This window comes from Juglans regia, chromosome 2 (genome assembly GCF_001411555.2).
Source record: "Juglans regia cultivar Chandler chromosome 2, Walnut 2.0, whole genome shotgun sequence".
Lineage (NCBI taxonomy): Eukaryota > Viridiplantae > Streptophyta > Magnoliopsida > Fagales > Juglandaceae > Juglans > Juglans regia.
The window spans coordinates 10141563-10213651 of NC_049902.1; the positions used below are offsets into that span (position 1 = coordinate 10141563).

General features: G+C 35.4%; 3 protein-coding genes, 1 non-coding gene and 1 pseudogene across 4 annotated transcripts in view; 2 read left to right on the forward strand and 3 right to left on the reverse strand.

Moving 5' to 3' along the window:
- Positions 1–6262: 6262 nt before the first annotated feature.
- Positions 6263–10859, forward strand: LOC109001063 (LEAF RUST 10 DISEASE-RESISTANCE LOCUS RECEPTOR-LIKE PROTEIN KINASE-like 2.8). The gene is made up of 6 exons (XM_035687295.1): positions 6263–7099; positions 7257–7289; positions 7705–7743; positions 8336–8401; positions 8920–8961; positions 9614–10859. The coding sequence occupies exons 1-6, from the start codon at positions 6277–6279 to the stop codon at positions 10552–10554; spliced, it is 1944 nt and encodes a 647-aa protein (XP_035543188.1). The 5' UTR covers positions 6263–6276; the 3' UTR covers positions 10555–10859.
- Positions 10860–36029: 25170 nt separating this feature from the next.
- On the reverse strand, positions 36030–38151 carry LOC118347654 (annotated as a pseudogene).
- A 17968-nt stretch (positions 38152–56119) lies between these two features.
- On the forward strand, positions 56120–56203 carry LOC118347849. The gene has a single exon (XR_004800993.1). It is a non-coding gene; the product is annotated as a small nucleolar RNA snoR116 (small nucleolar RNA).
- Positions 56204–58081: 1878 nt separating this feature from the next.
- On the reverse strand, positions 58082–58798 carry LOC118347655 (uncharacterized mitochondrial protein AtMg00810-like). Its single transcript, XM_035687666.1, has one exon. The coding sequence runs from the start codon at positions 58796–58798 to the stop codon at positions 58082–58084; it is 717 nt and encodes a 238-aa protein (XP_035543559.1).
- An 11828-nt stretch (positions 58799–70626) lies between these two features.
- LOC109001062 (rust resistance kinase Lr10-like) overlaps positions 70627–72089 on the reverse strand; it is a 3523-nt gene continuing 2060 nt past the window's right edge. The window contains exon 3 of the mRNA XM_018978177.2: positions 70627–71996. Within this exon, the coding sequence (XP_018833722.1) occupies positions 70885–71996 (1112 nt within the window). The 3' untranslated portion in view covers positions 70627–70884. The remainder of the gene's footprint in view (positions 71997–72089) is intronic.

Sequence of the window (72089 nt, forward strand, 5' to 3'; positions counted from 1 at the left end):
TCCTCTGGTTAATAAGATTTCTTCAGTTCTGTGGACTTAGAAAATTTGCCGAATCACGTATATTATGCGTCGTGTGCTTGATTGTGATTGCTTTTACTTTATTTGTCATCATTGGTGTGTGTGTTTTGCACAATATTTTACAACAATCTCATCTAATCTCATTTCATCATTATAACTTTTTTAAATTTTCATATAAAAATATAATAAACAATTCAATGTTTTCAAATTTTAAAATAAAATAAGAGTAAAAAATTATATTTAATAATATTTTATTCAACTTTCAAAAAAATATCTCTTCTCATCTGAATTGTGTATCCAACCTACCCTAATTTGATTAAACTTTTAACACTCAGGAGGATCATAATAGGTTTTGCCTTGCACAACCCAGTGACTATCTATTTCAATTTAAGTTTGAATTACTTTCATCATCTTCCTGTTAATCCATCATTCTCCATTCATCCATCGTGAGCCATACAATCCGCACCATGGTGTTTAATAGTCGATCATTGTGAAAATCATAAACAAAAATAAGGAATACGAGATTGCCATTTCTGATCCTCTCTGATCAGTAATGTATATTATATAAAATAAAAATAAATAAATAAAAGGGCCGACTCGAAGTCTAGTCAATAATTCGTTGTAAAAGACCGAAGTTGATAATAATATTTTGTCTTCTTTTTTTTTTCTTTTGAAATTTTTTTAAACCACAGTACATGCCTTCTAGCTCTTCTACCGCGAATTATCGACCCAAAAAAAAAATTGCTACTTTGATACTTCATTTTACACATTTTTTATTTTAATTTTTTTACTTAATTGTTAAAGTAAGTATTGATATTTTTTTATATATATTTTTTAATTTTTTTAAAATGATAAAAAAATATGAACAGAAAAATTGAAAAAAAAAAAATAAAAAGACTAATTTAGCCTAGCGGGTACTAGGAGCGGTGCACCGCTCAAAAAGAAAATGCTAATACACAGTCCTATCAGTTTATCTTCTCAATTTTAAATTAGTGTAATTATATATTTTTTCAAATATTTTTTAAAAGTAAAAAAAATACATAATTTTTTTAATAGTGACTTCTTTAATTATTAAAAATAAATAAAATAAAATATTCGAGATAATTTTGAGAAGTAAACTTAGGGCTGGGCAAAAATCCGGCAATCCAACTCCGAATCCGACTCCACACCGGCTCCGCTCTGACTCCACTCCGGCTCCGACTTGTTGGAGTCAGAGTCGGAGGTTTTTCCCCATGGAAGTCGGAGTCGAATTCGGAGTCACTGATGAACCGACACCGGCTACTATTATATATAAATAAGAAATAAACTCGCTATAATATATAAAAAAAAATATTTATCACTATTATATATAAATAAAAAATAAAATCGCTATAATATATAAATAAAAAATAAAATCACTATATTATATAAATAAAAAAATAAAATCACTATTAACTATAAATAAAAAATAAAATCATTATAATATATAAATCAAAATCAAAATCACTATAATATATAAATAAAAAATAAAATCATTATAATATATAAATAAAAAATATTTATCGCTATAATATATAAATAAAAAATAAAATCACTATAATATATAAATAAAAAATAAAATCACTATAATATATAAATAAAAAATAAAATCACTATAATATATAAATAAAAAATAAAATCATTGTAATATATAAATAAAAAATAAAATCACTATAATATATAAATAAAAAATATTTATCACTATTATATATAAATAAAAAATAAAATCGCTATAATATATAAATAAAAAAATAAAATCACTATTAAATATAAATAAAAAATAAAATCCTATAATATATAAATAAAAAATATTTATCACTATAATATATAAATAAAAAATAAAATCACTATAATATATAAATAAAAAATAATCAATAATATATAAATAAAAAATAAAATCACTATAATATATAAATAAAAAATAAAATCACTATAATATATAAATAAAAAAATAAAATCACTATTAAATATAAATAAAAAATAAAATCATTATAATATATAAATAAAAAATAAAATCACTATAATATATAAATAAAAAATAAAATCATTATAATATATAAATAAAAAATAAAATCACTATAATATATAAATAAAAAATATTTATCACTATTATATATAAATAAAAAATAAACTCGCTATAATATATAAAAAAAATATTTATCACTATTATATATAAATAAAAAATAAAATCGCTATAATTTATAAAAAAAAATAAAATCACTATAATATATAAATAAAAAATAAAATCATTATAATATATAAATAAAAAATAAAATCACTATAATATATAAATAAAAAAATATTTATCACTAGAATATATAAATAAAAAATAAAATCCCTATAATATATAAATAAATAAAAAATCACTATTATATATAAATAAGAAATAAACTCGCTATAATATATAAAAAAAATATTTATCACTATTATATATAAATAAAAAATAAAATCGCTATAATTTATAAAAAAAATAAAATCACTATAATATATAAATAAAAAATAAAATCATTATAATATATAAATAAAAAATAAAATCACTATAATATATAAATAAAAAAATAAACTATCACTATTATATATAAATAAAAATAAAAAATATCACTATTATATATAAATAAAAAATAAAATCGCTATAATTTATAAAAAAAATAAAATCACTATAATATATAAATAAAAAATAAAATCATTATAATATATAAATAAAAAATAAAATCACTATAATATATAAATAAAAAAATATTTATCACTAGAATATATAAATAAAAAATAAAATCCCTATAATATATAAATAAATAAAAAATCACTATTATATATAAATAAGAAATAAACTCGCTATAATATATAAAAAAAAATATTTATCACTATTATATATAAATAAAAAATAAAATCGCTATAATTTAAATAAAAAATAAAATCATTATAATATATAAATAAAAAATAAAATCACTATAATATATAAATAAAAAAATATTTATCACTATAATATATAAATAAAAAATAAAATCACTATAATATATAAATAAAAAATAAAATCACTATATTATATAAATAAAAAAATAAAATCACTATTAACTATAAATAAAAAATAAAATCATTATAATATATAAATCAAAATCAAAATCATTATAATATATAAATAAAAAATAAAATCATTATAATATATAAATAAAAAATAAAATCACAATAATATATAAATAAAAAAATAAAATCACTATTAAATATAAATAAAAAATAAAATCACTATAATATATAAATAAAAAAATAAAATCACTATTAAATATAAATAAATAATAAAATCATTGTAATATATAAATAAAAAATAAAATCACTATAATATATAAATAAAAAATATTTATCACTATTATATATAAATAAAAAATAAAATAAAAAAAAAATAAAATCGCTATAATATATAAATAAAAAATAAAATCACTATAATATATAAATAAAAAATAAAATCACTATGAAATATAAATAAAAAATAAAATCACTATAATATATAAATAAAAAAATAAAATCACTATTAAATATAAATAAAAAATAAAATCATTATAATATATAAATAAAAAATAAAATCACTATAATATATAAATAAAAAATAAAATCATTATAATATTTATCTCTATTATATATAAATAAAAAATAAAATCACTATTATATATAAATAAAAAGTAAAACACTATAATATTTATCACTATTATATATATAAATAAAATCATTATAATATTTATCACTTTTATATATAAATTAAAAAGAAAATCATTATTATATATAAAAGTAAAATAAAATCACTACAATATTTATGGGATCTATATATTTTTTAACTACCTACTCAAAAGTCAATAACTCAACATACTTCATACATCTAAAAAATTTAAAATATTCTCAATAAAATTTATAAATTCACTCTAATCTCTACTTATAACTATTCATAAATATTTTGAATACTTCTTAATACTTCTTACTATCCAAACATACTCTAAGTAGTGATTTTATTTTTTATTTATATATTATAATGATTTTATTTTTTATTTATATATTCTAGTGATTTTATTTTTTATTCATATATTATAATGATTTTATTTTTTATTTATATTTAATAGTTATAAATATTATAGTGATTTTATTTTTTATTTATATATTATAGTGATTTTATTTTTTATTTATATGTAATAGTGATAAGTATTATAAAATGTTTGTGAATAGTTATGAGTAGAGATTGAAGTGGGTTTGTGGGTCCCATTGAGAGTATTTTAAGTTGTTTGGCATGTGAAGTATTTTCAAAAGTACGAGAATAGTTGGAAAGTGTTGAAGAATGTTTGGTACCGAAACATAGCCTAAAACATTAATGGCAAGACTGGAGGATGCATTTGTACGATGGGTAGTGATAGGCTTACTACCTATCTACTACCCATCTACTACTTGTAGTGTTTTATTTTTTTATCATTTTATTTTAAGTATTTTTTTAACATCCTTAATCATTAAGAAAAAATTAAAAAAATATATAAATTTACTAATTATCACTTCCTTAACTATTAAGTAAAATAAAAAATTATAAAAAAAATTAAATATAAAAAAAATAGTAAATGAGTAATAAGAGGGTAGTAACCCTATCATTTTCCTTGTATGATAAATGGGTAGCTGCCAGTAGGTTGGGCTAGGCTCCCTCGGTGGGCTTGACTTGGAATAAGTTGTAGACGTATTTATAAAAAAAAAGAAAAAGAAATATTTATTTATTTATTTATACCGAATAATTTGGTAAAGAAGTGAGATATGTGGTTGTGAGAGAAGTCCCTTAAAAGCGACGTGGACGTGTATGTCTTAGCACTCCCTAGTCCTCTGAGTATTTGGATAAGATTAGTATACAAATCCAACGAGGCTAAGGCATTAATTGCAAGACTGGGGGATGCATTTAAATCGGTAGCTGCCGGTAGATTGGGCTTTTCTACCTGAGCTTGACTTGGACCAAATTGTAAAAAAAAATATTTATTTATTTATTTATTAAAATTGAGTAATTTGATAATTATTTATTTATTTAATAATTAAAAAATATTATTTATAAAATTATATTTTTTTTAATTCCTTTTAACCATTAAAAATATTTTAAAAAATAATTAAAAAAATAAAAATAAAAAATAAATTATTAAAAAAATATATTATCATCCTCTCCGATATCATTCTTAGAGTATTAGCATTAGTTTATGTATATGCATATACAAAATTACCTCTTTTACATATCCACGTTGCCATTCAAGCAAAATTCTCACATTGACTTATGCATATTTGAGACAAAATAATAATAAAATATTATTATTTTATTATTATTACTTTTTTACTAAAATCAATTTTTTTTATATATATTTTACAATTAACATCCATTACATACATTTGATATTAATAATACAAATGTAATAATAAAAAATATAATTTTTTAATAATAATATATTAAAAATATAATAAAATGAAAAAAAAAGTATATAATATATTATAATAATAAAATGAATGTACAAGTGAATGTTTGTTTTGTTGTTGAAGAAGGGAGAAAATGAAAATATTGTGTGAAAGAGAGTAGAAGGAGAGAGAAATAATTATTTAAATATGATTTGTAGGGTGAATAGTAATTATCCAAATTTGGATAAACACTATTTATAGGTAGCTAAATATTTGGATATGCATAAGCCAATATAAAAGATTTTATGGTCATATTATACAAATATGACTTTACATATACATATACATAGACCAATACTAATGCTTTTACTAAATTTACTATGCAAATCTGTTAAAAAAATCACACCGTTCGAGACTTTTTAAAAGATGTGTAAAATTTGTACGGTTGGAGTGTGAACAGATCAATATTGTTTAGGTCAGTACTTCTTCACCAAATCCATTTTTAATTTACCCCCTTTATATCTATTTTTAATTTATTTTTTAACAAAAATAATATTAAAAATATATATTTTAATAATATTATATTTAACTTTCATTTAAACTTATCTCATCTCATCTCATCTCATCTCATCTCTACAAATAAACTAATCTATATATACAATACTAGTATAAATGAATTTTTTTATTTTTTTAAATATTTTTTGAATATTCATAATTATTAAAAAGAAAAAAATTTATTAATAATTATTTTCTTAATCATTAAGAATATATATATATATATATATATAAAGACAATTAATATACATATTTAATAGTCAACCTACCATTTTCCATACTCATTTATATTCAATGATTCATTCAGTCAATATGCTCTCTCTCTCAATGGCAAGAGGAATCATGAGCTTCCCTGCAGTATTGACAACCCTTTTCGTTCTTTTGCTATTTCATCAAACTTGCAGTGTTAAGGATATTCATCTTACCGAGACAGGAAACGGTACTTGTTCTCCTTCTTCCTGTGGCAGTATCCAAAATATAAGCTATCCATTTCGATTAATGGCGGATCCACCAAACTGCGGCGACCAAAGGTATAAGCTGTCATGTGAGAACAACATTACTGTCTTATACTTATATGGTGGAAAGTACTATGTGCAGGAAATCAACTACAGTGACTACACAATCCGAGTAGTAGACTCGGGTATTCAGAGGGCTAATTTCTCCTCTATCCCTCCTTATTTTCTAACCTCTTATAATTTTAGTGATGGGGATCCATATTATTACCTACTATGGGGAAGTTATAGAACTATGGCTTTCTTGAGCTGTGAAAAGCAAGTGATTAATTCAAAGTACTCTTATTTGAACATTCCAACTAATTGCTCTAAGAACGAAGTATATTCTTCCAAGTACTCTTCATCATCGTCCCAGATGCATAGATATGTTACATATCAAGAAAATATAAATCCAGAGATGGTGGAGGAATCTTGCCGACTAGAGCTAATATCCCTAATATCCGATGGATATACAGAAGCAGCTCCTTCCTGCGAAAAGATCCACAACGAATTGTTATATGGTTTTAGGCTTTATTGGTTCCGAGTTTATTGTGAATATTGCGACGGTTGCGACTACGATGATGACGCGAATAAAATTCAATGCTGGAACAGGACTACAGATCAAGGTACATACGCACGCAGAAGAATGCATGCGTGAAAAATATGCAACACTTTGGTATAGTCGATCGAGATCTTGTACATCTCGACTATTTCTTTCATTCTTGGAATTCTTCGATTTCTAATTTTATATTGGTTTTGTTTTGGTGGTCGGATTAATACTAGGATTCTTCGAAAGACTTGAGGAGGTATACAATGGTGAGACTCCTATCTCAAAATTAAGTTGTTTGAAGAATAGGTATACATGATAGAATGGCAAATGAGATAGATGAACTAGTTTAATGGTGAGACTCCGTATTATGCTTTGATGTTCACATAATCAGAGGAATATTAAAATGTTAAGAAATCTTCTTCTTTGTCCTAAAGTTTTTTTATTAATTCTCAGTCACACTTATCATCTGGCATTGAATAGAAGTTTGCTAAAGCCCAATTATGAGTATGGCATTGAATCGAAATCAGAACCTTTGGGCCTTTATAGAGTTGTCTCTAATTTCTTTCTAAACATGATGACTAGAAAGCAAAGTTGTTTATTAATTGACATACTCTAATTATTTTAATCACCTCATGTTTCTATTCATTAATCAATTTTCTTGGTTATATTGTACGTACGTAGGTGTTATGAACGGACTTGGGGGAGCATTGTACGTCCTAAGTAAGAATTTATCTACTCCCTCCTTCGATTATTTTAATATTTTCACATTCATAATCAAAGGGGTGATCCTGAAGAATAATCATAGTGTTCAACCGGCCTAAAGAATAATTGAATTGAATGTTGTGATATTGGAAGTCATTGATAAATGCTATAATTTTAGTTTCTAGGGAAAGAATTAATTTATATAATACAAGAGCGAGCAAATACGAATGTCATTATTCATGATGAGTGGTAATCTAATTGTGATAGAAGATCAGGGCCGGGAGAGATTCCTTTGTCATGATCATATGAAAGTTAATTAATCCCTACTCAAACTAATTAGATCGATTCAAGCTTGTCCCTATTTATAAATAAATCGCTGAGAAAACTCTATAGAGAACTCTAGAGATCATGCAAATTAAAAAACCATACAGTACTATTAATGAGCATACAATATCCTTAATTAGGAACATTAAAAGTTTTCTTTTTTTACTTTTCATAATTACATTAAAAGTTTACTTTTTTTACAGTACTATAACTATATTTTCAATTAAGAAAATGCAGAGTTTTAGATAATTCTAAGTTCCTTAACCGTATTCTTTTGTTGTCAAAGCACGAGGAAAGTTACCTGACGCCCTATTTGCAGCAGTACATTACCACCATGATTGGACATCGCAAGGTGAGTTCAACTTTCAGAAAAGTTGTTTGCAATATCAAAGGGCAGAATTGCACAATGACATACTTCAAACACTCATTTTCAAGCCTTGATCAAGTCGAAAATGTTGAAAGTCTCAATATTATTGTAGGCTAACATGATTTTTTCTATATGTTGAAATTTCATCAAATATCCATGCTTTGCTTCACATGACTCAAGTGTTGAGGGTAGGATTTGAATAATTTGGATAGGGTTAGATTTTATAGTAGTCTTGTAGATATCTATAGGTCTGGGAATATTTAATTAAATATTTCAAGTGTTGGGCTATCTATTGAGGGTGAGTGCTAAGATATAAAATAAATAATAAAATCTACCTATTTTTATCAGCTTAAGTTTTTTAAACAAATGACGATTTCACATATAGCAAGGGATTTAGACATAAAAGTCCGGAGGTTTATATAAATTATTGTTGTACGTACTCTGAAAACTATTTAAGTCACCTTGTTGATTCATTATTATGTTTTTATATATATTTCTTGTAGCTGCTGCACCCATAAAGTGGATTATACTGGTTTTATATCTGGGTAAGAAACTAACAATATCTCGATCCCCTTTGGCTTTGATCTTCTTCATTTTTTTCCTGGTTTTAGTATATTGTTATTTAGACTGTAAAGCATGAATACTTGTTCTTAATTACTAGGTTGTATCTCCAAAGACTAATAACTCAGCTATAACCTATTAGTTTTCTTTTAGTATAGCTTGGTGAGCTTTCTCCATATTATATATTTAGGACTATACCTAATAGCAAAAAATATTTTAGAAGATATTTTAGACAGTGGACCATGAAAAAATAAGATTATTTTAATGACATTTAATTGAATCTGATTAAAATAAAAAAATAAACCTTGTTTAATTACTAGCCAGAATTTAGAAAGACAAGTACTCTGAGTTGTAAATGTATCAAGGGAAAAAACAGAGGAACTTTTATAATAGTGCATGAACAATTTATTTGTTTTCAGAAATAACTATTATTTATAAATCAATATTATATTTTGAACTCTATTTTTATTTTCTTTCTAAAATAAAAGGAGTTCAAATATAAAATAGGAAATACAAAAAAATCAAATCAAATAAAGATGTAAAAAGAAAAATTGATAGTTAGTCTATCTATTATGGAAGAGGAGATTATTTGAAAAAATGTAACCGATTCTTTCGTGTGGTGTTGTTTCTCCATAGGGCTATACCTTGGAGCAAAACTGGTAATAGGGACTCCAATTGTGGTTGCATTCTTGATCTATAAATGGCGAAGGAGGCATTTGTCAATGTATGATGCTATTGAAGACTTTCTACAAAGTCACAACAATCTCGCGCCGATAAGATATTCATACCCACAAATTAGGAAGATGAGCAAGAATTTCAAGGACAAACTAGGTGAAGGAGGTTATGGAACTGTATTTAAAGGAACACTTCGAAGTGGCCGACTTGTGGCAATAAAGATATTAACTAAGAGCAAAGCTAATGGGCAAGACTTTATCAATGAGGTTGCAACCATTGGAAGAATTCATCATGTTAATGTAGTGCAACTCATTGGTTTTTGTGTTGAAGGATCAAAGCGTGCTCTTGTATATGAGTTCATGTCTAAAGGGTCTCTGAATGACCATATTTTTATGAAAGAAGGAAGTATCCTCATAAGCTACAAGAAAATGCATGAAATTGCTCTAGGGGTGGCTCGTGGGATCGAATACCTACATCGAGGTTGTGACATACGGATTTTGCATTTTGATATAAAGCCTCACAACATTCTTCTTGACGAGAATCTTCATCCCAAGCTTTCTGACTTTGGTTTAGCAAAATCATATCCAATAGATGATAGCATTGTTTCTTTGACTGCTGCAAGGGGAACGTTTGGATACATGGCTCCCGAGTTTTTCTATAAAAATATTGGAGGCATCTCATACAAAGCTGATGTCTATAGTTTTGGAATGTTATTGATGGAAATGGCAGGTAGAAGAAAGAATTTGAATGAATATGCAGAACATTCGAGCCAAATCTACTTTCCCACATGGGTCTACGACCAATTGCATGATGGAAATGATATAGAAATGGAGGAATATGCCACAAAGGAGGAAGAGGAAATATGCAAGTTGATGATCATAGTTGCTTTATGGTGTATATAGATGAAGCCTAGTGATCGTCCTTCAATGAACAAACTGGTAGAAATGCTTGAAGGGGAAGTTGGATCCTTGCAACTATAAGGAAAGCTGTTATTTCTCCAAAACTGACGCAATCCAGCACAGCAGATCAAGCTCCTCAATCTTCTGCATTATCAAATCCTTGTGTGTAATTTGTACAACTCATAGTGTAAATGTATATCTATTAGGCAGTTATAGGACAACCTTATTTTCAGGCTTAACTCACGTCCTTCATCTTGTATATATACCTGCATTGGAAATAAGAAAAGTGTGAGCTATTACATTCAAAACATCCTCTCTGCTTCTCTATATGGTATCAGACTGCCCTCTCTCCAACGAGTAAAATTCTGATTCTTTTATTTCATATTCTTCTGCACATGGCAAACTTTACTATTTCTCCCATAGCCATCAACGCTAATCAACAGATTACGACTAGACTCACCCCCACAAATTATCCCTCTTGGCATGCACAATTTGAGTCCCTTCTTCTTGGCTATAATCTATATGGCTATGTTGATGGAACCATCCCATGCCCACCACAACCCTCATCCACGACCATTGATGCAGCAATTACTGCCGCTTATACTCAGTGGTTTAGACAGGATATACTAATCCTGAATGCAATCCTCACTTCGGTGACAGATGCTGTGATACCCTTCATAGCAACCTCAAAAACATCCTCTCAAGCCTGGAGCAAACTGACCAAGCTATATGCCAGTCGATCCAGAACACGAGTTATGCAACTCAAGGAGGATCTCACTCTCATTCAGCGTGGTTCCCGCACAGTTACAGAATTCCTACATTCTGTAAAAACTACTGCAGATGAATTGGCTCTCATTGATGCTCCTCTCTCTGCCGATGATATCACATTATATGTTCTCAATGGTCTCGGTCATGAGTACAAAGAAATTGTTGCACCAATCCGTGCACGAGAATCATCCTTATCCTTTGAAGAACTCCATGATCTTCTCATAGGACATGAGTCCTATCTCAAGCGGCTTGACAACAACAATCCATCCATGGTGATTACTGCTAACAACACTCAACGTAAGGATTTCAAGTTCTCAAGAAAACAGCAGTCATCCTCCTATTTAAACCAGAAAAATGATCCCAAGTCAAAGCCCCGCAACTCTAAACAACAGAGATACACACCAAAGTGCCAATACTGTGAACAACTTGGTCATGTTGCAAAACACTGCCCACAGCTGCAACCTCATAAACCCTTGGCCAACTGCACCACTACAAATTCCAGTCCAGATCAGAGATGGCTAATCGACTCTGCAGCTTCTCATAACATCACCTCTCAAGTTTCAAACTTGCAACTGCACTCAGAGTACGATGGAACAGATGAGGTGCTTATCGGAGATGGTTCAGGTTTGAAAATCACTCATTCAGGTTCTCTTACTTTACCTTTTCCCAAAAGAAATTTTCAAGTTCAAGACACACTTTGTGTTCCAAGTATTAACCAAAATCTCATTTCAGTACATCATTTTACAAAACACAATAACGTGTTTCTTGAGTTTCATCCTACTGTTTTCTTTGTCAAGGACCAGAGGACGAAGGAGACTCTTCTTCAAGGCAAGTGTGAAAATGGCGTCTATCCCCTACCACAAACAGTGCTGTCAAACCCATTGCTATGGTCCATGAACGCACCTCAATAAATGGATGGCACCAACGTCTTGGCCATCCCTCCTCCAACGTAGTTTCAAGACTAATCCAGTCATTTTCACTTCCTGTTGATCGCATTTCTTCTACTTCTCATGCTTGTATTTCCTGTTCAATGAATAAATCTCATCGATTACCTTTTCATAAACACGGCCTCACAAGCTCATCTCCTTTTGATTTAATATACACGGATGTTTGGGGTCCATCCCCACAAACAAGCATACAAGGTCACAAATACTATGTGATCCTCATTGATCACTTCACCAAATATGCTTGGTTTTTTCCTCTAAAAAACAAATCTGATGTGAAGCTCATTTTTTCGCAATTCCACAAAATGATTGAAACACGTTTCAATGCAAAAATAAAGAGCTTATACTCTGATAATGGAGGAGAATTCATTGCCTTACAACCCTTCCTCACACTTCACGGCATCAGCCACTACACCACAGCGCCACACACTCCACAACAAAATGGAGCTTCAGAGCGCCGACATAGAGACATTGTTGAAACAGGAAAAACACTCCTCACTCAAGCTGGTCTCTCTCCCCAATTCTGGTCCTATGCTTTTGCTACTGCAACATATCTAATAAACAGGCTGCCCTCACCTGTTCTTGACCACAAATCCCCTTTTCAAGCCTTGTTTAATGAAGCACCAAATTATCTTAAACTTAGATCCTTTGGTTGCTTATGTTTTCCTTGGCTTCAGCCTTACAACAACAACAAACTTCAACCAAAGTCTGTTCCGTGTGTGTTTTTAGGCTACTCAACAACCCAAAGTGCCTACCTTTGCTATCACATACCTACTCAGCGCCTATATGTGTCTCGACATGTCACATTTGATGAGACCATATATCCTGAAACTCATATACAGCCAGCTCACAAGCCCATAACACCCGAGGCACCTCCCTGCCCCTCTGGAACTCTCTTACTAATTCACCCTGCAGACAACCAGCCCTCACCTGCGCCAAGCATCACACAAGCACAAGAAGCGAGTCCTCCTTCTACTCTAGATCAAGACAACACAGCAGTCTCCTCCACACCTCAGGTAAACACTCCACCTCTAGTTGTTTCTCAAAGGACTCATAGTATGACTACAAGGTCCATGAACAACATTTTCTGTCCAAAGCAGCTTCATACCACCACTAAACACCCTCTACCCGAATCAGCTGAACCCACCTGTGTTACTGAAGCATTAAAGGACCCACTGTGGCGCACAGCCATGTCTGAGGAAATTACAGCTTTAGTTAATCATGGTACTTGGGAACTAGTCCCACCTGCTTCAGGACAAAATCTTGTTGGCTGCAAATTTGTTTTTAGAATCAAGAGAAATCCTGATGGAACCATAAATAGGCACAAAGCACGTCTAGTTGCTAAAGGGTTCCACCAAAGACCAGGAATTGATTACTTCCAGACGTTCAGTCCAGTTGTAAAACCAGCAACAATAAGGCTAATTCTCTCCCTTGCTGTCATGAATGGATGGTCACTAAGGCAACTCGACATCAACAATGCTTTCCTTCACGGAAGCCTTGATGAAACTGTGTTTATGCATCAACCTCCAGGTTTTGAAGACAAATCCAACCCACACTTTGTCTGCAAATTGAAGAAAAGCATTTATGGCTTGAAACAAGTCCCACGCCAATGGTACAAGGCAATCCGTGATGCACTTCTCAGCCTTGGTTTTGTGCACTCAGCTACGGATACATCTCTCTTCATTTATTCATCCAACAATGTCCTATGCTACTGTCTTGTGTATGTTGATGACATAATTATAACAGGGAATACATCAAGCTTTGTTATAGGCATCATCAACCAACTCAGCAACAATTTCTCTGTCAAAGATATGGGAGATCTCCATTTTTTCCTGGGTATCGAAGTTGTTCCTACACCCAAAGGTGTCTTCATCTCGCAACACAAATACATCCGAGATCTGCTCAAAAAAACTTCAATGGATGGAGCAAAAGAAACTCAAACACCCATGTCAACAAGCAAGCATCTCACTTTGCATGATGGATCCGAACCTGCAGACAGCACAGAATATCGAAGAATCATTGGTGCCCTGCAATATCTATGTCTCACAAGACCTGACATTGCCTTCGCAGTTAAGAGGCTCTCACAATTCATGCACAAACCGACATCTTCTCATTGGACTGCAGTCAAAAGACTCTTAAGATATCTCAAAAACACAATGTTTCATGGCATACTCATCCAGAAGCACAGCCCCCTCAAATTAGTCACATATGTCGATGCAGACTGGGCTGCCAATACTGATACAAGAGTCTCCACAACCGCCTTCATCACATTCCTTGGCTCAAACCCAATTTCATGGTCTGCTCGCAAACAAAAAGCTGTCTCAAGGTCCTCCACAGAAGCTGAATTTCGTGCCTTAGCCGCAGCAACTTCTGAAACAGTTTGGCTTCATTCTCTCCTTCATGAACTTGGCATAAAACTCATGCAAACCCCACAAGTCTTCTGCGACAATATTGGAGCCACTCAGTTCAGTATAAATCCAGTTCAACATACACGCATGAAGCATATTGAAATTGATCTCTTATTTGTTCGTGATCTTGTGAAGAAGGGACGTATAACTGTCAATCATGTTCACACATTAGACCAACTGGCAGATCTGCTTACAAAGCCTCTGTCAAGACAAAAATTCCAAAATTTAAGGTCCAAGATTGGAGTTACTGATGGCACCTCCATCTTGCGCGGGCATATAAGGAAAGCTGTTATTTCTCCAAAACTGACGCAATCCAGCACAGCAGATCAAGCTCCTCAATCTTCAGCATTATCAAATCCTTGTGTGTAATTTGTACAGCTCATAGTGTTAATGTATATCTATTAGGCAGTTATAGGACAGCCTTATTTTCAGGCTTAACTCACGTCCTTCATCTTGTATATATACCTGCATTGGAAATAAGAAAAGTGTGAGCTATTACATTCAAAACATCCTCTCTGCTTCTCTATAGCAACTACCTCCTAAGCCTTTATTTTCATTACCAAAGCAACAAATTGAGCATAACGTGGAGATTCCAAATCAAGATTGCTTATCAATGCATTCAAATGAATCAAGTCAGTCTAGTAGTACTCAATCGTAGAATCTCTCAATCAAGAACATAATTCTATCATCCCTAGTCAAGGAAGCTGGCAGGTCTTCTCCTCTTTGATATAAACTCAAATTAGATGTTTCATATTTCTATGTAATAATAATGAATGTTGGTGTGGTATTTGATAACTCTGCTTATTCCTATAGTAGTTTTCTTATTTATTCTCTTTACTCATATATACTTTGAATTATGAAATGATTGTTAGTAGAAAAATGTTTTCAGGTAGTAATATTCAAACGATTCAGTCATCTTTTGTTAATTTATTGAATATGGAGATAATCTTGGTCCTAGTTCACAAATTTGTTATGATGCTTTCATATATATCTTCCCCTAAAACTAGCTCAATTTAATTATTTTATCATATATATTTTTATTATATTGGTTCTCAAATTATAAAATATTTTAACCTTAAATGAGAAGACATTTGAGGGAACTCAAACTCTCATTCATTTTCGAATTGCCTCGAATAACAGTATGAACAATTTACACCTCAAACTATATCAATTTCTTTGATTGCATTCCACTGTCCAATTAATAAGTTCATTCCCACAAAAGCTTTGCTCTAAATGTTATAGTTACTCTCATACTAAGGTTGTCAGCTTTTAATATGATCCGCTAATCCAAAATGTAAAATATATGATTAAGATTGAGTATAAACAGGTTCGGATCCATTTGGATCGATTCTAACTTCACCTTATTAACAATTGAGTTGTGTTGGATTAACTTGCGGGTTCACGGATTTATTTGAGTAATTCGAGTTCCAAAAAATAAAAAATATTTTTTTTTCGTCATTTGCTCCTTAAGTATCCTGGTTGATCCACCAAAATTTTATAGAATTGTGTTTTATACAGAAAAACATGGTAGGGGTGCTTCCCTTACCTTCCCGGTCGAGGGTGCCCCCTTTCCCGCACCCTGCCCCTGACATGGGTGGAGAGCGGGACTTCCCCCCGGGATTCGGCTCTGCACCCAATGGTGGGGCCCTCCATTCGGGTGCCGAGGGGCGAATTGGCCATGCAATCCATTTGTCCCCCGCTGTCCACCGCCCACCCATGGCGGAAAACAACCAAAAAAAGCAAAAACATACAAAACAACCAACAAACAATATCAAGTCTACAGATTCATCTCTAAAATCCACAAATCTTTCATCCAACCACAAATCTAAGAAATTACAAAATACAAACGAAACAGCACAAGGTAAAAATAAAAAAATAAAATCACCACCACGACATGATCATGGGTCTGAACAAAGGAACTGTGCCATGAATAGTCGTGGGTTTGCGAACAAACCCATGGCCATGCTTTAAGAACAAGAAGTCAAGAAGAAAAATAAAAAACTAAAAATAAGAAAAGGAGGAGGACGGCGGGGTTGCCCGAGCCACCTAGGCGGGACTGGGGCGGTGGACAATGGAGTGGCAAGGGCCAGTGCCTTGCCTCCAGCCCTAAAACATGGCACTCATTGAAAGTTTTTTCTTCAAATTTTCTTATAAATCCTTCGTATTGTTATCTAATACTAACAAATAGCATGAATCATAATGACTCGACAAAGCCCAACCTGATTAATAGCCCCGCTAATACCTCTAAATTTGATTTGACACAGCCCAGCTTGATAGATTTCCTCATTATTCAAATTAGGATACGTTTAGATATTGAATTGAGATGATAAAATATTATTAAAAAATTATTTATTATTATTATTATTTTAAAATTTAAAAAAATTAAATTATTTATTATATTTAGTATTAAAATTTAAAAAAATTATAATAATAAATTAAAATGAATTGAGATGAAGTTGCCTCCAAGTTAAGCTTTATTAGAAGTAGGCTTGCACAATTGGCCCGCCCAAGCACTTTTGGGCCCGACCCGACTTGGCCGGCATCCCATAACCAAAGAAAATAAGGCGACCCGACCCGAATGGGAACTAAATCGACCCGACCTGAATACCCATTCGGCTCGGCTGGAAAGTTGTCGGCCCGCAACCCCCTCTCTCGTAATCTCTAGACCTTTCCTGAAGAAATACTTTCACGTTCTTGAGCTGCTCGCTCTGTCACGTTCGTTGTTTCCAAATTGCCGGTGAAACTCTATGGAACTCAAAGCTCCTAGGCTTCCACCATCACCATGTGTGACTGTCTTCCCTCAAGCCCACTACCCCTTTCTCTCACCAAATATCGAAAAGCCGAGCTCACTACATCTGCCTGGAGACCATAGCACAAACCAATTAGGTACATCCATGCCCGAAAGTCCCTGAGGCTAGCCATATCCCGTTGTGGAAATCCTAGCAAGGTGTTTGAATCCAAGGATTACGAGTCGTATGACAAAATGGGGTTTAAGGAGAAAGGAGGAAATAACTCCGGTAGCGGTGAGCTGCTTCGCCGACTTTCGATTTCCTTGAATTGAAGGGTGCGAAGAGGAATACGAGGAGTGAGGAAAGTGTGGAAGAAAGGGACTTGCTTGAAGTTGGTGAGCAGATCAATGGAAGGGTGGCACTGAGGAAAGGTAAACAAATGGTGCGGAGGTCGAATATGGTGGCAAACCAAGTGATCAGCATTCGAAGCGCTCTTAGCTTGGGCTTCGTCTCGGAGCTTTGGGTGGACATCACATTTGTAAGCGATGATAGAGTGCATAATAACAATTTAAGGCTTAAGTTGTATATTTGTGCTAGTACTTTGCTAATCGTTGCTGAGATATTTTTATTTTCAGTGGGTGGTTTTATTTGTACAAGTGAGGCCAAATTTTCTTTCTGGAGAATTTGAAAGCAATGGAAGAAATTGAAATGGAGGATCGAAGATGGTTCAGGGTTTTTTGTGTGGAGAAAGATGAGAGATCGGGGGCTACGGTTTCGCCCTCTGAGTAGATAAGATCAGCTCGCATCTCCTTTCAACCCGACTTTATCGGATGAATGGGTCGGGTATTTTGGACAGATTGGGCCAACAAATTATTTTGCATAGGCCTAACTAGAAGAGATGAACGTTTTCTATTTCATGCAATTAATTGTAGAGAAATGATACTTACAGTCGTGAGTGTGTAAACGCCGGCAGTCGTTTTGAAAAAAGTAAATAAATATAGGATCCACATGAAAAGAAATTAATTTTTTAATTGTAGATTCTACTTTTTTTCAAAACGACTGCACGGCATTTGCACATTCCACGACTGTATGTAGCAGTACTCTTAATTATATTAGGCTCAATATTGCAGAACATAGATTATCTGAGATCCTTTTAGAAATTAAATTTTCTTGTTAAAATATATAATAGGGACCACAGAAAGGACAAAGGCAGTCTAACCAACTCCAAGTCTATGCACTCGTGAAGATGAAGGCAGGAGAAGATAGAGTTCGGGATAGGTATCTAACCACTAATTCTAACCAATATAACCTACAAATTGTCTGACTTGGGTATTATAATAAATTTCATCGTGTATATATATAGGGGTGAAAATAAAACTGGAAAACCAGTTGAACTGGATTGGACCAAACCAAACTGGTAGATTCGGTCCTGTTTGTAAGCAGTTCAGTGAGGTACCAATTCTTAACAATTTAAATTGGTCCTAAATCAGTGCGGTATTAATTTTTATTTTAAAAATCTGTTTAAATCGAATCGGACTGATATATATTTATAATTTTTTATATTATATATCATCTTTTATATTATATATATTATATATTAAATTGATAATTAATATAACATAAAATTAATCTTATAACTTTTAATAAAACATTTGATATAACATATAAGTTTTAGTCTTAAACATAAACATTAATATTAAGTAATTAATATAAACTTACTTTTGATATTATATATATATATATATCAAAGATAAATACATTTTTGGTATTTTTGTAAATATATTTTTACACATTTAATCATATATACTCATATAAAAAGTCTAGAACTTATATAAAATATAATTAAATTCACTATTATACTAGTATATGTTAATTATTATAAAATAATGTACTTATACTATAATATAAATATACTAATAGTTTAGTATATGTAAACATCATATTATTATTAATATAGATAATCTGTAAAACTAGAAAAATCAGACCGGACCGGATGAAACCAAAAAAATCAGAAATTTTGGTTTCGGTAATGAATTTGTCTAATATCAATTTTTAAATTTTTAAAATCGGTGTATACTAATTCGGTTTTAAAAAATGTACAAAACTGAACCGAACCGAATCAATTACACTCCTCTATATAATGAAGCCATTGGCAATTTGTGTGATAACCTTGTAGTACATTGGAATTAATAGAACTTATCACATCGTTACAACTAGGAAACTTATAAAGCTTGCTTGATATGATGAGTCAGCAGGAAGGAAAGGAACATTGTGTTTTGGTGACAAATAGGGATGCATATTTTCGCCACAAATCATTCACGTATCTTCAACTTTTTTCATGGCAAGTTATCCTTGCATTTTACTTGCATTTCTCTTTGAAAACCCCGTAAGTACGTAAAAATACAGCAAAGTACTATTGTCCCTAGCTTCCATAGATATATGGGATATATAATATAATATATATATATATTTATATATATATATTATGAATAAAAGCGCCTATGCAGCAATCTACAGATCCAAATTTTGTTTTCTCATTTTGTCCCTCTTTATTATTGCTTTTTCGTTTTTATCCTTATCGTTGCTTTTCTTCTATATTTTGAAATTTACATTTTTATCCTTTATTGATAAATTTACATATTTGACCCTGTTTAGTTGCCTCTAGCTGTTGTGTAACCGTGTATGTACAGTAATTTTCTCCAAATTTTGTTTCCAATTTTATCCCTCTACATTTATCATTTTCCAGTTTTGTCCTGATCATTGGGTTTTTTTCTAAAAAATTACGTCTTTGCCCCTATTGCTTAGTACTTATTTGTTGCTTCTTTTGCTAAACTGCATTCAAAATCCACCTCAACTCAACTCATTTCATCTCATCATTACAATTTTTCTAAATTTCCACACAAAATATAATAAACAATTCACCTTTTTCAAATCTCAAAATAACTTTTTCAAATTTCCACACAAAATATAATAAAAAATTTAACTTTTATTCTACTATTCACAAATCATCTCTGAATCCAAACCACTCCTAATTTTTCCCTTTCACAAATAGAATGTAATTATTATGCATCTTCATACAGTCTTTACTTATTGCTGAAACATACTATTCTCACAATATTCTTTTCTCAACTAGAAAAACGTGTTTTGCATATTGCACCATAACTAGTATGTGTGTGTGTGTGTGTGAGGGATGCTATGCATTATTGATAGCTATTTCTCTTCCCATATATTTAGTCTCCAGAAAATCAACAATTGCCTTTATTCTAGGAATTAGCCCAATTAGCTCACCGTATGTATATCTTTCCATACTTGTCTCTTGTAAGTCTATTTATTTGTAACTCTATACATAGAAATATAAACAGATTCAATACAATTATCTTCTCTTCTCTTAGTTTTAACATGGTATTAGCCTAATCGATCCCTAAACCCTACCCATATGGCCACCAAATCCAACCCACGCTTCTCCGCACCCTATCTCCTTCACCCATCAGATTCTCCAAGCCTCATCCTCTTCAATGGTCTCCTTATTGGTTACAATTTCCCAAATGACAAAAAGCCATGACACGGGCACTAAATGCAAAAAATAAATTAAGCTTCGTGGATGGCACCCTCATCCCTCCTGATCCCACTTCACCCGACTACCCCCAATGGAACCAAACCAAAGAGATGGTTCTTACCTAGATCCTTAACTCCATCTGACCATCCATTGTAAATTTTCTTAAGTATCATTCCGACCCTCGTGTTGTATGGGTCATCTTATCTTCTCACTTCTGCCATGGCAACAACGACAAAATCTATCACCTCAAACAAGCCCTCTCTTCCCTGGAACAAACCGCCAACTCAGTCTATGACTATAATAACCAAATTAAACAAATTTGGGATGAACTTGGACATCTTCAAAGTAGCACCAACCTCAAGGATATGCAACAGCAAGCTGAAGATGATAGAGTCTTCCAATTTCTTCTTGGCCTCAATGACTCTTTCGCACCGCTTTGCACACAGATCTTAGCCATGGATCCTCTCCCCTCCATCAACAAGGTCTTCTCTATTCTCTTCCAAAAAGAACAGCAACGGTTGCTCCACCTTCGCACCACCCCATCCGAAGCTATTCGCACCTCTGGATGCCCAAAATCAGTCTTTAAGTGCACGATCTGTGAGAAGGAGGGTCATAGTCGCAAACGATGATGGACCGTCGTGTGTTACCCACCTGGTCAGAAACCACGCTCCAAGCCGCGACCTTCGATTCTTGACCAACCCCCACCGACTGCGAACCTACCACCACCACCTTGGCGTCGAGTCCTGTCCCTAGTCTCTCACTGAAGCTCTATTAGAAATTTCTCTCCTTACTCGTACCAGCAACTTCTTCTCCTTTGATTTCGTCTGCTGATTTTTTTGGTAATATTTTCTCCCCCCTCCCCCTTCTCTGCTCCTCTCTTTAATCGGGACCACCATTGGGTGGTGGACAGTGGTGCAAGCCATCACATTTGTCACCAGCGAGATTGCTTTACCAATTTGAGCACTCTAGTCACTGTGTTCGGTTCCCCACTGGAGACGATGTCCATGTCGAAGGCATTGGGACTTGTATTCTCTCCCCTTTTTTTACATTGTCCAATGTCTATTATGTCCCCACTTTCTCCTTTAATCTTTTATCTATTTCCCAACTCACCCTTCAAACTTCTTGTGTCATCTTATTTTCTTCTAACACTTGTCTATTTTAAGACCCACAATTGATGAGACCGATTGGAGTGGGTGATCTTTGCAATAGACTTTATGTGTACCGACCTAATCCTCCTCTTGCATTCGCTGCACAACCCACCGTTAATAAGACTTTATGGCATCAACGTCTAGGTCATCCTTTTAGTTTTACTATTCCTTGTCTTTTTAATTCTCCTTGTATTATTTCTGATTGTAACATTTGTACTCGTTCTAAGCACACCATATTGTCTTTTCTCTTTCTACTAATAAAATTGTTTCTCCTTTTAGTCGTGTTTTTTGTGATATTTGGGGTAGCTATCATACTTATTCTCTGTGCGGGGCTCATTACATTCTCACAATTGTTGATGATTTTTCTCGCACTACTTGGATATATCTCATGCATTTTAAATCCGAAACTTATACTCATTTAACGCATTTTTTTGCTCTTGTCCAAAATCAATTTAACACCACTATTAAAATCATTCGAACTGATAATGGACAAGAATTTCTCTTCCATCAATTTCAAAATTATCTTTGAGATCACGACATCATTCATGAATGTACCTGTGTTGAAACTCCTCAATAAAATGGCGTTGCAGGGCGTAAACACCGGCACCTTCTAAATGTTGCTCGCAATCTCATATTTCAAGCACACCTACCTTTAAAATTTTTGGGTGATTGTGTTCTCACTGCTACATATCTCATCAATTGCACTCTCAGTCGTCTTCTAAAAAATAAATCTCTTTTTGAAACACTTTTTGATAAAACGCCCAACTATGATCACCTTCATGTGTTTAGGTGTTTTTGTTATGCTCAAACTCTTCGTGATCATCGTGACAAATTTTCTCCTTGTGCTACCAAATGTGTATTTCTTGGCTACCCCAGTACTCATAAAGCATACAAGCTCTACAATATTGACACTCAGTCCATTTTCTTTTCCCGTGATGTCACATTTCATGAGCAACAATTTCCTTTCCAAGATATTCCTGATTCTTCCTCTCCCTCCCATTCTCTCATCTCTCTCCTTGTTCTAGAACCCATAGTGTTTTCTCCTTCATCCTCTTACTCCCCTGCCACCCTATCTCTATCACCTTCTTCACCTCCAACACCTACTTCTCCTCCATCCCCCCTGTTCCTCGTCCTCGCCGCACAATTACTCGACCTGCATATCTTCATGACTATGTCTGTCCAATCTTACAAACGGAGCCCACAACACCCTCACTTGCTCCACCTGCCTCAGGTAATGCTCACCCTTTATCTGCTTTTCTTTCATATTCCTGTTTTTCTTCCTCTCATATCTCTTATTTAACTGCTCTCACCATTTGTATCGATCCCTCAAGTTATTTTGAGGCTACTCGCCACTCTCATTGGCGTGAGGCCATATCATCTGAAATTCGTGCCTTAGATAACAATTCGACTTGGACTCTTGAGCCACTTCCTCATGGTAAGAAATACATTGGTTGCAAATAGGTTTTTAAAACCAAGCTCAAGGCCGATGGTTCCATTGAGACGTACAAAAGTTGACTAGTTGCCAAGGGCTATACACAGGTTGAAGGCCTTGACTATAATGAGACATTAGCTCTGGTCGCAAAAATGACCACTGTATGGTGCTTGTTAGCAATTGCTGCCACCAAACATTGGCTCATTCATCAACTCGACATCAACAATGTCTTCTTGCACGGCGATCTTGATGAAGAAGTTTACATGACCCCACCACTCGGATATTTTACTAAAGGAGAGACCTGTGTCTGTCATCTCAAAAAATCTCTTTATGGCCTCAAACAAGCCTCCCGAAATTAGTTTTTTAAACTAACCATTGTGCTTCTTAATGTAGGTTTTCATCAGTCTCAGGTCATTCTTTGTTCACTCTTGTCCTTGTTTATTTTGATGATATATTGGTCGCAGGTAACGACATTTCTCAGATCATGATCTTTAAAAAAGTTCTCTCCACTCACTTCAAAATAAAGGATCTTGGTTCTCTGAAGTACTTTCTTGGACTCGAACTTGCTCGGTCTCCCAATGGCATCTTTCTTAATCAGTGCAAATATGCTCTCGACATCCTCTCTGACAGTGGACAACTTGGTGCCCAGACTGCTTCTTTTCCCCTGGAGCAACACTTGAAGCTCAATAATCAAGACGGTGACCTACTTCCTGATCCTTGCCTTTACCGTCATCTCGTTGGCCGCCTTATTTATCTGAGCATCACTAGACCAGACATTGTTTATGCATTCAATATCTTCAGTCAGTTCATGCATGCTCCTCGGGTTCCTCACATGACTGCGGCTACTAGAGTTCTCTGTTACATCAAAGGTAGCCCCAGCCAAGGCATCTTCTTTCCTTCCTCTAATAGTCTACATGTCACAACATATACTGATTCTGATTGGGCTAGTTGTCCCACCACTCATCGTTCCACTACAAGATACTTCATTCAGTTAGATACCAATCCGATCTCTTGACGTACAAAAAAATAGACTATTGTGGCTCGCTCTTCTGCTGAAACTAAATATCGGGCTATGGCCGTCACCACCTGTGAGCTCACTTGGCTTAAGCAGTTTTTAGCCGATCTTAGCATCTCTCATCCTGAACCATTCACCTTACATTGTAATAATCAATCTGCTCTCTACATCATACACTATCCCTTGTTTCATGAGCATACCAAACAAATTGAGATTGATTGCCACATTATTTGTGATAAGATCCGATCTGGTCTCCTTAAAGCCATTCATACCTCCTCTCATGACTAAGTTGCCAACATTTTCACCAAGACTTTAGGCCAGTAACTTTTTCATCATTTTTTACGCAAGTTGGGTATTACGAATTTATATGCGCCAACTTGAGAGGAAGTATTGACAGCTATTTCTCCTCCTATATATTTAGTCTCCAGAAAATCAGCAATTTCCTTTATTCTAGGAATTAGCCCAATTAGCTCACTTACCATATGTAGATGTTTCCGTACTTGTCTCTTGTAAGTCTATTTATTTGTAACTCTATACACAGAAATATAAACAGATTCAATACAATCCTCTTCTCTTCTCTTCGTTTTAACATGCATAAGCCACTATTCACTCTCACACCACATATATATAGCTTTTTCATAAGGTGTGTGAATGTTTTTCATAGGGTGTGGGGAGGTGAATAGTGGCTAATGAGAATAGTTTATATATATATATATATGATAATTGCTACATACACAAAATAAACCCACAAACAGATGTGGTTTCATGAGATCCGTTATATCTACTTTACAATAAAAATTGATTTTACAATTTGACGTATCATATCAAACCACATCAGTTTATAGATTTATTATTGTATAATTTCTTTATGTCCAAAATATTTCCCTATATATATTATATATATAGCGCAAAGTGAGAGTTGGAAGACGCTGAAATGGGAGCATCTAAGAAGGAATGTACTTTCTTTCTGAAAATATTCTTGGTGAAGGCCCTAAAGAATATCCTCTTTGAATGCTCCCAAGACAAAAGGGGCCTCCCTTTTCCCCACTTATTTTGCTGTCATTTCTTTGAATCATGAGCAGTGAGCACCTTATATATCCAATATTGACTGAAGAACCCTCGTACAAATTTGGAAATTAAAACCGACAGTGGGTATTCCTCCATCCTCTGAAAAGTTTCAATTTGCATTACAAGTTTGAGATAGTTTGTTATTTTTATTATTGGTTTGAATTATAGATCCTAATTATACAGAAAGGCCCAAGTTCTACACTACATTGAATAACAATTGCAAAGTTTAGATTAACATATGGTTTTCAATTTGATCTATATAGTTGAATGTTCATGATCTAATACGACACGACTCGCAAACACAATTTGAAACCCTTCTCTTATCAATAACTATTACGTAGTTTGATTTTGATTCTTCACAATGATCAGCTAGCGGCCTAGATATTCAGATATGAATGGTTTTGGTATATATATGTATTGTGGAGCCTGTAATTAAAGTTTGAACAGAACATTCGCATATAAAACATATTTATCTCAATCTCACAATACTGGAGCTATTAAAATCCACAGCCAACAGCGTGCAATATCTGACGTTTAAATGTCCCATACTCTGAAAGAAAAGTCTCGCATTTTCTATTTAAACTATTCATTTTTCAAAACACTCAGCATCTCATACTCATTTATCCAATAAATAAAGGAGATAATGAGAGAATAAAATGGCACGAAATGGAGCCAGACAGAAATATGGGAGCATATTGGACAATATATATATATATATATATATATATATATATATATATATATAGGACTAAGCTGCTAATGACAAGTCCTTTTAATACTTGAAAAGGGATAATATCGTTGCAACAAATTAAAAAGAAACATATGAAACAAGTTGATTTTTGTCACCTCATCATCAGCTTTAATGCTATTCTGCAACTACATTGATCCTTATGGCGGAATAATGAGGTACTTTTGTAATTAGACCACCTTTGGTCAGGACGAGGTGTAAAATGACTGATGAGACATATAAATTTAAGAGAATTGCTATAGCAGTCTCGTTTGTTTTTACAGATCAGTTGAGATTAAAGTTAAAAGTTGAATAAAATATTATTAGAATCAATTCATCGGAAACTAATGTCGCTTACCACAAAAACATATGATGAATGTTTCTTTTTCAATGGGAGTAGAAGAACCAAAAAAAAAAAAAAACATCCCTCACCTGTTTGTTGAAAACTTATGGATTGAAATCTCATAGTTTTTATAAATCATTTAATAATATTTAAAATTCGTTTTATAAATACTATAAAATTTGCTTCTTGTATGTATTTTTTTTTATTTGTCTTAATTTAAATTTTGAAATTTGGATGGCAAATGATGTTTTGATAATGATGATATTGATGACAAAGAACACAACATCAAGAATTAATATGTTGCGAATGTAGGGTCGAATGTGCAAAATTAACAAAGTTCTTGCTTTGGTCCATTTTAATGGCTTGTTCAAATCAAAACCACTCAAATATCAAAATCACAAACCTCATTTTGTTTCCACAACACACAGATCAGCTAGCGGCCTAAATAAGAGAAAAAACACATACTATTTACTATTTGAATCAAACTATAAAATTAACAATAAATCACAATTTAATTTTCTTAATTATTTTCTGTAGGAAAAAATAAGGTTTTTTGGCTAAGATATTATAATAGTTTTCTAAAACATATAAAACCAAGCTTAACATAAAATTTAATCCTAGCATAAGATATAAATCTAAATTAATATTCAAAAAATATCTTTAAAAAAAATCTAATTAATATTCATTCACTATAAACTTAGCTCAAAACATAAGTTCAAATGCAGCCCAAGTCCAAAGTAAGCCCAGTCCAATAACAAAGCCCATGTAAAATAAGACAAGCTTAAAACACATTCTTTCATGTGCAAGGGCAAAAACGGGATTACTCAAAAATGTTTTATCCAAAGAGTTTCGCCTTTGAGCGGACATAAACAGCCAACAATAAAATCATGCCACATCATCAATTGTAAGAACTTTATAATAAAGCCATTATAATAGATTTCTTCACCAAAATAACTCACCAACTCCCTTTTTCATTTTCGTCTACTCTCTGGTTTGGTAAACAAGAAAGACATTGATTAATAGCATCATCTGAAACAAATGATTCGAGTTTGGCCATTTCTTCTAGATTTAGTTTCACAAACAGAGCTCCAATATTCTGGTTGATATTGTAAGTGTGTTTACCCACTTTCTCAAGAAATCTCCATGGTACTGCATGCATTAACTCCATTAATGATGTTAGTACGCCTCTTCTCTTCTAGCAACTTTAGCTCAAAAGAGACAGGAGGAAAATGAAATTGTAGAGATTTGCCAAACCCAAAAACCTTATTCTACAATCTCTCTTCACTCTCTCTTTTGAAATGCAATCCCTCTCTTCCCACGTTTCGATGTTGCATGTAAAATTAGTCCTCTTGTTAATACTTTGAGAAATCTGGACTTGAGAGGGAAGTTGACGGTGAGAAAGAGAGAGTGAAGTCGAAGAGAGAGAGAGAAAGGAACATGGAGAAAGACCGAGGAGATTGAAGTGCGAGAGAGAGAGAGAGGGAATGGACTCAGGAAAATAAAGAGGGATAACATGTGAATGTGCAGATGGAGGAGCTACGTGGGAGTCTTTAAATGGAGGGCTATTATTTTAGAAGAAGCAGATGGACCAATTTTAAGATATTCTCTTATCCAAAAGGCTTTTATGGAAGCTAAAGGAAAGGGTTGGAGGGTATTTTTGAAATTACAAAAAGCACGCAAGGGCTTTATGGGAAGGCTAAAACCAAAACAATGAAAAGTGAACTACATTATTAAGTAGAATTATTTCATTAGAGGGATGTTACTCATTATCTCACACCACACACTTTACATATTTTAAAATTATTTTTTGTTTAATTTTATTCTTATTAAACTAATTGAACGATAAACATTTGAACGAGAAGACTTATGGGAAGCCATCACTAGAGAGAATTTAGAAGCAAAAATGAGCAATTGAGGACGAAAGAAAACAAAGCCGCGAGGGGGCGCATCGAAACAAGAAAAGAGCAGATGCACTAGGAATACCAGTTCAAAAAGGACAATGCCACTCAAAGCGATGGGATGAAAATGACAAAAACATGTTAGATGCAAAAAGGGGAAGGTGAAGAAGCGCGAAAACGAAACGACACCCCACCTCTTTTGACGCATAGAGCTCGAAATGATGGCGGCCCAAATAACAAGACAACGTAATGAGTAGAAGTCTCATCACGCCCTCAAGATGAGACTTCACGGGATAACTGGAAAGGTTAGTATTAATGTAAAAGTTTGTTGGCTAGGATTAAATGACTATGACCTATTTGAATTATTGGATGAATGTAATTTGTCTTTATCTTTATCTATAAATATTTAAATTTAAAGATAAATAGATTAATAGATAAATGTTTGTCTTTATCTTTATCTATGATATTTGAATTCTAAGATAAGTGGTTAAATAGATAAAGGTTCAAAAGACTTTTGACCAAGATTGAATGTTTGAAAAGATAGGAGATGTCAAGTGATCTGGATAGAAGATTAAAAAAGAAGATATCAAGCAGAAAGAATTTCGAACTATTAAGAAGTTATTTAGAACAAAAGCTGAACAGAAATCAGTTACTGTAGAAAAGAGTTATCGTGACATGTCAACAATTCGTCAGAAGACGTCTTCGTGACAGATTCTATCCGTCAGCAGAATCCTACTGAAATTGGAATTCTTTCCAGATAGTTTATTTAAGGATTCTACTAGTTAAGATTTTTAGAGATTTAGATTTGCATATTTTCTAAAGCACTTTCCAGTTCATATATTTAATGAAAAAATTCATTAGAGAATTTTCATACTATTTCTCTCAGAGAGTGGTACTTGACTCGTGTTTTATCTCTCTTTTTTGAGTGCGTGCATACTCCATGTTGGAGAATTATTTGGTCAAGTTTCAGCCATTGGAATTCCAGGAGAAAAGCCAATGTTTGAAGATCGTCAGAGGTTCTAGCTGTTACTATGGTAGAAGACAAATGGGTTATTTGTCTGGTCAAGTAAGAGTGTCAATTGAAAAAGATTTTGTAATTGAGCTTTATTTGTAATTGATTTTCAAATAATAAAATTGACTTTTCTGGGTTTGGCTGCTCTGTAGGGTTTTATCTTTAAAAAGTTTTTTAAAGGGTTTCCCTTCGATATCAATCTTGGTGTTACACACTTCGTTTATTTTATGTATTTGATTGTTTATTAAATTAATTACATGCTTGACAACTAACCAATTTGTTGAGTGAATTGGTAGATATTTCTGCTGCGTTATAGGGATACTTGGGTAATTTCAGTTAGAATTCCCTCTCCTATACAACGAGCCCCACTATACGGTCCATCGGCCCCCAGGCCCTAGAGAGGTAACTCCCATAGAGCCCCAAACAGAATAAGGGCCGTTCACCACTATTCCCTGAGTCTCTATGTCGCCCACAGATAAGGGACCCAACAGGTGCCATAACAACAAGTCGTTTTAAATACCATCATCAAGTGTCAGATAAGATCAAATAAGAAGAGAAATTTAAATAGCAAAACACGAGCCTAATTTTAAATAAGAGATTAGGTTGTTATAAGGCATGGAAAGAGCCCTCTAGACTCTATATATATATGATCAGCAGATGTTCACCCATCTAGTAAGTGAATACTACCTATATATTTCGTTAACTATCAACTATCAGACCATCATATGGGACCTTAGAGAGCCATAACCAAGGCGTGGTCTCGGCCCTCACCCAAAAGCATACATTGGTTTATCAAAAGAAAACATACATAGCTTTATTTTGATACATTTTTTTAATGAATAATGATGAGCAATTCCTTCAAAAGCGTACAATGTTTTAAGAAAACTAAAAAGTAATCTTTGCTTTTAATAAAGGTTCTTTTATTTTTACAGTCATTTCGATTCTTTATTATTGATGGCCCCGCATGGCCAAGTGGGGGCCACCCTCTATGGTCATCCTCTCTGTATGCATTTTTTATCGCTCCAAGAAGAAAGTAAACACAAATTAAAATAGTATTTTAAAAAAATTTAAATGTGCAAAATATAAAAGGGTGGTTCTACGCCCACCGCTGGGAGCTCCCGCTAATATATTATTTATTTTTTATTTATTTTTTGACATTATTTTTTAATATTATTTTTTAAAAATTTACAAGATTATTAAAAAAATACTTATTTAATTATGAAGTAAAAAAAAAAAAAAAACCAACGAAAGCCCCCAATGATAAGTATAGCATTTTCCAAAATAAAAACTCTAAAGAAGAAAACAGAATTTAGAAAGAAAAAAAAAATCCAAAAGTATTAAAACTAATCAAACATAAATTTTGAAAAAAAGAACAATAAAAATGGAATTTATAAATAACATAGAATATTTTTTTTCCAACATTATCATCAAATTAATAAAATCGTCACCATATTGCCCATCAATTAACTTGAAGTTTAACTTATATGTTTTCACTTTATACTAATAGTGGGATTGGTGAGATGTGGGTTGATGCGTTCTACCCCAAGAAAGTGTAATAATTTCCATTAGGATAAAAAAAATGAAAGCTTAAAATCTCGTTCACTTTCATAAAATTTTTTATTTTTATTTTTTATCTAATCATTATAAGTTTTTAAATTTTTATACAAAATAAAATAAACAATTCAATTTTTTTAAAATCTTAAAATAAAAATAATATTAAAAAAATATATTCCAATAATATTTTATTTAACTTTCAATTTTTATCTTAACTCATATAATCTTATATCATCTAGGAAAAAAAAAATTGTCATGTCTCTTACTTCATACATGAGCCTCTCCTAAAATTTAATTACCAAGATCGTGTTTTTGTTCCATCTTATAGCAATCTCGATGGTGTTTGTATTTTATTCTTTAAAATACATCACAAAAACCAACTCTTTTTTATTTTAGCTAACCAATTTTACAATAAACTATATATTAATTTATATATTATTTTTCTAGTTCTTTAAATATTCTTTCCTTATTCATTTTAAATACTTTTCTAACTCCCATTAAATTTGTAATATTCTCAAATCTCTTAATATTTCTCATACATTAATTGCCAAAATGACATCAATAGCCCAATAAAATGTTAAAAAAAAGAAGAAGATAAAGATGGAAAAAAAAAATCATTAGTCCTATCTTTTTAACTTTCTATCCTTTTATCATGTTTTGAAATGTTTTTAACATATTATTCTTTATTTTACAAAAAGTTGCAGAATAGAAAAGCGATTGAGAGTGATCTCAACCATCAAATCTAAAGGCGGATTTAAATTTTAAGTTTATAACTGGCCCTTAAATTATAACTTAGCTTCAAACGTGAGCTTGGTTGCTTGACAGAATAAGAGAAGTACTTTTGCCTCATATTAATTATATAAAATTAAATTTATAATGTGATACGTTATATTCTCAAATTATTTTTATTAGAAAATAAGTCTAATAAATTATATGAAATTACTTTATTTTATAAATTTAATTTTTAATAATCCGTTTATATCTATAGTACTATACATATAATAATGTAAAAATATATCTTTTAAATTTGTTGCGGTCACATGTCGGTGACCTTTACCTCACGAGGTGCATTTCCATGATCCTGTGAGTTGTGAGCAAGGCCCAAGATAAAGAAAACAATTTTCATTTCTGCCCGGAGTGTGGGCTTCTTGGGCGAGCTTTTTCTGGTGTTTTGATGGCTAGCGCTCTTGCGAAACTAAGGAAGCGCTTGGGTTTTTCATGCCCTAACGAAGAGAAGTCAGGAAAGACAAGAGCCTCATCCCTGCCCGGAGAACTATGCCGCCACTTTTCTCTGGACGAAATCAAAACAGCAACTAACAACTTCAATGAAGAATTAATTGTCGGTGAGGGTGGCTTTGGCCATGTATATATGGGTTTCATTGACGAGGGTAATTCCCGGCCTATGGCGATAAGAAAAATTATATACATAAGCCTCACACTCCTGCACACCACTTAAAAGTATGTGAATTTATTCTTTTACCTTCATGTTTTATGAAATATGAAATATGAGAATAAAAGAGTAAAATCACATATTTTTTAAATGGTGTGCAGAGTGTGAGACTTACGTGTAGCATAACTCGTGGCAATAAAACACTTGAGCCCGAGTTCAATGCAAGGTCGACATGAGTTCAATACGGAGACTCTATTGGTCTATCAGATTCGCCATGTCCACCTCGTTCCATTAATCGGATACTGCAACGATGAGGGCGAGATGATCCTCGTCTATGATTTCATTGCCAACAACACGCTTCGCGAACACCTTTACGACACCGACAAGGCTCCCTTTTGTTGAAACAGAGGCTCCAGATTTGCATTGGAGCGGCGCGTGGCTTACACTACCTACACACGGGCTTGAAGCACCCAGTTATCCACCGTGACGTGAAGACGACTAATATTCTTTTGGACGATAAATGGGTAGCCAAGGTTTCAGATTTCAGATTGTCCAAACAGGTTTTGAATTATGACATTAAGTTTAGAAACCTCGTAGTGGACGATGAGGTTACCAGTGGCAGTGGGCCTTTGGATATTGGATTGTCCGAACAGATTCCAAGTAGCACTGCGGCTAGTTACAACGTCTTGAGTGGTAAGAGGGTGCCTTTGGATCTGGATAACATTGGGGTTAGTACGGTGGTAAAGGGTATGGTTGGATATTTGGATCCGGATTACGCAAGACGCCGACACCTGACTGAAAAATCCGATGTGTACTCTTTCGGCGTGGTGCTCTTGGAAGTATTATGTGCCCGAAAACCTCTGAATCCCAAACTGGATAAGGAGCAATGGCTTTTGGCCAAATTGGCCCGAAAATGCAACAAGAAGGGGAGCATCGGCAAAATCATAGATCCCTATCTGAAGGGGAAGATAGCTCCGGAATGCTTCAAGGTATATGTGGACATTGCGATGACTTGCGTGCAATATCAGGGGATTCAATGGCCTACGATGGTAGATGTGATGGAAAATCTCGAACTTGCACTGGTGCTGCAAGAGAAGGCAGATGCCAAGAGGTAGGTAGAAGATCATGATCTGTCGGCCTGGAAGTCAGGCATGTCGTCGGACTCAGGTCGTACGACCTACAGTAATATAATGGAAGATAAGGAGAACAGCTGAGGAAGTCTACAAATTGATTTGTTTGAAGGAAGGTTTAGATTCAGAAATGAGTTGAGATAGGTTGAGATGGTTTGTAAATAATAGAATAAAAGTTGAATTATTTATTATATTTGGTGTGGAAATTTGGAAAGTTGTTTTGAAATTTGAAAATTTGAATTGTTTATTATATTTTGAGTGGGAATTTGAGAAAGTTGTAATGATGAGATGAGATGAGTTGAGGTGAGTTTTGAATCTAAACATCTCCTTAGTTGATATCGCAAAGCTTTTCCGGTTGAGAATATCTTTCCACCTATCCGTCTGCTATCCCTCTAATAACAACCTTCCAATAAATGTTTGCCATTTAAGTTCTTTTATTTCATATCTAATGTGTCTACCTACGGTTGATAATGTTGTGAAAAAAAGCTCCCTCATCTCTTTTGTGAAATGGCAACCCAACCCCTCTCTCCTTCAATTGTTTTTCCTTGGCTTCGTTTTTATCACTAAATGGAATAACCACCGACACCAATGGCCTTCTCTCAAAGCTCCTCCTCCTCCTCACCCCCACAAGGCAAAGACGCAGCCAACCATAAGAGAAAGCTGCCTGTCCAACAAGAACTCGTATCCCACTATGAGTCCCAAGGGCTCGACTCCCAAGAAGCCTCTACCAAGGTCATAGAGGACCTCTAGAAAGCTCTCTACAGGGTCATCTTCTCATCTTCTCCTTGAACGAACAAATATTTTTTGTTACTGTGCTTTGCTTCAGTCTGTTTATTGGGCTTTCATTAATAAAAAAGAGCTTGAAATGGCAAAAAATAGAAAGTGTTGTAATTCATGGCAATGATCCTATTCCTTGGGATTGCTCTAACTCGCAGAAGGATAAGAATGGGTGGAGGAGAGTTAGCTAAGAATGCTCATCGCCGACGGAGCTTCGTGGGTTTGGCAGTGCCTAGGGCCCATTGAAACCACCGAAAGAAGAAGACGAGACCCAGTTTTCTTGACATATCTGAAAATTATAGTCCACAAAGTAATGATCATTGGTCGGCTTCCAATTGAATTGAAGTTGGCATATTCGAAGTAGACAACCATTTCCCACATTCCAAGAGCAATTACCGTTGTAATGTGGTAGTGCAACTGTGTGACATCCTTCCATAACTGAACAAACCTTTAGAAACCAGGTTAGGCCAAGTGCAAGGTAAGCTAAAGACACAAAACCATAGAATGTCAACAAAAGAGCCATCTTCCCAGGTAAATAATCATCTGGTTTTCTCCACACAGTCATTCCTTTGACTATTGTGCCCTTGAGTTTTGGATCACACGGCATAAAATAGAGGTAGTGCATTTCAATACTACTTATTTCCACTTCAGTATTTTTTGTCCCCTCCATCTCAAAAACTCTCCTGCACCTAAACACACCTTTGAACAAGGATTGCTTCTCCACATTCTCATCTACCTCAAGAGAGTGCAATCCTTCACCTGTCTGAATGGTATCAACCACTGAGTCCCCTTTTTCTTTTTCACAGTCTATATCTTCATCATTCAAATAACAAGTTGACTCAAAAGACAGTAACACAAGACCATCCCTCCAATAATCTAGTTCTTTTCCTCTATCAAAAGGCCAATGAATTAAACTAGAAGGAGCTGAGCTTTTAGATTGTTACCCCTGAAATTCTCAGCAAGGAGGTAAGTATTAGTGTTAAGAGTCATCATCACCAATAACAACAAGTCCATCCCAATCAAGCTTCAATCCTATTTCTTCAACTTTCTCAAGCATTTCATCAAACAACTGAGGTGCCATACCGTCCGTATAAATTGCAAGAAGGCCATTTCAAACAATGGAATTCCCAAGAATTCCCAACTTCACAACATGAGTATAAATTTGTTTGGCATAATAGGCATGACTAGACAAGAGACCATCAACAGTTTGGTCTACGTCAAAGGCAATAAATCCAAAGCCACGAGATTGATTAGTAGAATGGTCCCGCATGATTTGGTATTCCTTGACCTCTCCAAATTGTGTAAAGAAGTCCCTGAACTCATCTTTATTCAAGGTGGTAGGGATTTCTGCCATCATTCATTATTTTTGTCCTTCCTCTATCAAAAGGCCACAAGCTTTGTTTCTCTATCGATTGATTTTCCAAAATTTCTTTTCCCTTTCTCTATCCAAAGGCCACAAGAGTCGTTGTTCCTCTATCAAACGATTTTCTCCAATTTTGTAGACTAAACCCGTACCATCCAAAAATAGCCCTACTAACTTTGTAAGAAGCTTTAGCTAGGACTTGGATCCGCTAGTTCCCTAGGAAATATATATGTATGAGCATTTCAATATTTGAAGGAATAAGAGCTGCAAATAGGTTGCGCATTGGTTCCATCTCTGTCTTGAAGTCTTGAACTCCTTTTCTCCTTGCTTGGAATCAATTGCAAGAACCTTAACAGCAACAATCTCGCCAGTGGACATCTGAGCCCTGTAAACAGGACCAAATGCACCTTGTCCTCTCAAAGTTGTAAAATTATGGGTTGCTTTCTGCAGATCCCTATAAGAATACTCGAGTATTCCAGATGCAGAGACCACATTACTCTTCCCAAATCTGTTAACCAAAGGGACATGCCGTTACGTGCAGACTTTAAAGGTGAGTCCGGACCAACGGTCGAGTCATTTAATATGGTGCAAGCATCAGTACCCTTCGTACGAGTAGGGATCGTCGCTGCCCTACGAGAACTGTTATTCCCTATTTGGGAGCGCTTCCTATGGTACCCAATACAAAGTAGTGCTAAAATAGCCAAAAGCACTCCAATAACCACCCTTCGTCTTCCAACGCAATACTGAGCTTCAGTTGAGCCAAGAGAGGGAGAGGGAGCTCTGTATCGGCTTTGAGCAGAGAATGAGAAGAAGCTTCCACCCTAGAACTTCCAAGATGCTCGGTCGTGGTGTAAAACCAGATCTGCCCGTCGAAAGTGAGGGGATGGCCAGCGTTGGGTTAGTGAGCGGCGATGGTGGCTCCCATGACTCGTATGCCGTTCCATGCTCTACGGGTTTGAAAGGGGGGTGCCAATGCCAGGATAAAAATCCACAACCCAGAAAATGATACCAGCGTATTCTGGAGTTGCCTAGGCAACTTCACTTGCTTCACTGGGAGGTCTTTCCCAGATTTAGCTCCTTCATTCCCTTCTTGTTCTCTTCCTTCCTCTGTCGACAACCATCCTTATAGCCTTGTAGATTTGACCATGAGTGAGGTGTGGGAAGAGACAGAGATACTAAGGGACGACTCTGTGTTTCGAAGGTTTTCTCTAAGGGAAGACGTAGAGAAATGAGAGAGAGAGAGAGAGAGAGAGAGAGAGATTTGCAGGTTGTAATATAGTCTGACTGGTTTTTTGTGGTGAGGGTGAGAGATTTAAGAGGAGTGAGGGAAGAGGAATTTCTTTGGAATAAGCTTCCGTGGACACTACCACCATTTCCTCCCATCACCCCTGATTGCCACTCCTCACTATCACAGTGCAACCCTCTGATTTGCCATCAACTTTAGCAGCATCTCTGTCAAGTGGTTCAAGTGTTTCTTCATATCTTGAAGACTCTTCTCACGAGAGTCTACCTGCCGCTGTAAAATTTCTTGTTGCTGCTAGAAACGTGTTCCATCTTCCATGGATAGTCGGCTCTAGATACCATTTGTTACGATTCTTCTTCTTCAGAAATGGGTTGTAACCGAGTATTGTAAATCAAAAGGACAATCAACAGGAATGGTAATGGAAATAAAACTTTCATATCTTCATCATAGGCTATAACTACAGTGGGTATTTGAGGAACCCAGACCTGCACGAAAATTAAACAAATTTCTCGCAGATTCCATAACAAATTCGTTGTGCCCCTAGCTCAGTATGTATACGTATAGTATGAGGTCTCAGCAAGTTGTCCCACATATGAGCCCAAATTAACATCTGAAATGAAGATTACTCTAAACTAGGCCCATTACTAGGTACACTACAAGTCCAATTAAACAGCAAAAGACAAGCTATAAAATGGATTTCATGAAATAACCATATAGTGGCCAATGGACCCTACTATAAGCTGGGCTTAGTCTTGTAAGCTGGACTGTGACAGTGCACAAAGATGACCAAAAGTCTTAAAAGATAAACTAGGAAAAGGAGGGGAAATCGTTATATGCTTTTCACTTCTAGAAAGACAAACTCTCTTCTCTCTAAAAAGGTTATCATCCTCACCGATTAGTGTTTCCATCGAAGAGTCCTCTCTGTTCATTTTTCAAATCCTGTTTGTGTATAAAATTTGCAACTTGTGTTTTTTAGTGCCTCCTTTCCACCAACTCAATTTTGGTCAGATCACCGCACTTCAACGACTGATGGCCCCCACGTGCCCCACCACGCACATCCCCATCCGTCGATCTATCGGGACAAAGTAAAACCATTTTGAAAATCCCCGTGCGTGAGTCTCATGCTCGGCTTGTTCTGTGTGTGGCCGCCACGCATCGCTGTGAAAACATGCGTCCGGCGATTACACGCACCACACCCGTAGATTTGCCATCTGAAGATCTTCTAGATTGACCCACCCCATCTCACAATCACCAGCACATAGTCCCCACACGCCACCATTGCAGAGCGTGAAGAAACTCAGTCCAGCTCATTCGATGCCAGTCTCCCTACTATGTTTCCATTTTTATTAATTGATGATGATCTTGAGAAAGGGAATAGAGATATTTTTAGGAAACACCTCAGGACAATAAACTATAGTGCACCTTTAGCATCCACCACCTCTAGTGATGCCATCATAGTTTGCACAATTGTGCGAACTATAAAAAATCGTCATTTACAACGTCCTCTTTTGCAAGGTATGGGTGGGAACCAAGTTTTTGGTCCCAAAACCCGACTTATTTTTCACCTTAGAGTTGTAGTTGTTGTAATGGGGTGTTTGTTGGAGAACCCCACTCCCTCCTCACGTATCTAGCTTTCCATTTCTTAATGAAATATTTTCTTGCTTAGAAAAAAAAGTGAAAGAGGCTATGGAACCATTTTTAAAGGAACAATTCAAAGTGGTTGACACATGACAATAAAGATGTTAGGTAAATCCAAAGCTAATGGCCATGAATTAATTATTGAAGTTGCAACCATTGGAAGGATTTACCATGTTAATGTAGTGGAACTCATTGATTTTTGCGTTGAAGATCAAATCCTGCTCTTGTATATATATGAGTTCATCCCTAAAAGGCCTCTCAATAAACACAATTTGATGCAAGGAAGTATCGTCATAAGCTCTGAGAAAATGCATACCATTGCTTTAGGTGTGGCTCGTGGGATTGAATATTTATATCAAGGTTGTGATATACAAATTTTGCATTTTGATATAAAGCCTCACAACAGTTTTCTTGGTTAACATTTTAATCCCAAGGTTTCCGATTTTGGCCTAGCGAAATTGTATTTAGTATATGATAGTATTGTTTCTTTAACGGCTACAAGAGGGACGTACAGATACATGGCTCTTAAGTTGTTCTACAAAAACATTAGCATCATCTCGTGTGAAGCTGATGTTTACAGTTTCATAATGTTATTAATGGAAATGGTAGGTAGAAGAAAGAATTTGAATGCATCAGTAGATCATTCGAGCAAAATTTACTTCCCCACTTGACTCTATGACCAATTGCATGACAGAAAAATATAGAAATGGAAGAAGAAGCTGTAGATGAAGAAAATAAAATAGAAAAGAAGGTGATCATAGTTATGTCATGGTGTATCCAAATGAAGCCTAGTGATCATCCTTCAATGAACAAAGCGATAAAAAATACTTGAAGGAGAAATTGAATGCTTACAAAGGACAATGCTAGGGGCTACCCAACATGTATGTACCGTTGGGCGAGCCCTCTAGTGCATTTCAATTGTTTTGTTCTTTTAAATTTTTTAAACATTTATTTTTAACATCCGTAACTGTAAAGGACATGTTTCATACCACCAATCGTACGGATATCTTGTAGTAATGAAGAGATGGCACTGATTAGGACTGCAAACGAACAGAGTTGCTCGTGAACAATTTGAGCTCGACTCGTATAAATTCGATTCGGATTCGGTTCATTTGATAAATGAGTTGTTTGTGATCACTAATATTGGTTCAAATATTAAACAAGCTAAATTCGTGTAATCTCGACTTGACTTGGTGTAGGCTCATGAACAAAATTCGTATAAACTCGACTCAATTCGTTATGGGCTCGTCACAATACTCGTAATATTTCTACATATATATATATATATATATATCCTTACACATATTATTTCATTGTATATATTTTGTGTTATATGTATTATTTTTTATACTTTGTATAAGTAATATATTTTGTTACTTTACAATAATAATGTATTAAATGATTGAGCTGAATTATTGCATATTTTATATATCTAAAATCAATATATTTCAATTATTTCATGACATTATTATTAGTTTTAGATGTATAAATAGTTAAGAGGCATAAATTCGAGTGCTGAGTTAAATTGGTTGATAGCATGATTTATGCTTAATTTTATAACTTGTGATTTAATTAGGTAATATTTCTTCACATGCACAACACATCTTGAATATTTTATTCTTCCTTTTTATTTTTCTGGTTTTACTCTTTCATATAGGCTAATACTAGTAAGGGCTGCCCAGTTGATCTATTTTATTATGTTTCAAATTTTTAATTATAAACAGACAGAACTTTATCTATATTTTTAGAATTTTTTTCCTGTTTACAACACATATTATACACACAATCTGCATAATATTTATAACTATAATACAATGATTTACAAGAATTACGTCACAACTATGTACAAATATTTTTAAATATATATTACAAGAGCGATAAGTTTGAAAGGAGATATTTAAACCATTCAACTTACTGTCTCAAGAGCAGCATTAATAGAGAGTACATTCAACTTGTTTTGGCGCAATTAGCCGTATTCATTTATCAATACGCCCAATAGGATCATTCATTCTTTAGTTGAAATTTGAGCAAATAGTATTAGTATAGTGATTATACTAATACTATTATATAGTTATACTAAATTAAAATCACTATAACAAATACAAATATATAGTTATGCTAATCCCTATAACTAATACTAATACTAATATAGACTATAGTTATAACTTATACATATACTAAATCTCTATAACTTATACTAATATATTATATAGTTATACTACGGCAAGTTTGGAAGGTGAAATGATAATTTTAGGTTTTGTTTTAGTATTTAAAATATTATATTTTAGTATTATTATTGTATTGAGATTTGAAAAAGTTGAATTGAGATTTGAAAAAGATAAATTGTTTATTATATTTTGTATGGGGATTTGAAAAATGTGTAATGATGAGTGAGATGAGATGAGAATTTTGTATCTCATCCCACCTCCCAAACCTGCCCTAAATCACTATAACTAATACTAATATAGTTATACTAATCACTATAACTATATATAGTATTAATATCACTATAGTATTATTGATAATACTATATTATCACTAACATATAGTAATAGTACTATACCAATAGTTTTACTATATACTAATACTATTAGTGTATTACTAATATCTATATATATTAATATATATATCAAGTATAAGAGATTAGAGATTTCACTAACATACTGATAGTATGATACTATAGTATTAGTAATTATACTATAAGATATAGTAATAGACCAATAGTATATTATAGTAATAGTATATTATATATAAAATAGGCCATAATGGTGTGGATTAGTAATAGTATAATTAGTATTAGTAATATTCATATATATTAAAATATATCATAGATTCATAGTATACTATATAAATATCATAGTATAATATACTATATATAGTTTAATACTCTTAAATATATATATTTTTAAGAATCTTCATTTCGGCGCCCTTCTTTTTTAATATTCATATTCATATATATATATATATCATATATATTTTTTTGAATCTTTATATATATATATACACACACACACTAGTAAGGGCACATTGCACGTGTGTCCAATTGCAAAAACATGAAAAATATTCTTAAAACATGAACAAACAATCATAAATGGTATTGACAGATCATATATAATTTTTTTGGATGGTAATTAATTAAATCATTCTGTCTAAAAAAAAAAACTATGCATTTATTTAAAACATGTGATATTTTAATAATTTTACTTATCAATATAATAAAAAATAATTTAAATACTCCTCATTTTACACTATTTTGATAAGTCCCTCTCCGGATTGATCTATGGCAAGTTGTCTACACTTGCCAAACAGTAGAGTTTTTAATATATATATATATATATATATATATCTCTATCCATCCATCGAGTGTAGACAAGAGTCAGAAGACAACTTTATCCCCTTTTTTTTGGCAACTTTATCTTTATCTCATCACCCATGCCATCATGTAAATTAATTTTTAAGTCAAGCTTTTGATTCTTCGGTTTGAAATTTAGACGGAACGCGATGCATGAAAAAATAAAAATGAAGAAGCAAGACGCGGATTCTAGTGTTGCTTGGTTTTAGCTTTTTTCATTTTGGATGGACTTGAATTTGAGTTTGGGTCTTTTACTCTTTTACGAAGCAAGACACGAGACACAGTTCCTTGGTGTGACGTTTTCAAACTAAGGGGATGGGTTGCACAGGAGTCAGAGACTTTGCATTGTTTTTGTTTGGCCCGTGAGCAGAGTGAGAGGACTGAGGAGAGACCGTGAGATTGAAAACTCAAAAGTTCAAAACCCTAATATTTCGAAAGATGGTCTTCGTCTCAGTGGTGCGTTGTGTTTTTTCTTCATCTCAAGTTTGCTCTAAACTCTGTATTTTTTTCATCTTAGTGGCGCTTTTTATTTTCTTCATTTCAGCACGCTGTGGCATGCGAGTATTGTGATTGTCGATCTCCTTCTCTCTTTTTTTTTTTCCCGTTAGCTTTATTCTCTCAATTTCTCAATTTCTCGTATTTGTTCTTTGTCCAGGTGTGTTGTAGTATGGTTCTTCTCGATTCCCTTTTTGTTCACAGTGGTGTGGATCTGAGCAACTCTTTAGATTTTTTTTTTATTCTTCTCGATTCCCTTTTTGTTCCCTCTATGGTGTGGATTTGCTGCTATTGGTTGTGCTGGTAGTAGTGTTGTTATTTTTGTGTTTATTTTCGTTGTTGATTTTCTGCTAATGTTTTATAATATATAATTTAGTATGTAAAAATGGTTCTTGTTTTATGTTCATGGCTTACATTCTCTTTAAAAATACTCCTAGATCGATTGAATGCAGCAGTTTTCAGTCTTTAGTTTTCTATTAGTGGTTTATATTTGCGTGATTCCTTTGGTTTTACACCTTTTTGTGTGATTCCTTTGACTTGTCATTCATTTTTTGTTAAATTTTTATTCTTTGATTTTTACCATATTACTTGTTATTCAGTTTTCACTTTTTTGTCTAATATTACCACTACATGTCTAAAAATCATTTTTTAGACATGGTTGAACATGTTACAAATATAGAATGCTCATCTGCAAGTCCACTCATGTAAGACGTAGAACGTACACAAGGAGATGATACTACCACAACCTTTATACAGTGTGATAGTAATTATGGGAACCATGAAATTGACGGTATTATTGGTGGAGAAGAAAACCCAAGTGCCCCTAAGGATCCCCAAAAATATGCATACCAGAGGAAGCCTAAGAAGAAAACTTCTACTGTTTGGAATGATTTTAAAATTGTGGTTAAGAATTGTGTAAAGAAAGCTGAATGTAACTTTTGCAAAGACCTATTATCTATTTCTTGATCAGGTTCTACAACTCACTTCCATAGGCACTTGACTAGTTGTCTTCTACACATAGCTACTTCTAAAAAACAAAAGGTTTTAACTATTGACATGAAGGGTCCTGAATGTGTGAACACAATGAAAAATTTATCGTATGATATGAAAAAGGTAAGAGAACTTGCTTCTCACATGATACTTTATCACAAGTATTCATTTTCCATGATGGAACATGTTGTGTTTAATAAATTTATGAGAGCTAATACTCCTTATTGGCAAAAGATAAGTCGTACTACAGCAATAAATGATTGTGAATCCACTTATGAAATTGAGAAAAAGAAACTGAAAACAATATTGAGAAGTGTGAATAAAGTTAGCATAACAACAGACATGTGGACTTCAAGTCAAAAGATCTCATATATGGTTGTTACCTGTCATTTTGTTGATCCTGATTAGCATTTACAAAAAATAGTCTTGAATTTTTGTAATGTCCCACCCCCACACAGTGAGGTTATTGTTGCTGATGCACTTCAAAAGTGTTTCATGGATTGGGGAATTGAGAACAAAGTGTCTACAATAACAGTGGATAATGCTAGGAATAATGATGTAGCTTTAAGGGTTCTCAAAGATATTTTCACTTTGAAAAAGAAGTTATCTGTTGGGGGATAGCTTTTTCATGTGTGTTGTTGCACACATATAACAAATGTATTGGTCAAAGATGGACTTAGTGAGATTGGTGAAATTGCCGATTGTGTTCGAGAATGGGTAAATACTTGGTTGCATCAGAAGCTCTTATCAAGCAATTTAGTGACATTACAAAATAGTTGCAATTACCAACAAAGAAACTTTTTTTGGATGTTCCTACTCGATAGAATAGCACTTACCTAATGCTAGCAACAACCTTAGAGTTTAAAGAAGTCTTTCCAAGATATGGAGATAGAGATCAAGGTTTTAATTATGTTCCAAGCATTGAAGATTGGATAAAAGTGGAAAATGTGTGTTTAATTTTTGCAGTTTTTAATGAGGTGACAAACATTATCTCAGGGACCGAGTATCCAACTACTAACTTATTCCTTCTTGAGGTATGGAGAATAAAAGATGTTTTGATCAAGAAGTCTCTTGACCAAAATGATTACATACGAGCAATGGTTGTGAAGATGAATACAAAGTTTGAGAAATATTGGGGGGAATGTAACTTGCTTATGGCAGTAGTTGCTGTTTTAGATCCAAGGTTCAAAATGATGCTTGTTCAATTATGTTTTCCAGTAATTTATTTAGAACCTGAAGCTACTAGAAATATAGAACCATCTTGAGAATCTTACATGAGTTGTATGATGAATATGCTGAAAATTATAATTTAGCTAATGTGGAGTCAAGTGGACATGAAAATGCTCGAGATATAGGTTCTTCTTGTGGTAGTTCTGTCAATGCTGTGGGCAAGAATGTGATGAGTGGCAGGTCTATATTTGAATAATTTGTTAGAAGTGTTGATACCATTCGACCAGTGAAATTTGATTTGGATGTTTACTTAGAGGAAGGTGTATATATTTGTAGTGAGGATTCAAATTCACATTTTGATGCCTTGGAGTGGTGGAAGGTCAATGATCTAAAGTACCACATTTTATTTAAAGATGGCATGTGATATTTTGTCAATTCCAATTACTATAGGGGCTTCAGAATCTACATTTAGTGCTGGTGGTAGAGTGATTGATCCTTATCGTGCATCAATGCCTATTGAAACAACATAAATGTTGTTATGTGGAGCTGATTGTGTTCGAGTACTTCATGGTTTGAAAAAATCATCGAGTGTAAAATAATTTTATTTAGTGATTTTTCATTGCCATCTAAAACTTGTTTTAACTTATTGAGAACTTGTCCTAACTATTTTTTCTCTTTCATTTTGTAGAAAGAAGAACTAACTTAAAAAGAGATTTTACGGCCCTGACATGAATTGTTGGCAGGTTGTATATTTTTGCTTTTTGGTATAATGCTATTTATTATTAAATTTTTATTTTGTTATATCATATTGCTAATGATATCTTGTGTGTTTTGTATCATAGGTTGATGGAGATTGGCTTCTGGCTGATTTTTTGTTTTGTTTTTGTGAATTGATCTACTAAAAATATTTAAAGGAAGTATGTTTATAGGACATATTGTTTAAGTAGGGATGTAATTATTTTTGTGAAAAAAACTTGTTGACTCGTCGGAGTTGTCCAGCTAGACAAGGTTGCTGGAAATTTGGATTTTTTTTAAAACTTGGACATATAGGTAATTTCATTACTTGAATAGCTAACTTGAATTGCACAAGTATATAGAATGTTGCAAACCACTATTTTTGTACGTGATGAAGAAATATGGATAACATGAAGTAATTTTTTGTAGTGTTTTATTTTTGTACTTGGTGTTGAAAGAAATGGTTTAACATGTTGATATTGCTTTCATGTTTGTTATTCTTGGCTATTATTATTAGGTTGTTTATTACTTTTATTTATTGTTCTATAGGTTATTATTCAATCTATTGTGTTTCATTCATTTTTAGACTAAGTGTTTATTATTAGTGTTTATCATTTTATTAATAAGTTGCTTACTCTTAGTTAAGATTAGTAGATTTATTAGTGTTTATATATTTTTTATTCCCTTTAAACTAAGATAGACTTTTACACACTTATGTAATTGTCAAGTGTAATGTTGGCTCCTATGTCATATGTGCATAAGAAATGGGGCTGAAATGAATAAGAGTTGATGGACTTTTCAGTTTGTAAATCTGAATATGTGATTTAGAAGTTATTATTGTGAATTTGTGATACCTTAAAAGTTAGAATTATTTACCTATTTTTGTTTTTAGCTATATTTTGGCAAGTGATGAATCATTGATTTATTTGCAATAAGAATGTTGTGAATAAACAATGCTATGTAATGTGCTGTTGTGCATCAGAGTGGCTCAAGTGAATAAGAGTTGGAGGACTTTTTTCTACCATTTATTTAGTTTGTTTTCCTAGTTGATGTTATAATTAGTGTTCTACCATTTGAAATTGTAATTTATTGTTATACCTTAGAAGTTGGAATTATGTACCTATTTGTAACTATATTGTGGCAAGTGATGAATCATTGATTTATTTGCAAAAAGATGTTGTTTAAGCAATGCTATGTCATGTGCTGTTGACTGTTGTGCATCAGAAATGGGGCTGATTTGGCTGAAGTCATGAATAAGGGTTGAAGAATATTCTTCTACCCATTTTTTTAGTTTGTTTTCTTAGTTGATGCTATAATTAGTAATCTACCATTTGAAATTTTAATTTATCGTCATGCTTTAGAAGTCGGAATTATTTAGCAATTTGTAAGTTTGTAACTATATTGATTATTGTGAATGTTCTGTATGGTCAATCTTTTCACAGGAAGTAAACGATTAGAAAAAAAGTATTCTCAATCAAATGAATCCAAATCAACCTTTGGATTAAAGTTGAAAAGATTCTATGTAGAAAAGAAAAGATGAAAGGTTGTCATTAGCAGCATTGGTTTCTCAATACTTTCAAAAATATAGCAGATTCTGAATCAATGATTTATTTGCAATAAATATGTTATATAAGTAGTGTATAGTGCAATCTAATATTTATTAATACAATTCTAGTTAAAATCTATTAAGAGAGATAATCTTATTTATGCATCATATTTAACTCAAGCTCGAGCAAGTAGTTCAAGCTCGTATAAGCTTGTTTATTTTTGGTATTCGAGTTCGAGTCGAGCTTGATCTTAATATATGTTACGCGAGTCGAGTTCGATCAGAAATCTCTAATACTTTCAAGCTCGAGTCGAGTTCGAGTATATATATATGCTAATCGAGCTCGTGACCCCTAGTTCGAATTCAATTCGACTCGGTTTGTTTGCAGCCCTAGCGCTGATCACCCCTGGTAGACTCTGATGCTTAAGTCAGTAACAATATAAATATAAGTGTATATAAAATGAAGATGAAAATGTTTGTTACCTCTAGTAGGTTATTTATAGAAGGATGTGGCGTGATAACGACTAACGCTAATCACCAATCCCATGTGCGCATCCTTCATGATCCCTTATTAAATGGAGAAGATGCCTCTTGTTTTGTAGGAGTTATCTCACTTAAGATGATCGTATCCAATTGTAGGTTCTATCTCCAACTCTTTGTGAGTTATCTGTCACATGGTTGTGGTTACGGGCTCTCTAATCGTGGGCCCCCTAATCCTAAGCATTGGGCTAACTTTCTTAGTGATGGGCTCGAAGCCCAGGGGATCCAAATGTCCACTTCAGTTACCCCGCTAATTTCCTTTGTGCTGGTACATGGAAAATTAAACTTTTGATTTTTCATACTCACTGCCTACCCCGCTAATTAAAGAGCATGCGTTTGTACTTTTGCCTCACCTGGGTATGGCCTATGCTAGTTTTTATGTTCAAGCCCATACCATTTCTTCTTTGAAAAGACATGGTTTATGTCAGTCGTAACTGTTCCTGCTAATTTAATGGTTTTTAAAAGAAATGGCAACCGTCGGCGCAGCCAACCTTTCGAATTCCCAAGAACCCTCATGATTACTTTCCCAAATTTTCCTTAATCCGTTCACTTCTGCCCATGCTTCCTCTTCCCACTTTTTCTTCTTCTCTGTTCATACTTTCTTTCCCCGTCTTCTTTGCACTTTTCTGTCCGTGCTTCATTCGCATCCACTTCTTCTCTTTCCTTCATGTCATTCTCAAGAATTTCTCAATGGCCAGCCGTGGTTCTGCGAAAGCCTCCCCCCTATCAAAAGGTGAGTCCTCCCTCGCTCAAAACCCTGCGTCATTCAACAGATATTCATGGCATTCGGTCTTGAACGTGGTTGACCTCGTTGATTTGAGTGACTTTTTCTGTATCCCTGAATTAGTGGACATGACCATTCCAGAAGCGGGATGCGTCGACAGAGAGGGCGATGCAGGACATGTGGCTCTCACGGTCTATGCCCTAGCTAACAGGTTGCACCTCCCATTTATTCTCCGTATTCGCGATGTGTTATTCTTTTTGAAGCTTGCTCCTACCTAGCTTCACAGCAAGGCGTGGCAAGTGTTGATGTGTGCATGTGTGGTTTTTTGCTGGGTGTTAGAGCCTCTCGGCGAGAAGTACCCAAACTTGACGACGAAAGAATTTCTTTCCTTTTATAGTGTGGTGTCTTTGCTTGGGAACATCTATAGTTTTCGTATCCATGGGCAACGCCTGGCGGCCTTCGAATGACGATATGATCAACGCTAAACATTAGACAAGTAAGTTCTTCTTTATCTCTAGTAAAGGTTGGGAATACCCCGCCGATGAAATGCATGTGAAAGATTATGCTGTGAGGGCCATTTTGGGGCGTCTCCTCAATGACAAAAGTCAGTTGTTAGAGTTGACTTGCAGTCAGCGTTCCCGTATTGACCTCATTCATGAATGGGTTAAGGAGCATGACCGTGACGGTCTATGGTCAGATGACCTCCTTTCTCCTGCTAGCATAGATCGGTTTCTTATGGTGCCTAGTCGTGCCCACGTTAGGGGGGCCAAACTCAAATCAGTTCCCCTCCCCATGAAAAAGGAGTGCCCCTCAAACTTGGGGGGCCAAAAGTGAAGCATCCCCGTGTCGAGGGCCCGAAATCTGGTGATGTTTCTGACCCCATTGTGGAGGTCACGCTGGCTGCTTCCCTGATGTAACTGTTCTTGGGAAGGTCAGTTGATTGCTTCCCCTGTTAGGGCCCCTTTGCCAGTGAGCCCAAGTCTTAATGACCTGGGCGCCTTGATCAATTAGGCCATTGAAAACCTTTCGTTGGCTTATGAGTTAGAGCTGCCCTCAGGGGGTGACTTGCGAGGACCCCTTTCCTTGAATTTCCTGTCGTTTCTGCTATTGTTCCCTCGCCTGTTGATGTGAGTGACTTGAGAGACCTATATGCTGCCTTTTCCTTGGGTGTGTCAGGGAGGAATGCTTGATGTTTCTGCCCCTGTTGCTGGTGGAGTTGCAATTAAGGCTGAAGGCGGGGACGCGTCCTCCCACTCTTTACCTACTACTACTTCCGACGATGAGACCCCGCCTACAGATCAAGATAGGGTGTCCATTCCCTCGCCAAACCCTTCATCGTTTAGTGGGGACAAGAGCGCCACTCCTCGTGAATGTGAGGTTTTGGCGAGCAGCCATGACCTTATCAGAGATGGCGCCTCTGAGAAATAGGTGGTTGAAAAGACGGGCCCCCAATGTGATGAGCTAGTAGGTGAACAGATTTACGCCCAGTGTGATGGTGGTCCCTCCAGGGGAGAGTTTGTGCTCGAGCTTTAGGCCCTCGTGATCCCGAAACTGAGTTTAGGGTGGCCAGCGTGGGTTGAAACTAATGTAGTGGGGGGCGCCAATTGGGTGGTGGATGCTGGCCCTCGCTGCTCCTGATCCCATGTGGGGTGCCTGTTTTCTTTTTTGCTTGTGCTTATTTTGGTTAATACATTGCTTGCGCAGAGTGTGGATGCTTCAACATCTTGGATAGTGTATGAAATGGCCTATTTTCTTTTTTGCTTGTGCTTATTTTGGTTAATCCATTGCTGTCTTTAAGCTGGTATGATCCTGGGTGGTTGGTAGCTATCACTACGTAGGGACCTTCCCAACGCGGACTGAGCTTCCCTTTATCCTAAGCGGTGACCCCTGCTTCTCTAAAGACCAAGTCGCCGAGCTTAAATGACCTTGGTTTGACTCGTTTGTTGAAGTATTGATTGGCCTTTCTCTTGTTGAGGATGTTCTGGACCTCTGCTTCCTTTCTCAAGAGCCTGATCGTTCTCTGCCTGGTGAAAGTGGCTGGTCTAGTATGTGGGCAAACCGGCTTCTATGGGGGCGACCGCTTCACTCCTAAACCCCAAAGAACCTGGTCGTTCTCCTCCTGATGAAAGTGGCTGGTCTAGAATGTGGGCCAACCGACTTCTGTGGGGGCGACCGCTTCACTCCCAAATGCCAAAGTGAAAGGCATCTCCCATGTTGGGGTCTTTACTGAGGTTATGTAGGCCCACAAGACTCCTGGCGACTCCTCTACCCACTCACCCTTCCGGTCACCTAGTTTCTTTTTGAAGATCTCGAGTAGGGATTTGTTTGTTGACTCTGCTTGTCCGTTTGCCTGAGAGTGCCCTAGTAATGAGTATTTTACCTTTATCCCAAGTTCCTGGCACAACGCTCTGTAATGCTCAGAATCGAACTGCTTCCCGTTGTTTGAAATTATAGTGTTGGGGATCCCAAATCTTCACACGATGTTCTTCCATAAAAATCTGGTTATGGTTTTAGTCGTTATGGTGGTTAGGGCATCTGCTTCCGCCCACTTTGTAAATTAGTCTATTGCTACTATCATGTGTTTTACTCCACCCTTTCCAGGTGGGAATGGTTCGACCAAGTCAATCCCCCTATGGGCAAAGGGCCATAGAGAGGTAGTGGAGAACAATTTTTCTGGTAGGCAGTGTGGAACTAGGGCGTATGTCTGGCATTGAGTGCATCTTTTGGCAAACTGTTTGGCATTTCTAAGGGCGTTGGGCCAATAGTACCCTGTCCTTAAGGCTTTCCTTACTAATGCTTTCCCACCCTCATGGTTACTGCAGATGCCCTTGTGCTTCCTCTGATTTCCTCTTAATCTTCCTTGCCCCTTCCTTCCTTTTGAGGAGCTTCCTTATCTCCAAATAATCTTCTATTTTGTTGGCCCATTCTGGAGTCCCGGGTTCCACCTGTGCTACCGCGATCCCAACGGCTGGTACTTCGATCAGCCAACTCTGTACTTCCCATGGAAACTTCCTTAAGCTTATCCCCTTTAGTGGCGTAGGCCCTTGTTACCTAATTCACCACTTTCTGGGAATTAGCTTTTACTTCTACCTGTTTGGTGCATAGTGCCTTGGCGGTGGACAATCTTGCAACTAAGGCCTCGTACTCTGCCTCATTATTGGTGGTCCTAAAGGTGAGTGTTGCTATGTAATAATGTTCTTGACTTGCTTTTGTGACGATATGTACCCCTATGCCGCCCCCTAATCGGCATGTTGACCTATCGACAAAGACTATCCAGGGTCGGCCTAGAGGGGGTGCCGTGATCTCTACTGGGAACCCGTTGAGCTCGGCTACAAAATCTACGAGGGCCTGGCCCTTAACTGTGTTTCTAGGCGCATAGCTAATTTTGAACTTGCTGAGCTCTATTGACCACACGACCATACACCCAGAGGAGTCCAGTTCTTGTAGTACTCTCCCGAGAAGGATTTCTGTTAATACCTTTATGGGGTGGGCTTAGAAGTACGGTCGTAGTCTTTTGGCGGGTACTACTAATGCAAACACCAGCATCTCCATTCGCGGGTATCTAACTTCAGCACCCCGTAGGGCGCGACTTGTGTAATATACGAGTGCTTAATTTCCTTTTTCTTCCTTTACTACGACAATGGATACGGCTTAGGGGGATACTGCCAAGTACACATACAAAATATCCCCTTGGTTGGGCTGCTTCAATAAAGGTGGGTTGGTCAAGTACTTTTTCAGTTCCTCAAAGGCTTGGTCACACTCTTTATTCCAAGGGTGTACCTATCTTAGAACTCAAAAAAAGGGAAGACATTTGTCCGTGGATCTCAACACAAACCTGTTCAAGGCTGCTATTTTTCCTGCTAGGCGTTGGGTGTCGTTGATGGTTTGGGGCGGCGCCATCTTTAAAATTGCTTCTATCTTCTTAGTGTTGGCTTTAATTCCTCTTTGTGAGACTATAAACCCCAGGAACTTGCCTGAGTTCACTCTGAATGCGTATTTGGCTGGGTTCAACTTCATCTTGTATTTTCGTAACACTGCAAAGGACTTCTTAAGATCTGTTAAGTTTTGGGCGGCTTCTTTACTTTTCACTAGTAGTTCATTGACGTACACCTCCATAGTCTTCCCAATCTGGTGCTTGAATATCCGATTAACTAGCCTTTGATATGTTGCCCCAGCATTCTTCAGCCCGAAAGGCATTACTCGATAGCAGTAGAGTCTTCTGTCAGTTATGAATGTCGTCCTCTCCTTATCCACCTTAGTCATCCTGATTTGGTTGTACCCGAAGTAGGCATTCATGAAGCTCAAGAATTTATGCTCGACCGTTGGGTCCACGATGACATCAATCCGAGAAAGTGGGAAACTGTCTTTGGGACAAACTTTATTGAGGTCGGTGAAATCCACGCACATCCTACATTTGCCATTGTCTTTTTTGACTAGCACTACGTTGGATAGTCATTTAGGGTAGTGTGCCTCTCGTATGAAACTCGCCGCTAAGAGTTTATCAATCTCCTCAGCTTTGGTCGTGCACTTCTCTGTGCTGGACGACCTCCTCTTCTGCCGAACTTTCTTCTTAGCCTCTAGATTAACATAGAGGTTGTGCCCTATAATTGAATTATCGATCCTAGACATATCTTCATGGCTGCAAGCAAATACATCTCTATGTTCAATCAACAACTGCTTTAGGACCTCTCAGTACTCTGGTGGTAGTTTCGTACCCACCCTTGTTGTGGCGGCTGGGCGGTCTGGGTGTAGCTGTACTATCTCTAAAGGTTCGTTAGCTTTGACTTGTAGCAAATTGCTTTCATCCCTAGTCTCCATGTCTAGTTTCTTGTTTACTGGAGGTGGTGGCAATGGGCACTCCCTCGCACTGTTTTGGATCTCGTACCGTACAGGCCGCTGGGCCGGTATAGGTTCCACATAAGTTTCTTACTGGCCGTACTGGCCTCAATTTCAGCATTCAATTTTTTATTTTTTTTTTCATTTTTTCAAACTACAAGCTTTTTTTTTTTACCCCCAATTCAGACTAGGCTATTTATAATATATATATATGTATTTATATATAATTTATTCATATATCGACTATCCCGAAAATATACACGAAACGGTACCGGTATCGAAATATTTTGTACCAGTGCCTTGACCGGTATGGCTTCTAGTACGATATTCAAAACATTGCTCCCTCGAGCTACCTACCACACATATTGCTTGTGCTTTTGTCTTCAATTCTTGGACATAACACTCTTAAGCCAATATCTGCTCACCTCAAACTTCGCCGACTCCCGCTTCTATTGGGAATTTTATTTTAAAGTGGTATGTGGAGGTAACCACCTTTAAGTTATTGAGGGTTGGGCGTCCTAATATGGCGTTGTAGGATGACGAAACCTTGACCACTAAGAAGTTTTTCATGCTAGTGACTGTGTGGGCGCTTTGCCTTGCTGTTACCAAAAGCATGATGGCGCCGATAGGTTGAATGGCTTCTTCTGAGAATCCTTTCAATGGAGTAGGTGATGGTTGCAGCTTGTCGGTACTGATCCCCATTCTAGTGAACGCATCCCAGAAAAAGGATGTAGGCAGAGCTCCCATTGTCGACTAAGACTTGTCTGGTCGTGTAGTTGGCTATCAGTAGTGTAACAACCAACGCATCGTCATGGGGGTACAAAACCCCCTCGCGATCCTCGATCCCAAACGAGATGGTCAGGGTTGCCTCTGTCTTGGGGTATTTATATGGCTTTTCTGCCATGTATACCTCGTGATACCTTGCCCTGCAGGTATGGGATTTCCTTCTAGATGCTGTGGCGGCGCCCCTAGCGAATCTGCATGCTATCGTGTGGATTTCACCTAGGGGCCTGTTGGTTTTTCATGGGTCGTGGAAAGTTATTTCTTCTATGCCCCTCTTGTTTCTAGTGTTCAGGGCTTCTGCCTCGTCTGTGCTCTCTTTCACAATTCTCTTCCCTCTGCGGCTTGATGTAATCAGCTAGCATCCTTTCTAGTTCCCACTTCCAGACATTTCTTCGACCCGCTTCTCAAGGTGATGCAATCCTCAGTCCAATGGAAGTAGCTTTGGTGATACGTGCAATGGTGTTGGCCTCTGCCGGGCGAGAGTTCTTCCTTCCTTGCAATCATACTATTCTCCTATACGTTGTGGCTGTTATGGATCAGTCAGTGCCCTTGGTCTTGGTGACTGGTGTATCAGTCATGTTTGTCATCTTGGTGGCCTCATCTGTTTGCTCTTTTGTCTTTATCTTTAGAATTGTTCTAGTTTATATTCTCCAGTTTTGCCTCTTGCTTTCACGATTCTAGTAGATCCTGCAGTGTGTCCTCTGCGTTAACGAAATCATCTGCTCGGTTCATGAATTCCCTTAATGTAGACAAAGTTCTTCTAGCCAGATCATCCATGAATGGGCTTTCAGAGCCAAACTCCTCCCAAAAGTGTGGCCAAGGTGATATTTTCATCCTGATCGCCTATGGTGAGCCTCTCTTTATTGAAGCACGTCAAATAAGTCTTCGGGTTCTCCCCTTCTTTATGTTGTATGGTTAGCAGATAAGCGGTTGGCTTGTGGCGCCCTTTGCTCGCCTTAAACTACGTTAGAAACTGCTTAGCAAGCTCCTCAAAACTGCCGACGGATCCAGGGTGTAGGGTCCCAAACCAATCTCATGCTATTCCTTTCAATGTTAATGGGAAGGCGTGACAAGCCACCTTCCCGAGGAAGCCGTGGACACCTTAAACATAGACGGTAGAGGAACTACCATGACCTCCTTGTTGTAAGGGAGGTCTGTGCATGTGAGGAGCTGCTCCACGGAAGAGGAACCACCCATCCACTTCGCCATCTCCTTATATTTTATCCACCAAACTGTGCAACTCATCATGCATTTTTTTCTTTTCTATTTCTTCACTATTAACCCCCTCCGCGCTATGTGCATCTCCTTCAGGTTGCCCGTTCTGGGCTGGGGGATTATCCCTCTATCACTTTAATTTCTTGTTCTCTTTTTGCAGTTGTTCAATGATTGCCATTACTTGTTTCAGTCTTTCCTCCTTTTCTGGTAACCTTACTTCTACTTTTGTCATGCTCATTCCTAGATCCCAGTCGACATGTGATCACGTGACGGTTGACATGTAAAAAGCACGTTCAAGTTTGTGAATATCCCACAGATGACACCACTGTAAAGGATGTGTTTCACACTACACCACTGTAAAGGATGTGTTTCACACTACCAACCTTTCGGATATCCTGCAGTAATGAAGAGACGACATTGATCGCCCTGGGTAAACTCTGATGCTTAAGTCAGTAATAGTATAAAGATATGTGTATGTAAAATGAAGATGAAAATGTTTGTTACCTCTAGTAGGTTATTTATATAAGGATGTGGCGTGATGGCGACTAACTCTAAGCACTAGTCCCGTATATCCATCCTTCATGATCCCTTATTAAATAGAGAAGATACCTCCTGTTTTGTAGGCGTTATCTCACTTAAGATGATCATATCCAACTATGGGTTCTATCTCCAATTCTTTGGGAGTTATCTGTCACATGGTTGTGGTTATGGAACCTCTGATTGTGAAGCTCCTAATCCTAAGCATTGGGCTAACTTTCTTAGTGATGGGCCCAAAGCCCAGGGGATCCAAATGTCCCCTCCAGTAACTATTAAGAAAAAAACATACTACTTCACTAATAGTTATTTCCTTATCTATTAAGTAAAAAAGAAAAAAAAAATTAAAATAGCCAAGTGGTACTTTTGAGCAGTAACTATGAAAGGGTCAAATATCAATTTTCTGCTTACAAATGCCTACCAAACCTAGTTTATTTGTCTATCTATATGTGACTTAGTTTTCAATTTTGGATTGTGATTTTTTTTCAATTTTGATTTTCTATATTGGCGGTGATGATGATATCTTATACCATCAAACTATGAAAGGTCTTTGGAGCTTGTTGATGTCAAAGTTTTATTCGCTTAGCCTTTTTTCTTCGTATACGCTGTTAAATTTTCATAACATAGTGTTAATATTGTTATTTAATTTGATTGCAAGAGTATTTTTTTCGCGAAATTGATTGGCATCAAAACGCTAAATTGCAATAGGTTTTACACTACAAAATTATATTTCACTTAAACGCTAACTTGCATTAGAACCCTAGATTGCCTCATGCATTGTTGTATGTAAGGTAAGCCAAATAGTGGATCCTTATCTACAACAAGAGCTTGCTTTATTTTGTACTGGTCTCAATGGTCATAGCTTTCTAAAATATTGATCATTTGAGTCTTCCACATCAAGAAGTTGGAGGGAAGAGATGATATTTTCATTTTTTTTGGGATGTGTAATATTATGCACATTCTTTTTGAGAAAAATGAATAAATTTATTATTCATATGAAAAAATTATTTTTTAATAGTTGATTTTTTTTTTAAAAGAAGTGTTGGAGATTTGCAAACTCTATTTTAGGTAGTATATGCTCCCTTCGCTTGTATTGGTAACCAAACAGTGGACCATTTTCGGTTCCAAAATGAACCCCTTCAGGCTTCAACCACATTGATCGGAGTTCGTATCTAATCAATCTATACTCAATACCACTCTATATATATGCTCGCCTCCCTCAGATTGCTAACCAAACACTGGAGCCCTTCGAAAATGAAAACCTTCAACCACATTGATTGGAGCCAACATCTGGTCAACTAGGACTTAAGGTGCCTAATGGGGTACCCACCCCAGGAGAGTCTACTCACTACCCCAACTCCCGAGATAACAATTCCTCAAAACTTGGAAACCATTCAGTGATGTCGGTACCACAGTATCAAGGACCTTTGTCCAACTCCATGGCTACCAGTGGTGGAATCAGAAATTTATTGTAGGAGGTCGAGCAAAGTTAAAATTATAGTAAAATATTTTTTATTCTATTTTTGAGTTAAAATAATTTATAAGATCAAAATAATTTTGTAGAGGAGGCTAAGATAATTTTTTAGAAAAGAAATCAACACAATATGAGATAATATAATCCTGTTAAATTATAAAAAGACTAATACATATTATTATTTTTTTCAAACTTTGGGGGGTCATGGCCCCCCCTGCCCCTATGTAGGTCCGCCACTGATGGCTACTATCCATTACCATGATCCCAACCCCAACCCCAAACTTAGGCCCACTCTTAAAATCCTCCCAAATCCAAAGGCGCAAGCTTTTCTTGGCAGCACCTTTGAAGACATGGGCCCGAAGAAGTAGAGATCAAGACAAGGACCATACTACTTAAGCCCCACGACAAGGGCCTATAGAAATTTTGAGAAATGCTATCTTACGGGAAGAGATATAGAGAAGGTTTCTATTAATTTATATACACATGGTTACACAGTTGTATAGAAAACAAAATTAATGTAAATATAGTATGTACATAGCTGGTTATTCCTAAAATACATCTATGCAGATATGTTTGACGTGGAGGAATTCATGGGGTATTATCCTTTGTCATGTAGAAGTCTTGGAGCCTGATCTGAGGACTGTTGCATGGAAAGTGGAATGATTTTGTCTTAGTGTTGTCACTCCCCATCAAACAATTCTGGTCTGTAGAGTATGAAAAAGAGCTTTCGACAGGGGTTTTGTGAGAATGCCAACAAGTTGATTTGGTGAAGAGACACACCGAGTTTCCAAAGTCCCCAAGACAACACATTCGCGAACTCAGTAATAAATCGAGTTCAACATGCCCGGTGCGTCAATGAAGTACCAGATTCACATTCATATACAAAGCGTTGAGATTGTCACAGTGCAAGATAGGTGTGGTGGGGAGAGAAATGTTGAGGTCTTGAAAAAGGAAGGAGAACCATGTAAGCTCAGAAGTAGTCGAGGTCGTGGATCAGTGTTTTGCCTCAGCACTCGAACAAGCCAGTGTGGCTTGTTTCTTTGCACGCAATGAAATGAGGTTGCTACAAAGGAAGGTATAGTAGCATGAGATGGAGTGGCGAGTGAGAGGGCAGCATGCCCAATCGACATTAGAGTAGGCATAGAGGTTCAGTGTGCTATCAGCAAGAAGTCTTGTATTGAAGTTAGCGGTGCCTTGAACGTACTTGAGAATTATTTTCATAAGTCGAAAGTGAGTTGCAGTTGGAGCTTGCATGAATTGGTAAGCATAGTTGGTAGGCATACTGAAGGAGAGGTCAGGTCTTGTAAATGTGAGGTATTGCAAACTTCCAACAATGCTGCTATAATAAGTGGAATCAATGAACAACTCAGTGGAAGAGGAGAGTTGTTGACCTTTGCTGGAAATGGGAGTAGAGATAGGTTTACAACCAATCATCTCAACACATTGTAAAAGGGTCTGAGCATAGTGATTTTGTGAAATTAGTAGACCATTATCAAGCTTGTGGACTTCCAGACCGAGGAAGTGATGGAGATGCCCTAGGTCTTTGATGGAAAATTGGCGAGCTAGCTTAGATATAAACCATTCAATTTGAGAAGAATCACTACTCATCAACGTGTAAGAGTATAAGAATGCTTTAAGAAGTTCTGCAAATGAAGAGACTTGGAATTGTGAAGCTACAAAAGAAATCAAGTTGTAGTATTTGTGTCCCATTATAATTGATCAATTAAGTGATTGATTTTGAGTTGGTATAAACCCATTAGAAATATGAGTCACGTGTGGAGCACCTAATAGAATTAAAATTCTGAAAGTTAATTAAGGTGCCGAGTTGAAATGAGATGAGTGAAGATGAAAGTTTAATAAAATATTATTAAAATATTACTTTTTTAATATTATTATTATTTTAAAATTTGAAAAAATTAAATTTTTTATTATATTTTGTAAGAAATTTTAAAAAAATTACAATAATAAAATGAGATAAGATGAAATATTTTGAATATCCAAACAAACCTAACCGGAAGCTACCCGGCATTAGAGTCTTAGGGAAATGTTGGAAAATTCATTCAAGTACCCATTGACTTCGAGTCAATTCTTCGATAAAGAAATGTTCGCAAATTTCTCCCCTGTGGGCCATTTGATGGATACTATTCCTCGTCGAATAGGAATCGGAAAGGCGAAGAAGATAGATTGAGTCCCTTAAGCTCTCTTGGGAAGCAGTCATTTGGGTCATAAAGTTAAATAACCTGAGATTTATGGTCAATCTTCTCGACAAAGAGCTTTACTGAAATGGGCTAATTGATTATGGTCTTGAGAGATCTTTAAAAGATAAAAGTGAAAGAAGTGTGAGATAAAAAAATCTCATACACAACATGACGTTGTTTTGTCTATTATATATATAGGGTTTGGGGTGGGAAAACTCGCACCTGGGCCCAATATGTCCTCTGCCTTTGCTGGGGGCCGCAGATGCGGGTAGGGCCACCTGCCCCAGCATCTGCGACATGGATCCCCCACCCCACCCAGACAGGGGTGGGGCAAACTAGGCTGGGCAACGAGGCGCCACCCCTAGGTTTAGGACCAGTTTTGTCCTTTAGATCCAATACCAATACTAGAATGGTTACAAACCAAAATAATAAATAAATTAAAAATATATAAAATAGAGGAGGATGGCCTCCACCATCGTGGTTCGGACATTTGGATGATGAATAGCACAACAGATGTTGGAGGTGGTATGATCCACCCTTGTCCCAATGGATATAGAAAAGAATAATGATAAATACCCATCATTCTTCACAATACTGTGCATAATAATGTTTTAAAATGAGGAGTAATTTTGTAAAATATCATATAAAGTTAATATCTTACAAAAATATCATTATTTTACCACATGTGTTGTATAATATATTGTGAAGTGTATTGTGTGATTACCATTACTATATAGAAAATGTTAGGTCCAACATTGAGGTAACATTAGAGGATGTTTGGAAATATTTTTTATTACATCTCATCTCATGTCATTTCCTCCCCAAATATCATTCAAACACAAACACTTTTAAACTAATCATTACAATTTTTTTCAAACTAATCATAACAACTTTTCTAACTTTACAAATAAAAAACAAAAAATAATTCAATTTATTCAAATCTCGAAACAAAAATAATATTCTAACAATATAATATTTTTTATTCAATGTTTTCTCTCTTATTTTTACAAATTCAATTAATACTTATTTCAAAACTATCTCATTACTATTCACAATCGGATCGGAACCTGTAAAACTGAAAGTACCGATTTCGGAGGGTAACTCATGTGGTATTAGTTCTTGAAAATGTAAAACTGGTGTATATCAGTTCAGTCCTAAAATTTGTTTAAAACCGAATCAAACTGGACATGTGACACCCCTAGTTAAGGCACAAACGGGAAGAGCAACATTTTCGACAAACCCTTCCTCATTGACACAACCATGGCGAGGGAATTCCAAGAATATTGAGTCTAGAATCTCATAAGTGTGGCATAGATTCATCGAGTCCCTGGCAGTAAAGGGTGGGGCACCACCCAAAACCTTCAAAGTACAATATGTCTTTAGCAGAAGAAGATTACGAGGTAGCAGGGGTTTGGGATGTTTTTCGTTAGGCTATGAGGATGACAAAGAAGCAGAGGGAAAGGAAGAAATGGGGAAGATTAGAGCTGCAGATAAAGAAGTTGAGCTAGTGGGGTCTCAAGAACGTAAAGAAGAAATGAAGAAATCTGGAAGAAGACAAAAAAAAAAAAAAAAGGAGTGGGGAAATGAAGAGCAGGTGATAACTACAAACCATCATTACCTGACTAAATGACGTGGCTGAAAGAGAATGTGGTGACGGTTACTGGGTAAGGTAAGCGTGTTTCCCAAGTTTAAAATTCTCACATCTTGATAAGTGGAAACGATGAGTAAAGTAATAAATGGGTCAGCGGAATAGTCCATAGGTCTAAAATCCCCAACGGGTAGTCTAGGGTCTCAAACGTCCTCAACTGAGTAAAACAATATATTTATAATTCATTCATTATGAATTCTTTACGATTACATGTGAGAGGAATTAGCAAGATAACTGGAGGAGTTAACTAAGAACCCAAGGCCCATCATCCATAAAGGGTAGCTACTCAAAGGATTCGTGTAGCTGAACGAAAACCTTAGTCGACCAATTTATTAGGGAGGGATAAACCTCATATTATGAATATGGACCACGTGATAATTAGATAATTTCGATACATCAGGGATAAGCCTTTTAAATTCTAATGACTAAATATTGTACAAAATTAATTAATTTATAGTATTCATTTAATATTTTCTATGTTCTATACGTATAAAAATAACAGATAATATTCGAAATATTTAATTGAGTATTTTTAAATTATTATTTCATATTTATTGTTCACTTAAATATTAGTGGTATCATATTCGTACCACAACGTTTACGTAATAATTTATTATTAAAATTTACTATCGGGATTGAGACACGTTTTTACATTCTTATTTTTAATTTTTTAAAAGATTATGTTCAATGAAATGATGTAATGTGATTGCAGTTTTGAGAAATCTTTCTCTATTAAAAGATATGTGGTTGTGAGCGAAGTTCTTTAAGGCGATGTAGACGCGTATGCCTTAGCACTCGCCAGTCCTCCTGAGTTGGATAAGATTAGTATACAAATCATTAATTGGGTAGCTTTCAGTAGGCTGGGCTAGTCTCCCTGAGTGTTTGGATAAGAGTAGTATACAAATCCAATGAGTCTAAGGCAATAATTGCAAGATAGGGGGATGCATTTAAATTGGTAGCTGCTGGTAGGTTGGGCTAGTCTCCCTGAGCTTGACTTGGACCAAGTTGTAAAAAAAGATATTTATTTATTGAAATCGAGTAATTTGATAATTTTTTTATTTAATAATTAAAAAGATATATTTTTTAATTCCTTTTAACGATTAGAAATAATAAAATATTTAAAAAAAGAAGAAAAAAATAAACATTTATTGTAAGAGGAATAATCATGAACTTCCCTGCAGTACCCATGCACTGCCCTTTTCTTAATTTATTGTAATGATAACAAGGTGTAGAATTGTTCTCTTGTATATGTGTTATCGACTTTTTACATGAATTTAATTAGAGAAACTGCATATCAACGATTTTTGCATTTGAGTAGTTAATTAAATTATTATTTTTTAAGAGATTAGGAAAAAAAAAATTAAAGAAATTGAATGCAGTGAAAGTCAAGAGATTTGAAAAGATTGAATATAGAAACTAATGAATTTATTTTGTTGATTTTAAAAGTAAGATGTTTCTTAGAAATCATTTTATTTTTTCAAATTCTCCAGTTTAAATTTGAAGAGATTGACTATAGAAACTAATGAATTTATTTGGTTGATTTTAAAAGTAAGATGTTTCTTTGAAATCATTTAATTTTTTAGGTTCGCAGGTTAGATACAATTAGTAGACATTTTAAGGACGCAAAGGCAGCGGGATAGATAATAGTTTCAAACTTTCAATTGAAATATTTAGTAATTGAGTGGGATTACTATACTGGCCCACTCTTATCACTGGATGTTTTTTTTTATATATTTTTTTAATACATTTAAATATTTTTAAAAAATAAAAAAATATATACCAATACATTTAAAATTACTTCATTCATCATTAAGGAGTGATTTGAATTCAGAAATGACATGAAATGACTTAAAATGGTTTGTAAATAGTAGAATGAAAGTTGAATTGTTTATTATATTTTGTGAAGAATTTAAAAAAATTGTTTTGATATTTAAAAAAGTTGAATTGTTTATTATATTTTGCAAGAAAAATTGAGAAAGTTGTAATGATTAGATGAGATGAGTTGAGGTAGGTTTTGAATTCAAACGAGACCTAAAAAAAAAAAAAAAAATTGGACTAGCGGTCAACTTGAGCGGTCAAATGAGGGAGGCAAAGTAGCTTTTCTCTTTGTAATTTTCATCTATTATAATTTTGTGTTTTGTAATGTAATGTAATTTAATATGTCGTGAATTACATTATTGCATGCATTTTACATGAGAATTATTGAATTTTTTTAAGATACATTTCGATAAAATGGCAATAATTGTTTTAAATATAAAAATATGCTTTTTAACATTTTTTCTTAAAACAATTGGATTAAAAAAAAAAAAAACTTTCCAGCATTATTTTTTTTCCTGAAAAAAATTTATGCTATAGCCTTATTGGAAATCCGTCTTCTGAGCCAGATATATCTGGATACCCTGACCGTAATTCGGATGAACACTCTTACTAGAAGTGTATGGAGGTTTGAGGTTCCTCAAAAACCTTATTCAAGAATCAATAAAGTGGATTATTGGTTTCTTTCTCTCTTTTCTTGATCACTTTCCTATTTCCAATCTTTGTTTGCTTTGAGTTCTGGGTCGATGTTGGTATCTCGTGTGATACCTTACAAGTGTAGGAAAGAGTAAACCCACGAAAGCCACAATGGCCAAGATGTCTCACGTCTTTAAGCTGGAAAGGAAATCAGATGGCTGGGCCACTACCTCTACAACGTAATTCTTCACACACATTTTTGCCTTTTACATGGTGGTCCATGTTAGGAACCTAACGGGGTGGAGTTTGAAGATATGCAGAGGCTAAAATGAGCAGTTGAAGTGAACTGCTGAAGATGAAATGGTGTCGTGCAGGATTGAAGGAATACAACGTATTTGGCAGGTTGGAGGACGACGTCATGCAAATCTCAAACGAGAAAGTCTAGTTCTGTTTTTAAGTACTTGTGTCTTAAACGTAGTGTTTTAGCATTTGCACTTCTATTGTATCTGTAGGGTCAGTTTAGTAATATGCTTGTTAGTTTGTTAGTGCCAAAAAGGGGAATATGTACTGGGTGAGGAAAGACGTAGATCATTCTAGAAATTATTACAAATGTATTAACGTTTGGGAGGATTTGGGTTTTGTTAAAGACTCAACCATTAATCCAAAAGTTCTAGAACTGTTGGATACTAAGGATGGGTTTGGATACACAAAACATCTCATTTCATCTCTGTTGGGGTGTATGTGGAGACTGGTTTTTGGAGCTGAAAAATGTGTTTGCTGAATGTGTGCTTAACCTACGCTCGAGCGAAGTTCAATCTGCTTGACAGTGAGCTCGAGCGAAGCTCAACCTGTGAGTTTGCTTGAGGCACGTCAACGCCCCGCTCGAGTCAATGTTGATTTGGTCGTTTGCTCGAGACGCACTTGACACATTGATAAAGAGAACTACACAGATTTTGCCAATTAGGGTTTACAGTGCCACTCACTATAAATATATCATATTAGACTTGTGTTGGACGGTCTTAAGCATATTTTGAGATAGAAGAATTGTCTAGTGAGTGCATATTGTGGGAGAGAGTAAAAAGTTCTAGAGAGTGTGAGTTGAGATTGAGTGATTGTAATCTCTTCTGGTTAATAAGATTTATGTAGATTTGTGGACTTTGAAAAATTGCCGAACCACATATATTATGCGTTGTGTGTTTGATTGTGATTGCTTTTACCTTATTTGTCATCGTTGGTATGTGTTTTGCACAACATTTCACAACAACTAGTATCAAGAGCCAAGGTCGGATCTGAAGGAGAATGATGGCCAGAGATCAAATGAACGCACACGAGATCGAGAAGTTCAACTATACCCATTTTGGGTACAGGAAGATGCAGATCGATGACTATCTCTATGGGATGAGGCTCCATCTTCCACTATTGGGAAAGAAGCCAGAAAGCATGAATGATGCTGATTGGAACCTATTGGATCGACAGGTTTTAGGGATTATTCGGCTAACCTTGTCCAGAATAATGGCACACAAAATCAGTAAGGAGAGAACCATGGTGGATCTCATGACGACTTTGACAGGTATGTATAAAAAACTGTCTGCGAACAATAAGGTGCACTTGATGAAGAAAATGTTCAATCTGAAGATGTCAGAAGATATGTCTGTAGCCCAACACATGAATGAATTCAATATGATCACAAATCAACTGTCTTCTGTAGAGATTGAGTTTGATGATAAGATCATAGCGTTGATTTTATTAGCATCGTTGTCAAATAGTTGGGAGTCCATGAGGATGGCTGTGAGTAGTTTAGCCGGCAAGACAAAACTGAACTAGGACGACGTACGTAACATGGTCCTTGCTGAAGAGGTACGTAGGAGAGACTCAGGTCAATCCTCGGGTTCTAGATTAGCCTTAATTGTTGACAATTGGAGCAGAGCATAGGACAAGTCAAATTCCAAGAGCAGAGGGAATAGTAAGACGAGATTCGGATAGCAGATCACGTGCTGGAGTTGTGGCAAGCCGAGTTACATCAAGAGAAACTGCATGAATCAAGAAAGTGTTGAGGATGATTGTGACGTCCCCAACCTTCGCTTGGGATGGAACAAAGACTTAGAGAGTCGGGACATGCAATACAAGGTTAAGTATTAGGATATGCAAAACAAGGTTACATGCCCCCATACATGATAGTTAATATGCAATGCATCCTAGTATGCAATAATCGAAGTGGAATAAGGGTGATTAGTTATAAGTCATGCTAGAATGGACTAAAAACATCCCAATAGCATCAATAATCATCATAAGTTCAAATTAAGGATAGCATTTCCTTAATACAAACTATTTAATCCAAATTCCATGATTAGATCAACTATTTCATATGCTCTGAAGTATGAAGAGTCAACGCTTATGAATATGAAAATTATTTGTAGTCTTTGTTCAAGGTCTAGCTCCTCTTCAACCATCTGCATCTAGCGATCCATCTCATTCATCATCTGTCGATCCTATCACAACTTCTATCATTCCGGAGGAAATGATATTGGTCCTACAATGGGTGAGATTTACTCAAAATCTCAGTAAGTTAAACAACCAATTTGCATAGAAATAAATTATGCATGAAGAATGATAAATACGAATTGCATAAAATGCCGAAAAATGTGCATGTGTCTCCCATTCAGATTCCTCAACATTTTCAGAAAAACCTTGATGCACTTTCGCTTTCAGTGAACATTTTCATTTTCTCATTCCAAAAACATGACATTTCAAAAGAGAACATTTCATACTTCATTGTTTTCGAAAATCATAACATTTCATCGTTTATTAAAGCCATCATTAACATATATTTGCCAGCAACATGGTTCCCCATATGCACCATGAGCACCTGCCGGTGATCATTGCACAACTCATGTTGGCAATACGTCATTGTTTGCAGACATTGTTCTCAATGCATTGGTAATATAACATAAAATCATACATCATAACGTATACACCCACCAGCTTTAAGTGTCATAACATATTGCTTTCGCTTCGGCATTCTTTAAATAGAACCTATTTGAAACTCATTGACTGTTCTTTGTCAACCCAGGAGTTACTACTCAATTCTTAAACACTCCAGAGTGGATAGATGAGTTTCACTAGGATAATTTATCATCCTAACATTTGGGGTCGTGACAAAAATTATTTTCATGCTAAGTAAAGAAATGTGTTCTATGACATGCGCATATATAACATGCTTTTTATATGAAATGACATTTATATATGCAATATGCTAAAGTGGTAGAAATATCATGTAAATATACACTCAATGTATCATATAACATGATATTTTATACTCAAAGTAATAATTGAAACATGAATGAAGCATTTATCAATAAATCATAAATAATTTGTCAAAGTATAAGTTAGAGACCAACATACAAACTTCCAGAATAATTGCAAAATAATGTCATAGCTATATAAATCAAGTGCGTACGAAGTTATGATTAATACTTCTATGGGTGAGGTCCAAAATCAAAGGCTTCAAAAATGGATATTTGCAAAAATACCCCTAGACCTTCAAAAATTGTCGTTAAGCCCCTAAATTTTCACTAATTGCAAACGAACTCCAAATTTAAAAAAATTTATGAACTTCATATTTTTTGCATTATAGAACCATTTATGCCCTTGAATTTTCAAAAATCAAAGTGAAACTTGCTCAAATGGTTTCAACCCGTAGCTTGCACTCTAGTTGATGCCTAAGTGTATTTTCAACTATTGGTTCTTATGAATGCATGCATATGAGATTTTCTTTAATCACAAATGATCACTAACATCTTTTAAGACTAATTATAAGATAATAGAGTTCACCCCAACACTTAATCAGGGCTAAGATATTCTTAATCTCTGCTTCATTCGAACCGATTCATACTTGATGATCAAAACAAGATAGATTCAAAACCTACCATGGCATGCTTCTAACCACAATTTAAACCTTCCATAATTATGCTAAGGCAATAATAATTCATAAAAAACCATGCTTAAGACATGTCGTAGCTAAATTTATACTTAAAATCATTTAATTATCCAAATCATCCATTAATAGATCCGGTTTTGATTTTTAAGCATGAGAACCTTCCCAAAACTCATCCAAATTTCGTATAAACTCATGGAAACAAAACTTGACATACTAACTAAGATCAAAAGTAAGAAAAATTACAAGTTTCGTGGCCTTCCAAGCACTCAAGACAGCCTTACACAAGAACACTCAAGAACTCACCAAGAACTCACTCGGTTTCACTCTTTTGATCTCTAAGAGGGAGAAGTGCTCTTCAAGGCTCAAGAGGAAGTTTGGAGCTAAGGTGTGGAGGAAACGGGAGGGTGAAAGGGCCTTTTATAGGCAGCCAAAGGGGATGGGATGTTAGCTTGGTCCAAGGGGTTTGATGGAACATGGCGTGTGAATCTACATTTTCCAGATTTGCTTTCATCACTTTATGTCACCTTGTGCAGGTTAAAATAGTGCCATAAATCACCATGATTTCACTCTTATGGTTACTACATTACTCCTATGGGGGCTGGCCAAGTCATGGGGCAGAAGAGAGAGAAGAAAAATCATCAAAACCACCCAGGGGCTTACGGGTTCAATTGGTTTTCCCTTGGCAGATTTTGATTATTGTTTTGACTAAACCCTTTGAACTATCATGAAGGTGCAGCCCAAAATAATGTGATGAAATGGAGGTGTCCTGTTGAAATTCCATATTGCCTTCTACAATTTGCGTCCTTTTGAGCAAGGGAATAGTGGCCTAAAAGCACCATAATTTCTTCCTTACTGTAGCTACAATAGTCCTACAGTGGCGGCCATGTCATGAGGTGATAAGTGTGATTTTATGCAAATTTTCGTCCCAACCGATGAGTAGCAGTGAGAACAAAAGAGAGTCGATGAGATTTGGGTAAGGAGCCTTGTCCCGCAGGCAGCAAAGAGATTTATTTTGCCCAAAAGCGAAAAGGCTTACCTCTCGGTAGACGAGGAGATTCGCAACTAAATGGCGAAGGTCTGGGCGCGAAAACTTGGCGCCAATATATATATATATATATTTACCTTCTGGGCAAGATGACTTGGCAACAAGGTTCTCGACGAGAAGACGTGGGCGACTAGTCTAACCGACCAATTTAAAAGTCCAACCTAAATGACATTGTGGGCAACAACTAAAAAAAGCGAGAGGAGTCTTTCTTTTTGATGGGCTAGAGGAGTCTTTCATCCCGATAGGCGAGAGGAGTCTTTCATCCTGATTGGGAGTCTTTCTACTCAGTAGGTGAGAAGACAGCCGAGTGGTCTTCGTGACCTCCATGCCCGATATATTCAGAGCACACGGCATCTACCCAGTGGGATAACTCCTCCCAACCGGTATCAATCTACTGCTGACTACCAAATTTGAGTTCCGCAATCAATCTGATGGCATCCAAAACTTCCGAGCTCCGCAATAAATTTGTTGGCGACCAAAATCTTCTGAGCTCCACAAATCAAGCGCATATCACTAAATCTTTCATTTAGATAATTTCGATATTCTTGGGATAATTGCCTTTTATGGGCCTCTTGGCATTGATCCTCAAAATTAAATAAGCACTAAAAATTCTCTAAATAATATCAAGCTCCAAAATTTTCCTTTTTTTCTCAAAAATCATTATTGCACTAGAATTTTCTAATAATTCTTCTAAACCCAAAGTATAAGGTCCTCTTGCCAACTCAAATATCCAAAATTATTCTTATTCTAGAATAGCTCCACTCCTAATTAATTAGGATTAAGGTTACTAAGGTCAAGGCCTAAGGAGCTTTTTAGGGGAGGTGTTACAATGATGCAGTAAACGTAGTGGCAGAAGAAATTCATGATGCCTTACTTCTTGCAGTGCACAGTCCGATTGATGATTGGGTGTTGAATTCAGGGTCTTCATTCCATAGCACCTCATATCGAGATATGATGCAGAATTATGTTATTGGTGATTTTGGAAAAATGTATGCAACTGATGGAGAGGCACTGAATGTAGTAGGAATGGGTGACATGCACATCACACTTCCAAACAAGAGCGTGTGGACTTTACAGCAAGTCATACATTTTTTAGATACGAAGAAAAACCTGATCTCTATGTGAACGCTTGATGACAGTGATTTTGCAGTAATGTTCTCTGGAGGAGCTTGAATGATCACTAAGGATACGCTGGTCTTAGCGCATGGTAAGAGATCTAACTCATTGTATTTAACATCAGGGTTCAGTGATGTGCAGGAAAATAGAAGAGTGCAAAAATGCAGGCTTTATCGCCTGAAACATGTGAGGAAGCCAAATGGAGTCAGCTTTGTCGTTCCTTATGATTTATGAGACCGGATACTCTTGATGCAGTGGGAGTTATGAGTTGTCTTGTGGATGTACTGACTTAGGGCGATGTATGTGCAAGACTGAAGTAGGGCTTGACTTCAGTGCGTCTTCTAGCTTGAAGACGAGAGTTGTGAGCTGCAGAGATGATAGGGCTTGGTTGGAAACAGTGTCTGGCATGTGGAGACCTAGTCTCCAAGTGGGAGATTGTTGGGGTATATGTGGAGACTGGTTTTGTAGTTCAAAAAGGTGTTTGCTGAATGTGTGCTCGACCTACGCTCGAGCGAAGTTCGCTCCGCTCAACAGTGAGCTATTAGAGTATGTTCGGTTTTAACAATATAAAGATGGCGATGTTTTGCCTAGTCACTTTGTTCAAGGGTCTTGAGACACAAAATGTGTTGAATGAGCCCTTTGGTAGCAAAGTAGCCCTTTAATGACTCATTTACAAACTCACCAGCACCATTTATAAATAATTTTAACATGAGTTTGATATTGGGTTTCCAACATTTTTAAAAAGTGAGGTAGAAGTTGAATGAAATTTGATTTTCAAGCCGTAGGAAATTATAGATCCATAGTAGTAGACTACGGCTAGCTCCAACAAGATTGGTTTGTGCTTGAACTTGCTGATGTTGGTAATTTTTTGTAAAAATATCAGTGGTAGATAAAAGAACTCGTGCGAGTGGCATTTCCCATTCATCATGAATGGTTGGCTGAATGTTCTTCTTAGTCTTCAGAACATGAAATTTAGATTTATTTTGACATGAGGCTGAGTATAGTCTCGTCATCTACAATGGGCTGATTTTCTATTTCCTTTTCTTTTCCATAGATTTATAATAGAATTTTATATGAAAGGTTTCTTCAATAAGAGTTTTTATCTTGGTGAATACATAAAAGTATAATTCCTCGAAAGTGATTAATGCTGCAAGTCAGGAGATCATATCACTTTTAGGTGGATGTCATGCTACAAGTAATTGATAGCAAAACGAAAATAAAATTAGAAACTTCAACAGCTTATACATGTTTTTTTTTTCGGAAAAAAAAAAGGGACCCTACTCATATTTTGATATAAGAAACAATTCAAAGCCAACAGAATTGAATCCATATCAATTATTCTAATGCTAAAGTGTAGCAGGATTACAACATCTTTATAGCAAATTCTAATATGCCATGTCCTTATTCTGATTCTGGTATGACTTGTAACTCTTGACGAAAATCCATTGCCGGTATCCTTGCATTGGTTCTTGTGGTAGCTGTGGTGGCAAAGGGATTAGGAGGCATGATCAAATTGTCCCCTCCTTCCAACATTTGAACCGCAACTTTCATTGAGGGACGTTTCAATGGGTGCCATTGGATGCACCAGAGCCCTACAACTGCGAGTTTCTTTGCAATATGAGCATCTCCATCATCTTCAACAAAGACTCGAAAGTCTTCTTTTTGCTCTAAACAATTATAGATCCATTCTGGAAAATAAACTTGGCTAATATTCTCTTTTGTAACCTCTGTATTTTTCCTGCCTCCAACCATTTCTAGCAACAGCATTCCGAAACTATAAACATCAACTTTATAAGTCACATTTCCAAAATTCCTAGAGAACACTTCTGGTGCAATGTAACCCATGGTTCCTCTGGCCGTGGTCATGGATACTGCACTTTGGTCTTTAGAGCACAACTTAGCAAGACCAAAATCAGAAATTTTTGGATTGAAGTTTTGGTCTAGCAAAATATTATGAGGTTTGATGTCAAAATGAAGAATTCGTTGGTCGCACCCTTGGTGAAGATACTCAATTCCTTTTGCAATTCCAATGGCAATGTCTTGGAGCTTGTCCCAACCAAGAAATTGATTCTTGACATCTGCCGAAGATATGAACTTGTCTAGAGAGTTATTTGATAAAAACTCATAAACTAAGGCTCTTCTAAATCCATCGGCACAAAAACCAACCAAGCGAACAACATTGACATGGTGGATCGTACCCATTGTTCCCACTTCATTTAAGAATTCCTCTCCTTTTCCTTTAGAAGTGTTCAGAATCTTCACCGCAACATAGATTTCATTGGAAAGCTTTCCTTTGAACACTGTTCCATAAGCTCCTTGGCCTAACTTATCAGCAAATTCATTTGTAATCCTTCTAATATCAGAATATGTGTATCTTGAGGGCTTTAAGTTTCTGTAATCTTCCAAAAACATTTCGATCTTTGCTTGATTTTCTTTCTCAACTTTATCATACCTATAGACACGGTAGATTGCAAAGACCAACAGTACCAACAAAAATGAACCCAAAATGGCACCTGCATGGTAAAGATAAACATTGATGGGTCAAGAATTTCCACATATATATATACATATATATATATATATACAAGAATGAAAATTGAAGTGGC

Excerpts from the sequence above, each read along its gene's own strand:
- LOC109001063 (XM_035687295.1), top strand. The coding sequence starts at position 6,277 with ATGATTCATTCAGTCAATATGCTCTCTCTCTCAATGGCAAGAGGAATC. Across the intron at positions 7,744-8,335 it reads GGGAGCATTGTACGTCCTAA|CACGAGGAAAGTTACCTGAC; the intron begins GTAAGAATTTAT and ends TTGTTGTCAAAG. Across the intron at positions 8,962-9,613 it reads TATACTGGTTTTATATCTGG|GGCTATACCTTGGAGCAAAA; the intron begins GTAAGAAACTAA and ends GTTTCTCCATAG.
- LOC118347655 (XM_035687666.1), bottom strand. The coding sequence starts at position 58,798 with ATGGGACACAAATACTACAACTTGATTTCTTTTGTAGCTTCACAATTC.